Source organism: Nelumbo nucifera, chromosome 7, assembly GCF_055504915.1.
Source record: "Nelumbo nucifera cultivar China Antique chromosome 7, China Antique-T2T, whole genome shotgun sequence".
In the NCBI taxonomy this organism is placed as follows: Eukaryota; Viridiplantae; Streptophyta; class Magnoliopsida; order Proteales; family Nelumbonaceae; genus Nelumbo; species Nelumbo nucifera.
The window spans coordinates 53,908,991-53,981,079 of record NC_142655.1 but is presented as its reverse complement, the minus strand read 5'-3'; the positions used below and the strand labels follow the sequence as shown (position 1 = coordinate 53,981,079).

General features: G+C 39.6%; 2 protein-coding genes across 2 annotated transcripts; one reads left to right on the top strand and one right to left on the bottom strand.

The window, feature by feature from the left end:
* The first annotated feature begins 33,007 nt into the window (after nt 1-33,007).
* On the top strand, nt 33,008-62,248 carry LOC104611007 (uncharacterized). The gene is made up of 10 exons (XM_010277907.3): nt 33,008-33,463; nt 33,686-33,764; nt 33,924-34,018; nt 35,268-35,372; nt 35,466-35,545; nt 60,597-60,687; nt 60,761-60,868; nt 61,178-61,264; nt 61,703-61,771; nt 61,881-62,248. Exons 1-10 carry the CDS (start codon nt 33,227-33,229, stop codon nt 62,040-62,042), a joined length of 1,113 nt encoding a protein of 370 aa, XP_010276209.1. The 5' UTR covers nt 33,008-33,226; the 3' UTR covers nt 62,043-62,248.
* Nucleotides 62,249-64,705: 2,457 nt separating this feature from the next.
* LOC104611006 (chitinase-like protein 1) lies at nt 64,706-67,542 on the bottom strand. Its single transcript, XM_010277906.3, has 2 exons — nt 66,966-67,542; nt 64,706-65,588 (listed from the first exon to the last, which is right to left on the bottom strand). The coding sequence occupies exons 1-2, from the start codon at nt 67,351-67,353 to the stop codon at nt 65,017-65,019; spliced, it is 960 nt and encodes a 319-aa protein (XP_010276208.1). The 5' UTR covers nt 67,354-67,542; the 3' UTR covers nt 64,706-65,016.
* Nucleotides 67,543-72,089: the final 4,547 nt, after the last annotated feature.

The following is a 72,089-nucleotide window of genomic DNA, read 5'->3' as shown; positions in this document are numbered from 1 at the left end:
TTTAGCATGGTTATTTAATGTGGCCATTGATAGTTTGTTGGGTTGAATTGATTGATCGAAACTCATCCTGAACCCGATCCACCCTTAAAGGCACCTCTTAGTCAAGCCAAAGAAGATATCTTATCATAGATCCACTAAGTGCCTTCATAATGGCAACTTGTAAGGAGGATGCTAATTAGGTAGCTAAAAAGATACGTCTTTATCATAAAATCTATTGAGTGTGATATTACACTAGATGATAATTTGTCCAAATGAGGAGGGAATTTGGATTTGCTCTTCACAGTGCTTTTTATCCCTGCATTGAGCTTGATTTTGTCATTAATGGGAAAATATTCCCAACGCAGGACTGTGAGGTTGGTGTGAGAAATAAATCCCATTTAATGAGGAGGGTAGGGATCATTTTTTTTTCAACTAAAAACCTTTTTATTGGCAATAAGTCTGGGCTCTGGATTAGGTTTTTATAAATTGTCTAACTAGTTATAGTAGTCTAGGGATGGCCATTTCTACCCTACCCGGTGGGTGTCCGCCTCTACCCTCTCTGATAGGGGCTGGTTTTTTTGCTTGAAAGATGGGTTTTGGGGTGGGGATGGATTTTGGGATTCTACAATCTGTACGGTTACAGGTAGGGTACAGTATTAGGCTAAGCTCGACCCTCTCCGGCCCACATATTGTTAGAAATTAACCATATAAGCTTTATTTATTAGGTGTTGAGTTTAATAATATTTTGAATTTTATGTGGAGGATAATTGATATTATGTATTTTTACATATTTTAATCTAATAATTGGAAAATTTGTTGTTTGTTTATGTTATTATACTTATTTATTACTTATATAACAAGAAATAATAGAAAATTAGATGTGAGTCCTAAACCCAACCTGCCCTACCATTGAATATGAAGAGAGTATAGGGTCTGGAAGGGTTTTGCATTTTCATGTGCGAGGAGGATTTAGATTCTCAAAATCCAACCCACTACGGTTTTGGAACAAATACATATTAAGAGGTTTAGAGAGGTGAATTAATAGAATGGTCTAAAATTTACAAAACCCTTCCTGAACCCACCCCATTGCCATCCCTATAAAGCACAGACCTGGGATTAATTCTTACAGTCACTAAAGTTGGGGTTCAGGGTTGCTTCCATTGCATATTCACCTAACCAAAAATTATAAGAAAAAGTCCCAAAAAAACAAGAATAGGACCTATCATTGAACGACTTCAATTTCTAATGAATGATTTCCTTTTCAGAACAAAAAAAAAAAAGAACAAGTGTATGATAAACATAGATTATATCAAAATAATTAAGATGATTAATTAAACTGTAGTTAAATACATCTACCTAATTACCTAATACCGTACCCACTCATGTAATGAGATTGGGTGTTTGGGAAGTAGTTTGGTAAGTAATAAACCCTTGAAGTGGTACAGTCAGATGATTTTGATAAAGTTAAGTGCACATTGTATCCATCATCTTTAATTAATATATGATACACCAATACTTGGTTTCACGTCCAAACAACCGTGTGAACAATTTGGTACATTTGCTTTCCTTTTTGCCATTGTTGCACTCATTCTCTCTTGCCCCGTTCTCTCCCCACTCTTTAATCTCCCTGTTTACCCTTTTTCATGTCTCACTCAACTATAGTACAAATGGAAAAATTTTGAGTACTGTTTGGAAAAAACCCATTGGCATATGTTTGGAATATTCTTGTATATGACAATTATTATGGCTCAGGGGTAAAAGACCATTTTTGCAACCAATATTCTTTTAACCAAAAAGATAAATAAGGAACACATTGGGATAATGTGTCATGGATTGGGGAGGAAGCTCCCAAACATCCCAGGCTGTTTTTTTTCCTCAAATAGCTAAAGTTTTTCCAAGTTCAACACCCTTTTTGGTGGGAAAACTTTGGCAATTTGTAGGAGTGACAAATGGGTGGATTGGGTTGGGTTGGGTGTGGGTTGAGTACCAACCCCACCCATATTGACCCACTAGCCTATTGCCATTAGACCTGTTCATGGGTCGGGCCGGACTCAGACCGGGTTTTTACTCTTCATTAATGGAAATATGTTAGGCCCAAGCCCGAGACCGACCCGACCAACGGACCTACAACTTGGGCCCGAGCCCGGCACTGATAAAAAGCCCGAAGCCCGACCTAATACAAAAAATTAGAATTTTCCCTATTCAATAATCAATATAAATCAGAATTTATTTACATTAAAAAAAGAATATAAACTTAATATAAATTTTGAATTCAACAATCAATATAAATCAGAATTTATCTACATTAAAAAAAGAATATAAATTTTTCACTCAATAATCAATATAAATCAGAATTTATTTACATTAAAAATAGAATATAAAAAAGGGAAAGAGGATGTGGAGAAGAAGGGTTCGGCTGGAAAAAGAAGGGAAAGACGCAAAGAGGTGAAAAAAAGAGGGGTATTCGACTAGGTTTTTAGGTTTAATTATAGGTCGGGCCAGGCTGGGCTCGGGCTGGGCTATTTTGGCAAATCCCGAGCCCGGCTCGAATTTATTGCGAGCCGGGCTTTTTGGCCCGAGGTTAAGCCCGCGGGCCCATATACCTGTTCAAGCCCGTCCGGGGGCGGGGTCGGGCCGTCGGGCTACCCGACCCATGAACAGGTCTAATTGCCACCCATATTTATTGGGTGTTAGTGAGTCACAGCTAGTCCACCTTGACCCTAACCCACCCATATGACCCACTAACCCAATGCAAATATCAAGAAAATATAAATATTATATCAAACAAAAATATAAATATTAAGAAATTACAAAAAATGCAAAAAATAATAAAACCACAAAATTTGACATAAGTTTGCAAAGAATAAAGAACAAAATATTGTAGAGAAAACACAAAATGATAAAAATTGCAGAAAACAAGGAAAATGACAAAATTTTAAAATATATATATTTCAAAAAAGTAGAAATTGCATAAAATACATAAATTGATAAAAATTCAAAATAAATATATATATTTCAACTAAGAAATTGTAGAAAAAAACAAAAAAAATGATAAAAAATCAGAAATTGCATAGAACTCATAAAATGGTAAAATTTTTCAAAAAGTATATATTTCAACAAAAAATAAGAAATTACAAAAAAAATACTAATAATATAAAAAATAAAAAAACATATATTTCAGATAATGCCAAAAATATAGAAAATGATATATATATATATAAACAAAAATGTAAAATTTGCAATAAATGCATCGCTGACATTGTAGTTCCAGTAAGTTTGTATCCAGCCATGCCATCATAGATCTGGCTCAATACCACTGTCTCTAAAGTTACTAGTAATTGTGATGAGAAGAATAATAGGAAGAGGGGAGGAGTAGGATGAGTGGAAAACTATATTTAAAATCGAGATGAGTGGTACCAGCGGTGGTGATGAAAAGAGTAAAAAGAAGATGGGAGGAGGAAGAATAGAAGACTAGATCTGAAATCAAGATCGGTGGTACCGGCCTAGGGCGACGATGAGAAGAATAAGAGGTGAAGGGAGGAGGAGGAGGAGGAGTGTTGGAAGAATGGGTCACTGTAACTTTGGAGGAGAAGCTCTGAGGCGTGTCTGAAGACACTGTCTTTAGAACGTTATTTGCCCCCACTCGGTTTCACTGAGTTTGTTGTTGGGTTACAGGCAAATTCATTCCCAAGATACAACAGAGCCTTGGGCGAGAATCTGCAACCAGCAAAGTTGAAGAATCTCTGAAAAAACCTTCTGTGAAACTGTAGCAGACTGGACTAAGAGAGAAAGAGAAAGTGAATTTCAAAATTGTGGGTTTTTGGAGTCTGGTTCATGCTTCTTAAATAGTTTATGAAGAGGTATGAAGAAAAGGTAGGTGCCGATTTAGAGAATGCACCTTGAATAGTCACAATTTCAAACATTGTGATTGTTTAAAATGTAGTTAACAGTTAATGACTGTTAACTTTGAATTGTGACTCTTGATCACACCCGATCGAATCGTGACCGTTGATCTCATCAATGGTGATCAACACCCGAGCAAAGTGCGCTTCTAAAGCGCCTATTAAAATCAGCTAATTCTAAGGAGTGTAAATCAACTCCTATTAAAATACTGAAAACAAAGCTTATAATTTTCCAATCTGGGACAAGTTCAAAACTGGGTTTTGCAAGAGAAAAGCTAATTTTTCAATCAAGTGTGCAGGTACAATTTCTCATGTAATTGACTAATCAAACCCCTTGGATTTAATCTCTTATGAGATTAAAATCCAACAATCCCCCACATTGATTGATACATAGTTCTCTCTCAATCCAAACTACTATGACACAGTTATGCATACAAAAGGTGTTTATCAACTTAAGCTTCTTGTTAGTATAAATATCTCAGAGCCTTATCAAAATTGTTGGTGGTAAGATCTTAAATCAATTACTCTCAAGACAGACCGTAGACACCTATACACACAAAAATGTCCAATCTCTACAAGAGTTTCAAGTTTTGCTTAGCACTGTTATGGTCATGTGCTTCTTTCTTGGTTTCATGAACAATCCCGAGAGCAAAACCCAAACCCTCATTACAAGCAGCACCACTTCTATGTTCACATAGGTGAAGTTCCACTATGTGTTCCTTTATTTGACACATTTCAAAACTTCATTAAGAGTTTAAGTTAACATCTCATCATAACGGACATCACTGTTTATGTCGTGATGGGAAATTTCTCAAAGTCAGTGCTAACAGTCACATTGTTGTAACTTGTTGTTACCCATTAAACCCAATACTGATGGTTTTTCAGTTCAGGTTAAGTTACCATTACAGGTGACTAAGTAAAGGGTTTTAATCCCATCTCTTTGGTTGTCATTCTTACCAATTCTTTGGCCAAGCCCTTGGTGAGAGCATCAGTCAAGTGTTTACTTGACCTCACATAGGTTATAGTGATGACTCCATCTTCAATCAGTTGCCTAACAAATTCATGTCTCAGACTTATATGTCTGGACTTACCATTGTAGGTACCACTGTAGGCTCTTGACAGAGTTGCTTCACTATCACAGTAAATGGAAATTGGAGGCATAGGACTAGGCCAAAGTTTTATATCCAATAATAAATTTCTAATCCATTCAACCTCTTCCAGTAGCCGCTAAGGCTATGAATTTGGATTCTATGGAAGAGTGAGATATATAAGTTTGCATCTTGGATGCCCAAGAGATCGCACCCCCACCAAAGACAAAAATCCATCCAGAGGTGGACTTGTTATCTCCATTACTGGTAATCCAACTTGCATCACAATAAAACAAGCCAAGTTCTATGGTTCTCTTGAAATACCCAAGAACTCTCCCAATTGTTCTACCAGTATTTTCTACTAGCTTTATACTAGAATCATATGCCGTGCTATATTATTTAAACCCTAATAGAAGTTGTTTTACCCACTAGTGCATAAGTGTCAAAATAATCAATCCCTTCCTTTTGACTAAATCCTTTGGCTACCAATCTAGCCTTAAAAGTTTGTACAGTTTCATCAGTGTTGTATTTTCTTCTAAACACCCATTTACATTTTATTGGTTTTGATCCTAGAGGCAGGTCTAATAGTACCCATGTGTTATTTGACATTATTGAATCCATTTCATCATTTACAACTTCCTTCCAAAAGGCAACATCTCTATAGGTCATGGCCTCATTGTAGGTTTTTTTATCATTTTCAATGTTCAAGACAATGGGTATCTTATTTAAAATCTTCTCTCTAACAGCCTCAACCAAAAATACAATTGACTGAGTAGAGATAAAATCTGAACCTAAGTGTTTCTCTGTTCCTTGTCTTTGACTTCTTCTAGGTCCTATTGTAGGTGTTACAGTTGTGTCATTTCTTCTTTCAGTCTCATTATTATCAACAGGTATTGAGATTTGAGTTTCTCTTTGTAGATTCAAAACACAGTTTATTTTTAAAAATTCAACATCTCTATTTTCAATTATTATGTTGGACTCTAAGTCTAGAATCCTATAGGCCTTGCTATGTTCTGCATATCCAACAAACATACTTCTCTTAGCTCTGAGTCCTCACTTGGTTCTTTTAGATATGCTAAATTATGTTTTCTTCCTGTCCATAATTCATATGGGCATTTGTTATTAACTCTACAAACAATTCTGTTATGTAAATGGCAGGCTGTTAGGAGTGCTTCCCCCCACAGGTTTAAGGGTGCATTAGCTTTTAACAACATGCAGTTTATTCTGTAAGTGTTCTATTTTTCCTTTTAGCTAGGCCATTCTGTTGAGGGGTATAGGGAGCAGAACACTGATGTATTATTCCAAATTCTTCACAGAAAGAATTAAACTCATTTTTAAAATATTTAACACCCCTATCACTTCTAAGGATTTTAATTTTCTTTTCTAGTTGATTTTCAACTTCAGTCTTATATAGTCTAAACATGTCAAAGGCTTCATCCTTAGTTCTCATAAGGTAGACATAGGTGTACCTAGAAAAGTCATATATAAATGTTATGAATTATCTCTTACCTCCTCTAGTTAATACACCATTGAGTTCACAGATGTCATAATGGATTAGTTCTAGAAGTTCACAGATGTCATAATGAATTATCTCTTACCTCCTCAAGTGTGCTAATCTATCATGCCATAAAGAGAAAGAATCAACAATATAAGTAGAAACTTTTCCTTCATTAATACTTAATTTGAACATACCATTACAACCATATCTCTTTCCAACAAACATCACATTCCTGGATAGATTTAGTTTGTCGGATTCAATGACAACTTTGAATCCCCTCTTACAAACAAGATTTACTGAGACCAAGTTCTTTCTAATGTCAGGAACATGGAGAACATTCAGGAGAGTCAGTGTCTTTCCGGAGGTGAAGTTCAACTCTACGTTGCCTCTTACAGCAACTTTGGCACATGTTTGGTTTCCCATCTGTACCTCCTGGCCATCAGTAATTTCTTCATATGTCTTGAACAAGGACTTGTCCTTGCAAATATGAACTGTAGCGCATGAATCAAACCACCATCCAGAAGACAATTCTGCCATGTTGACTTCAGTAATCATGGCCACTAGATTGTTTTCTACCATGTTTGCAGACTTGGTTCCGCCTTTCCGATGTTGGCAGACTCGGGCATAATGCCCCTTCTTTCCACAAAAATAGCAAGATCCTTTCTTATTGTTGCTCTTCTTGAAGTTTTCATCCTTCTTCTTTACTTGCAATGCAGGGTTAGTCTTTTTCGATCCGTTTTCCACAAAATTGACTTTAGAGTTCAGCATACTGGCTAGGGTCTTATCCCTACTGTCTCTAATCCGAGACTCTTCTTTAATATGAAGGTGTTGCTGAATTTGCTCCAAGGTAAGTTCTTCAACCTTATGTAGAAGCTTCTTCTTGTAATCATTCCAAGAAGGTGGAAGTTTGGCAATGATTGCTCCCACTTTGAAAGATTCAAGAATGATGATGTCAAGGGATCGAATTTTGTTGACTATCACCTGTAGTTCATGAACTTGCTCCAATATGAGTTTATGGTCGTTCATGGTGAAGTCAAAGTATTATGCAATAAGATATTTATTCGTACATGCTTCTTGCACCTTGTATTTGGATTCTAGGGCCTTCCAGATTTCTTTTGGAGATGTAAGTTCCTTGTAGAAGTTGTAGAGCCAGTCTGATAAGGCATTCAGTATGTGTCGTCGAAATAGAAGTGAGTCATCTTCTCGTTTTGCTCTTTCCTTCTTTAGTTTTTCTGAGTCTTTATTAGTAGGTTCAGGAAGTGATTGCAGATTCGGGTCCAGCAGATAGTATAGTTTCAATGTGGTCAGAAAGAATATCATCTTGTCTTGCCATCGACTGAAATTTGCTCCATCGAACTAGTCTAGTCGAACATGATCTTGGTTCATCATCTTGATCGAAGTCATGTTTGCTTCCGCCTGCATTGCAGAATAACATTCTAAAATTGTTGGAAGAATGGGGTCACTGTAACTTTGGAGGAGAAGCTCTGAGGCACGTCTGAATACACTGTCTTTAGAACATTATTTGCCCCCACTGAGTTTCACTGAGTTTGCTGTTGGGTTACAGGCAAATTCGTTCCCAGGATACAACAGAGCCTTGGGTGAGAATCTGCAACCAGCAAAGTTAAAGAATCTCCGAAAAACCTTCTGTGAGACTGTAGCAGACTGGACTGAGACAGAGAGAGAGAAAGTGAATTTCGAAATTGTGTGTTTTTTGAGTTTGATTCATGCTTCTTAAATAGTTTATGAAGAGGTATGAAGAAAATGTAGGTGTTGGTTTAGAGAAGGCACCTTGAACAGTCACAATTTCAAACATTGTGATTGTTTAAAAAGTAATTAACAGTTAATGACTGTTAACTTTGATGTGTGCCTCTTGATCACACCCGATCGAATTGTGACCATTGATCTCATCAACGGTGATCAACAGTCAGCATCGCACCAAAACCAAAGCCGCCCTTCACGAGCCACACGGGTGAGCGCAAAGTGCGCCTCTAAAGCGCCTCATTGTGCCGCACACACGCATGCACACGTGTGCATGTGCATTAAGCGGAATCGAACCCCCATACTCTCCTCTACTAATTCTAAGGAGTGTAAATCAGTTCCTATTAAAATACTGAAAACAAAGTTAATAATTTTCCAATGTGGGACAATTTCAAAACTGGGTTTTGCAAGATAAAAACTAATTTTTCAATCAAGTGTGCAGGTGCAATTTCTCGTGTAATTGACCAATCAAACCCATTGGATTTAATCTCTTATGAGATTAAAATCCAACAAGGAGGAGGAAGAGCATATGAAAATTGAGATTGGTGGTACCAAGGGCGACAATATTAGTGGTACTGGTGGCGATAAAATCAGTAGTACTAGTCGCTGTAGTAATAGCCATCGAGAGTTTTTCAAATTTCTCTCTTCTTAATCGAGAAGCTTTTCTTTAACATTTGAGCCTCAAATCCTAAATCACAAGAGAATGTTCAACCCAATGGGTACCCTCAACCTAACCCCACCCTATCTCTTTTTCCTTGACCCAAATGGGTCACTTGACCCATATTGACCCTTAACTGAAGTAGGTGGGTCAAATGGGTTGGGTTCAAAATTACCACCCACTGTTTGGGAGCTTCCTATGCATGACAATTTACCCCACTTAGTCCCTTGCATGTCTTATTGGCTAAAATAACATTAGGGGCCAATATTCTTTTACTTCACACCCATGGCAACATGTCATGTGCAAGTAGCCCCGACCCTAAGCATCTTGGGCTGTTGTTTTACAAACAGACAAAGTTTTTTTCCCTTTTGATATTCCTTTCCACTTAAAGCCTTCTCAATTTTCACTGTTTTCATTCTCTCTCTCTCTCATTGTCATGATCATACAACACTTGCCAACAAGGTGAAACATATCCAATGGGTCTACATTCTCTAAATTAAATAAGCAATTTAGGTTGCTGCATTGATAGAAACTCCTCTTACCTTTTCTTTTTCTACCCCTTTCTTAATGTTGTAGAAAAGGAGAAATGATGCTAATGGATGTATTTATTTATCTTATGTATTGTAATGAGACAAATTCGCAGATATCCCATGCATATAAATATAAATAAAACTTCATATACTTTTTATGTAAATGATCTATTTTGTATAGATAATAATTATATGTTTGTATATTTGATCTATTTTCATATAATTTTTATTTAATTTATGATGTTGTTTATCTTCTTATATAAATTTTATTTTGTATTTAGAACATTACACGTTGACCCATTTGATTTTTTAAGCCTGTCCATTTGATTCAAATGGTTGTACTACAAACCTTCAACTTATTTGTTTCATGTTAATATGATGATATATAATATTAAATATGTATTATGACATCATTTATTTATTTTTATATAATATTTATTTTACTTATACTATCATGAATAGACCTATTTGACTTGGATAATTGAATCCTATGCTACAAGAATAGAACTTGACTTAAGACCCAAATGCTCAGTGGGTCATAATTTTACCAATATACTAGATGGTTAGCCCATTCAACCATGGAAACCATTATTTAACCAAGACCAAGAAAGGATTTTAGTCATTGGTTCAATTATCATGATTTTATCATTTAATCAAATGGTTAGCCTATTCAACTTGTGATAATTGTGATTTACCTAGCCTAATATAAATTCGATCAAAATGATAAATTTTTTTTATATTTACGTAAGTTTATTTTGTATGACGAAGCAAACTCAAGTTAATATAATCTAAAAAAATAAATTTAACTTTTCATATATAATTTTATTTCATAAGCACAAGTTAAGTTGTGATTATTTTTTCAAGTTCAATTTTTTTGCCTTTTATTTGTAATACTAGTGGGGACCTGTGTGATGCATGAGATTTGTTGAGTTAAAGATAAACAATAGAAACTTGTAAAAGTATATAATTGTTTTATATAATAATTAATAATCATTTATATTTTATATAATGATTTTAATAATTTTTTTATGATACAAAAATAACAATAATTAATTTTAGATAGGGTTGTTTATCAAACTTAGGGATGACAATTTTCCACATTTTCTTAATTCCCGTGGGGATCTACCCCAAATTGAACGGGGATGGGGATGATTTTCCCCCTACGAGGACGGAGATGGGGAAATTTTCATCCCCATTGGCAGGGGTGGGGTGGGGTGGGGATGGAGAGAGCACTCCCTACTCCACGGGGACCCCAATCCCCACCCCATGGGATCTCCGCTAATATATTTATATATATGCATATGTTTATATATGTATATATGTACACATGCATCTATATGTTAATATTTTTAAAAATATGGTTGAATATGTTTGATTCTTTTCTAATAGGATTGAAAATTTTAATAATTTTATTTTTATTTTTTAAATAAAATAAAAATCAAAAACATAATGGTTGGCATTATAAAAAATAACGGGGAGTGGGGATCCCCATGGAGACGAGGGTGGGGATAACTTTGTCCCTATTAACAGGGATGGGTATACTCGCGGGGATGGGGATGGGGAGAGGCTCCTCGTCCCCACCCTTTCCCATTGTCATTTTTAATCAAACTAATGAAACTAACCAACCCGATTTCTAGTATTTCCAATTGTCTTTGATTCAATAATTTTCCAACCCGACTAGGTTGAATCAATTTAGGAAGATTTTTTTGGGGAAAATAGAATTTCTAATTGGTAGTTTCAAAAATGACATGAATTAAAAAAATAAAAAATTTCAAACTAAGGAGAAAAATTCCTATACTTCCTTATATTAACATATATCTAATTTTTATTAATGGTATCTAAAGATTTGAGTTTGAATATCATAATGTATCCAATTTAGATATGTCCTTATTCAATTTGATAAATATCCAAATCTAATCAATTATATAAAATATAAAATATTTAAATATTTTAGGTAATTCATATATATTGAATTATTTAAATAATTTATATACTTTATATACTTTATATAATTTAAATATTTATACTATGTGTGTGTGTATATAGGATCTAAAAAAGTAAACCCTCCAATATGTTTCTAAGAACTTTAATTTCTCTTTTTGGGGGAAGTGGCAAAAGTGAGTGAGTGAGTGAGAGAGAGAGAATTTGAATTTTAGGCATGGGATGGCTACATAAATCTTGTTTCAACATTGTGTTTTGTATTGATTATTAAGCATGAAATCAAAATTCTAGGCATTGTATTGATTCTTTATAAATGAAAGTATGAAAACACGAAAAATAAGAATTTGAATTTATTTTGAGTTATTTTATATTTTTAAAAATGAAATAAAAGTATAAAAAACCAGAAGTAGACCCTTGAAATACTTCATATTTTTTAAAGTGTATACCAACTACAACTGTGGTATTTAAAATCCCCCACACATAACAGTATATATGAATACTATGTAACATTTGATAGTTCTTATTAATTGTTTGGACTTGTGGCAACATATATAGATGTCATATGTCATTTATATATAATATTTATTATTAATTATTTAGTTATGATTTACAAGGCAATATATGGATGCTATGTGACATTTGACATGTAAGATGTATACTGTTATATGTTGTAACATATTATTGTATTCAAACATGATGTTTTACTTTTACTTTGAAAACGTAATTTGAAAGCATGTTTTACTAACAAATTTTGTAGCATAAATAAAAGCACATAAGCATGTTCTATGCTTTTATACTTTTTGAAAGCACAAAATTAGAACTTTGTTTAAACAATCTTATACTTTGAGTTTATATTTTAAGTAACACTAAAAAATTAGATGTTTTTCTACAAAATGAAGTCATCAATACATTAACTTTTCGAAAGATATGATGTGATATGATGTGATATAACATATTTTACATGTGATATAATCATACATTCTACATGGTGTAAGCATTTATGTGCTACATGGCATAATCATATGTGTAAAAAGCTTGTTATAATTATACTATTGTAAAAGCCATTAACTAAACAATTTTCATAATATAAATACAATGTAATAACTTAAATAATTGTTCTTACTTTCATGTTTAGCTGAAAATTATATAAGCAAAAGTTTATACAAATATAACCTTTATTTTGATAAACAAATAAAAAATGTTTTTTTCTAAATTTAGTAAGTTTGGTTTCATTCTTTTGTTTTTTGGAAAAATGTTTTATTCAAAATAAACATCAATTTACATCTCCCATGTGATGATATTAAAATGAAAATGAAGAATAATTGATTAAGACATTATATACACTTTGTAGTAAATTTTTCCATTATATGTGCTACAACATTTAATGCTCTAGAAAAATGGGATATATGCTTTAGCCCCCACAGTGATTAGGTGCTATGTGCCAAACTTAATAAGTGGGTTAGTAGAGTTGCTAATAAAGTTCACATGAGGTTCATTGGAATATAATGTAGAGACCTTATCTTTCCATAGTTTGAATCCATGCCAAGGATTAAAGTATCAATATTAGGTATCGTATCGATACAATGTGGAAACACATGGATATACTAGGAAAATACATACAAATTTCTTAAATACATTAATAACATTAAATTTAATATCAAAATAGTATATAAATAAATAAAAATGTAAATATTATGGATATATATGAATAAATATATTATGATTAATGTACTAGGATGCATAATTTTATTTTTAGTGCATTAATCAAGAGTTCAAGACACTAAACACATGCACCTATTATATTTTAATTATTGTATCAATTGTTTTTAATTTTTTAACATTAAGAAAAGTCAACTAAATATTAAATTTTCAAGTGCAAATTAAAATATCAATTAAAAGTTTATAAAAATATAATCTTAACTTAAAATATATCAAATTTGTTAAAATTTCTAAGATACATATCATATACAAAGTCATAGTTTTTAATTACTAAAATAATTATTTCATTATTAATATATTTATTTCTATAAATTTTATGAAATAAAAAATCATTTTTTGAAATAAATGTATATTAATGGATTTGATAGATGCAATTTAATATTATTTTCTTCAATACTTTGTATACAATATTTTTATTTTTTTGTAAATAATAAATATATTGTTATTACATGTTAATGTAAATTAATATATTAGTTAATAACTAGTAAAAGTATATGAAATTTTTAAGATTTATATCATGTATAAATTTATAAATTTTAAGTATTAAAATAATTATTCTATTATTAATATTTTATTTGTACAAATTTCTTGATATTAAAATAATCTTTTTTATATAAATGTGGATGTGATACATTATTTATTCTATTAGTTTATAAAATACTATTTTTAAATATTATTTTTTTACTTTTTAGTTAGAGTTGTTAAATATAAATATATTATTTTTATTTAAATTACATGTGAACACAAAAACTTAATAAAATTTATTTGATTTCACTTTATATCACAAAATGAAGCGTGGCTTAGTGGTTTAGAATCGCAGCAGGTTCTAAATGTGTTAGGTGATCTACATCCGAATCACCTCATTGTATTGTATTGATATTTAAATCCTTAACACATGCTACATTAATACAAGGGATGTCTTACAACCTACTCGACATCGTGTGGTTAGGCAAATAGACACATGACTGAACTGATGAAGAAGATGTTTTGTAGTTTGCAATTAGATTTTTTAATACACAACAAAGGTTCTTTTTGATCCACTAATAGAATATTCCTACTTAAATTATTGTAAATTGATTTGAGTAAATTATTTGACAATGCCTAATCAAATGTTTTACTAAGACCCTACTTATTGTGGTTTAGGCCTTGCAAATATTGAATACAAATTGGGTCCAACTCTAATCTTGACGACAAGTATTACACAATTATATGGGTGTATATATTTTTTTAATTTATTCTATTTGTTATTAATTATGTGATTAAGTTAATATTTTAGTGGTTAAAACCAATGACCATATAGTATGGGTAGGGGTGAAACTTGGGCAATTTTAGGCTGAACACATATTTAAACTTGAATGAGCTTGGACCCAATGTTGTGTAAATTCTCTATTTTTTGGGGTAAGCATATAATTCCATTAAGCAAATTAACAAAGGAACTACAAAGATACTATAAAGTAACAACAAATTGCTTGCAAAGGCTAGTGACCTATGACAACAAAAATAAAAAAAAAGAAAATAAAGTGGGCAAATCTCTCAAAGATGGTCTCCCAACCACATCGTCGGGGGAGCAAATGGATGGTCTCCATCTCTCTCTCTCTCTCTCTCACTCTTTGTTGATAACTGGTGGCCATGCTACTTGTGAAAGTGGGCAAATCTCTCATATGCAAAAACCAGTGCTAAGGGCGTGGCCTACCTACCACTCTCTCTCTCTCTCTCTCTCTCTCGCATTCTCTTATTTTTCTCTTTCTTTTTTTCATCTTCTCATAGTTTTCATCCCCCTGTCACCACTGAACCAGTAGTGGTGACTTCAGCTGGCCCAATTCACCATCTTCAAGCTCGCAATACCGAACGGAGCTGGTGGCGAACCTTGTTCTACTCTCCCATCTCTTTCTTCTTCTTCTTCCTCTTCTTCTTCTTCTTCTTCTTCTTCCTCTTCTTCTTCTTCTCTCTCTCTCTTCCTTTCTTCCATCTTCTTCCTCCTCTTTCTCTCTTCTTCCTCTCCTTCCCCTCGTCATCGGTGACGTTTGGTGATTTCTCACCATTTTCTTGGCAGTGTTCCACCACCGCCGCTATTTCAAGAAATATCAAAACCCACTATTAACAAAGGTTCTGCAAATGGCATTGTTCCCTTCACCCTTTTCGTCGCTCCTCCACAAAACTTTGGAATCGAGCATCTTAGAAGACCAAACAAAGAATCGAAGGACAGATCTTCTAGTGGAGCTCGAAGAAGGACAGATCTACAGAATAGTGTCGCAGCTTCATAATCAAAGAGGAAAGATGCTTTGAAGGTGAAGAAAAAATAGATGGTTCATATGTTTGCTAGTCTTTCCCAGTCAACTGGATGGCCTTTTTGTCATTGTTGTGGTTAGGAACTAGTTTGGAAAGAAAAAGCGGTCTTTTCTAGTCAACCGGTGTTCCTCTTGCTGCCTGTTAATCTAGAGTATGTGGGAGTCAAGATGGGGGTCGATGTTGATACAAGCTCACATTAATGGCCTCAGGTTGGGTTTGATCACTGATGATCGAGGAGGCCCTTCTTGGTTTAGTTTTTCACAAGAGTTAGGAAGGTTGAGGTGACTATGATAAAAATACAATCTCTAGTTGTATTTCGATGAGGATTAAATGAGGAAAGTAACAAGCGGGGTGAGTGATAATAGTATAGGCTCTTCTTGGTTTAGTTCATCTACAAGACTAAGATTTGTAGGTGTGGTGGAAGAGCGGATAACTATTTTAGCACCCATTCCTAGTCATCGGAGAACAGGGGACAAAGAGGGAATCAATCAAGTGGATTGTGAAGAGGAAGGGAGTATAGGGGGATGAGGAAGATGATAAGAAATGGATAGAAGACTAAGGGGAAAAATGAAGAGGGTAATATTGGGTTTAAAAAAAGTTATGCATCACATGGTGTCATGTGTGTAAGATTTTGACGAAACATTAATGGACGCTAACGACAGGGGTTGAACTAGTCAATTTTCAGACACAATAGGGTGGTGTAAGACAATAGTTAAACAATAAGGATATAGATAGTCAATTGGCTAAATAGTAGGGGTAGTTTAAGGAATTTTATGACCAATAAAATGAAAGGAACCCTAGCAAAATTTAAAATGTCCTTAATCAAAAAGATATATCAAAGTGCAAGTAGTCTAATTTAATGATTACTTTAGGCTAGTTCGTCTTAATCACCAACAATAGACTTTCTTTCAAAGCAATGGCTTCAACTTAGGAAGGCAAGGTAGCATTACTAAGTACAAAAGAAACTGTCACATAGTTACCAAAATGATTTCTACATATTACATTAAAACTGTCACCCTACTTAGGAGGTAACCAAAGATTGCATCCTAAAGGATTGCAAGCTATTGGTCTAGATTGGGAGCATCCTTGAGATCTTTGGTAGAAAATCATCACCCTCTCCTTGAATACTCGATCAACATTGAACACAAATGACACAAAAGCTATGTTATCACTTAGCACTTTGAAAAAACCAAAAAAAGCTCCTACTCTTGCATATAAACCATAAACAAATGGCAAAATTGGCCAAAAGCTCTATAGCTACATCCTTGACTCCTTGTTGTGTATTTTTCCTACAACATGACATCTAGTAGTTGAGCTAGCTAGTAAAAGAAGAAAAACCATTAATAGCATCCATTCTTAAGGACAACATACTACCAAACTAGGTATCTTTTTTCATGATCACACTGAAAGATTTCTTGTGGTTCTTTAACTAATTATAGCAGAAATTAAAACCTAGCAAGAATCTTGGTGAAACTGAGATCATGCCCATGGAGGTGCACAAAACCTTACTTCAAAAAAATTAACTACATACCTTTTATGCAAATTCAATTTCTTTGAAGCATATCCACAACAAGCTTGGTTCCAACTATAGTCTCGCTAATGTTTGGCCTTCAAGGTTGGTCCACAATAGGTAAAGCTCTCATCGACACTAGAAAAATACAATCTAACTAGTGGAGAGGATAGAGGGTTTGGCGGCTCCAAGAATGTGCTAGCAATCTTCATAGGATTTGGGTTTAGTAGATATTAGTGTTCTCTAAACCTAGGGCTGTCCCTTTGCCTATCTTATATAGCTTATGCTCATTTTTTAATTAGGAGAAGACTTATTTCATAAGTTTCCCTTAATTATAATTAATCTCATAATATTTACAATTAGGTCCCTCCACTCAAACTCCTCTTAATGAGAACACCTTCCTTCATACTTTATTTGATTTTGCCCCTTAATGTGTGTGACCTCTTGGGTTCAATGCTATTAGGCAATGGAAAATGATGAACTCTTTTATTTCTCTCTTAAATGTGAATAATCAACCATTATTTATAGGGGTTTCACAAACCGTGAGTGACACCTAGCGGTATGTCATGGCTACCCTAACAACTTGAATTTTGCACTTTGAACCTTTTCATCCTTAGTTACCATGCAATCAAACCTTGATAGCTTAATCATATGTTCTACTAAATTGATGATGCTTCATATAACAACACTTAGAACTCTTTCCATATACCATACTGCCTTTGCCAAAGACTTTTTGAGTTTTACCAATTTCAACTGCATAAGACATTCTCTCTCCTCATGAAGACTGCTAGGTTCCTTGTTGTGCATTCATATACCTCTATGTATAAGAAACTACACCTGGCATGTACATACTTAAATTCCTTGGTTGAGGCATAAGTGTTTACACAATCAAACTATAATGCCTCATACACAAGATGTCCATGATGCCTTAGGTATGAGGATTATCTGTATGATTGGGAAGATAAAAACAATTATTGACTAATGATTCCATGTAATTACTCTATTATTGTCATGTTCAGTGAATTAAGATGCATCACCCCATAAGACAAGCACAATATGTGCTGGTTTATCTAGACTATAACAGCCCTCTTGGTAGTTTTATAACTAGGAAATATTTTAGGATCTTTGTACCAATAGAAAACATCTGTCAGATTCTTAACATACTTAAGAATATGTTTGCTTGACCAAGATACTATGAACTATTCATGTAAGCATAAAAATTATACTCATGAGTGAGGAATGCCTAAGAACATTATTAAATGTCATATGAATAGTACAAGATTGTCCTTTATAGTGTCATTAAATTGGTTTTAGGGCATACACAACCAACAATACAAGAAAAGAACGTGACAAATATTATCAACACCATAAACATTACAAATAGGATTTAAGGAATATGTTGTCAAGAAAGTATTTGTTTTACCACTATAGCATTATGACAATACTTCCAAAAGAAAGCTTTAATTTTTTATTAATAGGGAGAAACTGTAGGGTTTTTCAATGTACCTTTAACATCAGCCCCAAGTTATTTATGTGGGAGTTAGAACTAGTGTCCTACTTTTTTACTAAATTGATTTATTGGATTTTCTCAACAACCTCATGAGGGAACAAACTAGAGAGTCTTTTTACATCCCATATTCTCTTTCCTTGCATGATAAGGCCACTCATCCATATTAGACCATTCAGTCCCACCCTAGGCCCCATAGGCTTGAAGCTCGAAAAGGAAGGAATCCAAGGAGAAGTCCAAATCCTCAAATCCCCTTATTTAACAACTCTTTGGTTGCTAACAAACCTTTCCATTCCGATGAACTTTCCTTCAGAAGTCTATCATCAATAAAGGCTTTCCCATGAAAGTATCTACCTTTTATTGTTGCTACCCATAGGGTATCCTGAACTGTACATAACCTTAAAACAAGCTTTGCTAGTAAAGCTAAGTTGAAGAGATGGGTATCACTAAAACCAATACCACCATCACATTATTTTTGCATATTTTTTACTAGTTGACCCAATTTATTTCCTTTTTCTCCGTAGAACTACCCCACTAGAACATTCTTTGCTAGCTTACAAATTTTCCTTGGAATGAGGAAATAAGACATTATATATGTTGCAAGTACTTGACTTGCACCACTATCCCGTAATTGAGAATTTCATAAAGCATGAACATGGATGCCAATGGGTTGGGTTTGATACAATTTTGCCTTCATCCTAACCTGACCCTCCAATGCTTTCACTTAAACTTGACATCATCAAGCCCAACTTAATAACATGTAATTTCTGAAACCCATTCCAACTCTATAGGGTTCAACACTTTAACCCAATTATGAGCCATGTCGCCAGAGGCCTCTCGAGCCTCCAGGATATGCTCCCAGACTCCCCCTAAGCTCAAGGGAGCATCACCATCTTGGTTGTCGTCCCTGTGGTAGGTATGGTGTGGGTACCTAGACATGGCTGATGGCGATTGGGACTCACCAGAGTAGAAGGAACGAAGCGGATTGAGAAACTTGAGCAGACTAAGCGAAGTACACGACCTCAGAATCCAAAGCAAGATAGCGTGGACGAAGGTAGGGCTGAGGGGGGGCACCCCATTTATAGCCCTCGCCCTCTCAAACCGATGGCCCGGATCAAAGCAGATCCAACAGTCTGTGGGCGCCCTGACCACATGCCTTCTAAAAACCGAAGGCGATTGGCGGTACGTCTTCTGTGATTAAGGTAGTCGCAGAAGCACGACATTCAGAATTAAAGGCCACCTCAGCACGTTTTCGGAACCCGAAAAGTCAGAGAAGTCAGAATATCTCTTGATTCCCGCAAATACATTTATTGAAGACAGTCAATCAAGTTTTGAATTTCGGTCAAATCAGTTCATCACGCTTCATAAACTCCCCGCGCTAAGGCGACACTCTTAGCCTGAGAGGTGGGGGCAATTGATGAAGGATGATTCGAACCGATCTATGAAATAGCGACACGTGGACGCCGACTCGACGTAAGCGACAGCTCAGCATCGTGTTCCAATACGGTTAAGTGATAGGCCCATAAAGCAGCCCGCTACATGGTAGCGAGGTAAAAGAGGGGCTCGCCACAATGCGAGCTCCGAGCTCCCCGAGCTACCTCAAGGAATAGTCCGAGGCAAACTTTAACTTACAATCTAAGAAAGCTAGCTCGCCCGAGCTCCCGAACAAGGCAAATTATCTGAGGACCAATTCTACTAAGGGTACTTCTGAGGTATTCAAAGCACGTTGCGGAGTAGCTCGCGAATGGGCCGCACAAGCTTTCCTCAGGAAGCTTCTAGTTAATAAGCCGTACCTATCAGACTGGGCCACGTCCCTAACTGACGGCGCAGTCCCTATCCTTTCGCCAGTGTGCGCCCACGTCTCTCAGTAGGCGGAGGCGTGCCTGTCACTTTGGGGATGTGTCACTCGCCCGAGTAAGGAGTACGTCCCAACGGCCACCTGTGCAGCCCTGGCAAGTAACGGGTGCGGCAGGGACCCAGTGGCAGTTATGCCCGATCCCGCAAGAGCACTCCTATAAGAGCCCCCCAGGGCAGAAGTGAAAGGCTCTCTTGAGACCTCTAATCTCGGGAATATAGTGATAAGGCGCGACCTCCACTCTTAGCTTTCGTTTTCTCTCTTTACTCCCCATACATAGTACTAACCTAAGCATTGGAGTATTCCCATCGGGCTAATCCCCGGGAATCCTTCCTTCCATCTTCTCAGGTGCCGGTCGTTGCCAGCGAGGAGCCAGTCAGCCGCCAGCTAGGAGTGCCCGGATCACACCACATCATTTGGCGCCATCTGTGGGAAACGCTTCAAAAGGCCTTCCCCTTTAAATTCTCAGTTACTTCTTCTTCCTTAAACACAACTCAACGCTCATAGCTTCCCCTAGCAACGTCGGACGAAGCATAGAAATTGGTAACTCCGCAGAGCAACCCCAGTCTCCTACTGTTTGTATCGGGCAGTTCACCGTCCCCCACTTAGCGGACGGAATTCCCAACTTGAACGTGCCTCTCACAATGGCACCTATCGTCGCCCCACTCCCCGCTACAGTCGGAACAACGTTCACTGAACCCTCAGTTGTGCCCCCAGCGGCCAGCCCGAACCAGCTGGAGGACCTGATGCAGTGCATGTGGGCCATGCAAGCTCAAATGCAACAGTTCCAGCAACATCAGCTCTATCAACAGCACGTGCTGCACCAGGTCTCCCAGTACCAGTACTAGCAGCTGTTCCCCCAGCTGCCCCAACCTCAGCTTCAACAGCCTCAGCACCTGGCCCCGCAGCAAGCCAGATCTCGCCGCCAGAGCGAGCACTCCGGCCGAGGAGAACCCCCCAAAATCCCCCAAAAAACCAGACCTCCCCCCTTGGCAGACAAGAGAGACCGGCTACCCCAACCTTGCCGCGGGCGGATAGGCCAGGGGGACCCCGGCTAAGCAAGTCAACGTCGCCTCGACAGTCGAAGTTCGGAACCCCGATCCTCGAAAATCGGTTTGAGATCCTGGCAACAGACTCTAAGCAGGCCCCTTCTGTCCGCAGCCATCACCAACAGACCGGGCTGCTCCCAGTGCAAACCATTCTGGACAGCGCGGAGGTGGGCAGCACTAACGCCGAGCCCACCAAGAAGCAGAGACGTCGCAACCGAGCTCGCCGATCTGTCACCCGCGATTTGCCCAAGCTCATGGGCAAAGAAGAGGTAGGCTCGGCCGAAGCTAAGGTTCCCCTCCTCTCGATTTCGTCCCCCCTGTCCTCCGAACTCTTGGCAGTCCCAATGCCCAAGGATTTCAAGCTTCCCCCTCTTGACAAGTATGACGGGTCGTTCGACCCGAATGATCATGTAGACGCCTTTCAGTCACAGATGCACCTGGCGCGAGCCAGTGAGTCATGCATGTGCGTGGCCTTCTCCACTACCTTCAGGGGGGCAGCACGCACGTGGTACCGGAACTTGGCGCCTGGATCGATAAGAAGTTGGGCGCAGTTCGCACAAGCCTTCACGTCCCACTTTGTCACCAGCAAGCGGTGACCGCGGACTGAAGAAAGCATCTTCAACGTAGCCCAAAGAGAAGGAGAGTTCATCCGAAGTTATATTAAGCGGTTCAACGACGCTTGTATGCAGATACCGCGCTTGGACCCTGCCGTACGCCTAACAACGGCCAAGAAAGGCGTGAAGAACAAGGAGTTCAAGTGGCACATGGTCGTCAACCAACCCGCGACCACGGTCACAGTACCGAGAGTTGTAAAAACCTTTGCGATGAGATAGAGGAGCTCATCCGTCGCGGATATTTGAGAAACTTTGTACAAAATAATAATAATAATAATAATAATAATAATAATAATAATAATAATAATAATAATAATAATAATAATAGCAGTAATAGAATAGGTCGGCAAGGAAAGCACGACAAAGACACCCCCGAGTCCAGCAGCAGGCCGACCGAACAATCGCAGAGGCAACCTCCAGAGGAGAGACTAGTTTGGGGGACCATTCACATGATAGTGGGAGGCTCAATCGTTGCGGGTTGCACTTCGGCGGCAGCTCGGATGTCGGTTCGTGAGGTCACCCGGGAGGAGCAGAACCCCCCGAAGCGGCCGAGAACGGAAGAGCCAATTTTCTTCACAGAGGACGATGCGCGAGGAGTCCATTATCCCCACGACGATGCGCTCGTAATAAAGCTGAGAATCAACGACTTTGAGGTTAGGCGTATACTCGTCGAATCGGGCAGCTCAGTCGACATACTCTTCAAAGCTGCATTTGACCAGCTCCAGTTGTAGAGAAGCGACCTGAAGCCCACAGACACTCCTTTGGTAGGCTTCAGCGTAGAAGAAGTCCGCCCCTTGAGAAAATAATAGTACCTGTAGAGATCGGCACATGGCCTTGCGTGGTCAAGTTCAAACACAACTTCCTAGTGGTAGCGACCCCCTCTCCCTTCAATGCCATAGTAGGTCGACCCATCACTCACGTCCTACGGGCGGTGGTCTCCACCTACCACTTGGCTATGAAGTTCCCAACAGACTTTGGTGTGGGGGTAGCGTGGGGCGACCAGCTCAAGTCCCACAAGTGCTACGTTGCCGCCCTAAAGGGGAAAACCAAGGTGGCCGATAATCTTGAACTGGAACGACCCACGGAGCAAGGTGAAGAACGAGCTGTGCCCACGAAAGAAACAGTCATGGTCCTGACCTCAACAGCAGACCCAGCTCGGACGCTCCAGATCGGCGCTTCCGTCCAGGAGCCCCTACGATCCGAACTGGTAAGATTTTTATTTCAAAACTTAGATATTTTTGCATGGTCCGCGGCAGAAATGCCTGGCATAGACCCCGAACTCATAACTCACAAGTTGAACACTGATCCTGTAGTTAGGCCCGTTAGACAGAAGAAACGCAACCTAGCCCCAGAACGATGGAAAGCGGTCGACAAGGAAGTCGAGAAGCTCCTCGTAGCGGACTTCATAAGAGAAGTCCAATACCCGAGCTGGGTAGCCAACCCCGTCTTGGTAAAGAAGGCCAACGGCAAGTGGCGCATGTGCGTCGACTACACCGACCTGAACCGGGCTTGCTTGAAAGACTGCTTCCCACTCCCCCGAATTGACCGTTTGGTGGACGCGACCTCAGGGCATGAGTTGCTATGTTTCTTGGACGCAAATTCAGGCTATAACCAGATCAAGATGGACCTGGCAGACGAAGAAAAGACTGCCTTCATCACGGAGTTCGACCTATACTGCTACAAGGTTATGCCCATTGGGTTGAAAAACGCAGGGGCAACCTTTCAGAGGCTTGTAAATAAATTATTTGCACCGTTAATCGGCAGAAAAGTAGAATGCTATGTGGACGACATGGTTGTCAAAACTCAATTCTCACATGAATTAATACAAGGCTTGCATTCTGTTTTTGAAATTTTGCGTAAGTTTAATATGAGATTGAACCCAAATAAGTGCGTGTTCGGTGTAACCTCGGGTAAGTTCCTAGGATTCGTCGTTAACCGGTGCGGCATTAAAGCTAACCCAGGTAAGGTTAAGGCCATCTTAGACATGAAACCACCTCGGAAACCGAAGGAGGTTTAGAGGTTGAACGGCCGCATAGCCGCCCTAAGCCGTTTCATGTCTAAGTCGGTGGGCCGCTGCCTGCCGTTCTTCAAGGCAATAAAGGGCAAAGGGTTTGAGTGGACCCAAGATTGCCAGTTCGCGTTCGACGAGCTCAAGGAATACCTTACTAGCGTGCCGACCCTAACCCGGCCCGACGAGGGCGATGTTTTAGAACTCTACCTCTCAGCAGGCGACAAGGTGGTTAGTTCGGTACTAATAAAGGAAGTAGATTGGGTCCAACGACCCATCTATTATGTTAGTAAAGTATTGCAGGGAGTAGAAACAAGATACCCGGAGATGGAAAAGCTAGTATACGCATTGATAACTGTAGCTCGGAAGCTTCGCCCATACTTTCAAGCTCATACTATTATCGTCCTTACCGACAAACCTCTGAGGCAAGTATTGTTTAAGCCCAAGGTCTCTGGTCGATTGACGAAGTGGGCCATTGAGCTCAGCGAGTACGACCTCCAGTACAAGCCGTGAACTGCCATTAAGGCCCAAGCCTTAGCAGATTTCATAGCCGAATGCACATTCAACTCCGAGGTTGCCAGGCCGGTTGAGCGCGAGGCTCCCACCTCGGGTGAGCCCGAAGCTCCCGGGTCGGTCGAGTCCGAACCTCGCGAAGTAGTAGCCAGTGTGGCACCTCTCCTAGCTTGGCCAACCGCGAGCTGGGATGAGGAGCCCTGGATCCTTCATGTAGATGGCTCCTCGAACCAATAGGGCAGCGGTGCCGGAATAGTTTTGCACGGCCCAAGCGGCATGAAACTGGAGTACGCGCTACGCTTCGAGTTTGAGGCGTCTAACAATGAAGCAGAGTACGAGGCATTGATAACTGGACTAGCCTTAGCCAGAGAAGTAAAAGCCAAGCACATCGTTATTTGCAGTGACTCGCAGCTCGTGGTCAACCATGTCACGGGCGAGTATGAAGCTCGCGAGCCGACCATGGTCACCTACTTAGCCAAAGTCAGAGAGGCCCTGCTCAACTTCCAGTCACACTTTATCAGACAGATCCCTAGGTCGGAGAACGCCGAGGCCGATGCCCTGTCCAAGTTAGCCAACACTAGCGACATCACCACGAGAACCGTATACATAGAGGACATGTCTCGGCCTAGCATTCTCGAGGGGAGGGGGGGCAGAGGAGGTCGCTCCCGTCGTTCAAGCAGAGCCGAGTTGGATTGACCCACTCATGAACTTCTTGTTGCACGGGACCCTCCCTGCAGAGCGCAATGCAACCAGAAGGGTGCAACGTCAAGCAGCCAAATCTGTCATAGTAGACGAGCGGCTATACAAGAGATCCTACACACTCCCCTATTTGCGTTGCTTGCGACTTACTGAAACTGAAATCGTACTCCGCGACATTCATGAAGGTCTATGCGGCAGACACTTGGGGGCAGGGCCCTCGCCCAGAAAGCGCTTCGACAAGGGTATTACTAGCCAACGATGAAGGCAAATGCCATTGAACTCGTTAGAAAATGTGATAAATGCCAGAGACACGCCAATGTTCACCACCAACCCGCTGCCGACCTCAAATACCTCACCAGTCTGTGGCCTTTTGCATAGTGGGGCATTGATCTACTCGGGCTATTCCCGCCAGCAACGGGTGGAAGAAAGTTCTTAGTGGTAGCAGTGGACTATTTTACTAAGTGGGTAGAAGCCGAACCCCTCGTAGCAATAACAACCCGACACGTCCAAAACTTCTTTTGGAAGAACATCGTATGCCGCTTCGGATTACCTCGGGTAATGATCTCCGACAACGACAAACAGTAAAAGGACATCAAATTTCAAGACTGGTGCCGAGACATGGGGATTCAACAAAACTTTACTTCAGTCGCGCACCCTCAGGCAAATGGTCAGGCAGAAGTCACGAACAGAGCCATCCTCCGCGGACTAAAGGCACGACTGGATCGAGCTAAAGGATTGTGGGCAGATGAACTACCCAGTGTTCTATGGGCCTACCGGACCACGGAGAAAACCGCCACGGGAGAAACACCTTTCAATCTCACCTATGGCACCGAAGCAGTGATCCCCGCGGAGATCGAAGTACCTACGTTGCACCTGGAAGCATACAACGACCAAACAAACAAAGATGAGCTACGCACCAACCTCGACCTACTCGACGAAGTGAGGGACATCGCGTACATTAGGACCATGGCCTACCAGCAGAGTGTAGCTCGATACTACAACGCCAGGGTCAAGAAGCGGAACCTCCGCATTGGCGACTTAGCCCTCCGTAAAGTTATGGTACCTGAACCCGGCACTGGCAAACTCGGGCCCAGCTGGCAAGGCCCTTACCGAGTGAAACGAGTGCTCAGGGAAGGAACGTACGAGCTCGAGATCCTCGAAGGGGAACAAGTACCTCGAGCATGGAATATCGTCAATCTGAGGCAATATTATCTATAAGAAGCAAGAGTGGACTACGGGTCCCTCCCTAAGCCTAAGGGCCAAAACACCGAGCTAACATGACCTCGGTACAAGAAAACCCCAATCGCCACTTTGGCGTGGGAGAATCCAAGAGCGGACTACGGGTCCCTCCCTAAGCCTAAGGGCCAAAACACCGAGTTAAAATGACCTCGGTACAAGAAAACCCCAATCGCCACTTCGGCGTAGGAGAATCCAAGAGCGGACTACGGGTCCCTCCCTAAGCCCAAGGGCCAAAACACCGAGCTAAAAAAGACCTCGGCGTGAAGAAAGTTGCCTCAATGAAGAAGGCAAAGTATGAAAAATCAAAGGCGTAAGCAGCTCGGGTTTAAACCATGCGAAGCATAGCTCGTTTCGATATGTCGGTCGAGCTAAGGAATAACCAACCAGTGCTTAGTTCGGACGTACGTAGTAATCACTTCGCGGTATGCCGCGGAAACCCTAAACATGACAGATGGGGAGAATGCCTACCGAAGAGCCCTACTTTGGGTAGGTAACTTCAAAAAACCACAAATGATGAGATCGTTTTAGCAAAAATAAAAGGAGTTCATCATACCCAAAAGAAGGGAGAAAATTTTCATTCTACAAAAAAAAAAAAAAAACACAACAAACAATAAACAGCAAGCAAACGTAGTGAAAAGAAAATAACAAATGCAGCAACCGAGCTAAGCAGCCCGGGAAAGGTTCAATCATCACAGGGCACAACTACCCAACAGGAAAAAACTGGTGAAAGACCAGGTTTACGGCACCCGGAAGCCACAGAAGCCCAGAGAAACGCCACCTCAAGGATCTGCCTCCTCATCCTCCGGAGAGTCAGGCTCCTCGTCCGCTTGGTCTACTGTCTCAGGGGACAGACCCTTCATGGTAATGCCGTCGAGGTTAAGTCCGGAGAACTTCTTCCGAACTAGCCACCGGCAAAGCTTGAACCCTGAGTGGTACGAACCCGAGCCATACTCCGCCTGGAGGTCATGAAACTCCTGGGAGTCTTTAAAATCCCAAACCGCTTTCTCTCACTTAGCCTTCACCATCTGGTCAAAGTTTCGGGTCCGATTCAGAAGAGTAGACTCTAGTTCCCACACCTGTTGCCTGAGGAGCTCCCTCTCTCCCGCCATCCTCGACGATTTCTCCCTGTAGCGTGCGCTCTCTTCAGTAAGCCGAGCGATTTGAGCCTCCTGGTCATGAACGAGTAGCTCCTGAGACTCGCTCCCCTTGCGGGTATGATGGAGCTCGCCCCGGATCCGGTAGAGCTCGACCTGGAGCTTCTGGTTGGCTACACGCCGGTCGAGGGCGTCGATGCGATGGATGCGCGTCTGGAGAGCCATGGCATGGATGGCAGAGTTTACCTATCAGCGAAAACAAAAGATCAGAAGACCGCGGAAAAGGGAAGAACAAGAGAGAAAAAAGGGGGCCACTTACCACCATGCAGTGAGCAGAGACGAACGCAGAAAGATCCCCGGACTCCATATTTCCCCACTGAGCAACTTCATCGTTGGTGATTGCCTTCCGACTCCTTCGACGAGCTACTAGATAATCATTTACCCCCTCTCAGTTCCCCACTGGAAATCGAGGGTAGGGTCAGGGCTGAAGGGGGTTAAAGGGCACCTTCCCCGGTTGAGGGAGCTCGCTTCCCCCAGGGTTGATCCCACTAGTCCCCTCAGGAGGGGGCGTCGGGACCTCGGGTGGAGAAGGCAGGACTGGCTCGGTAGACCTGAACTCGGTGCTTCCTGAAGGAGGAGTCTGGTCGGGGCGTGTCCTCTTCACCTGGCGTCTCTGGCTGCCCGAGAGTAGGTGGCGCGAATCGGCACTAGACATGATGGCTGCCAAAAGACCACAAGATATTAGTCCAACAGGAAGCAAAATGCATGTGTACACAAGTCACAAGACACTACGCGACCTAAAAGACCGACTTACCCGGGCTCAAGCTTACCTGCACGAGCTTCTCCTCTGCCAAGTAGTCCGAGCAGAGGAAGCCTATCGATGCCTAGGACAGCATCGTTTTCTGAATCTTAGGGTTCAGCTCAGCCCCCAGGTCCTGGATAGTACACCTCCAAGAGGTGGGAAAGGGCCACCCCTCAGGGTTACGGGCCACAAAGTAGTCCCGCTTCCAGGCGGAAATCTTATTCGGCAGCTCGTATAAGAGCCTGTAGCCGCGACGGGGGGAGAGGTAATAAAAGCGCTTCTCCGGAGGAACCCTAGAAGCAGCATTCTTTATACAAAGGATAGAGGCAAAAACATCAAGGTCCAAGGGGAGGCAGTACTCGTGGCATAGGGATATAGTCCCAACCATGTTTCGAACAGCGTTAGGGTGAAGCTGGTCAATGGTGACGTTGAAGTGGTTCAGCACCTCCACTATCAAGGGGTGCAGGGGAAGACGCGGGACAGCCTTGAGTTGTTCCTGGAAAATCACTATGTCATTGGGACTATGCTCCCAAGGAAAGTTGCCAGTGGGGAGGCTGTAAATCAGGTCCCCGGGAAGGCGAAAATGACGGATTAGAGACCTGAGTCTCTCCGCTGTCATTAAAGAAGGGCCAAAGGTATCGGGCTCCCTCCCTCTAGAAGTGGATGCCATGTCACCAGAGGCCTCCCGAGCCTCCAGGATATGCTCCCAGACTCCCCCTGAGCTCAAGGGAGCATCACCATCTTAGCTGTCGTCCCTGTGGTAGGTATGGTGTGGTTACCCAGACATGGCTGATGGTGATTGGGACTCACCAGAGTAGAAGGAATGAAGCGGATTGAGAAACTTGAGCAGACTAAGCGAAGTACGCGACCTCAGAATCCAAAGCAAGATAGCGTGGACGAAGGTAGGGCCGTGGGGGGGCACCCCATTTATAGCCCTTGCCCTCTCAAACCGATGGCCCAGATCAAAGCAGATCCAACGGTCCGTGGGAGCCCTGACCGCACGCCTTCTAAAAACCGAAGGCGATTGGCGGCACGTCTTCCACGATTAAGGTAGTCGCAGCAGCACGACATTCGGAATTAAAGGCCACCTCAGCACGTTTTCAGAACCTGAAAAGTCAAAGAAGTCAGAATATTTCTTGATTCTCGCAAATACATTTGTTGAAGACAGTCAATCAAGTTTTGAATTTTGGTCAAATCAGTCCATCACGCTTCATAAACTCCCTACGCTAAGGCGGCACTCTTAGCCCGAGTAGTGGGGGGCAATTGATGAAGGATGATTCGACCCGATCTATGAAATAGCGACACGTGGACGCCGACTCGGCGTAAGCGACAGCTCAGCATCGTGTTCCGATACGGTTAAGTGATAGGCCCATAAAGCAGCCCGCTACGTGGTAGCGAGGTAAAAGAGGGGCTCGCCACAATGCGAGCTCCGAGTTCCCCGAGCTACCTCAAGGGATATTCCGAGGCAAACTTTAACTTACAATCTAAGAAAGCTAGCTCGCCCGAGCTCCCGAACATGGCAAATTATCTGAGGACCAATTCTACTAAGGGTACTTCTGAGGTATTCAAAGCTCGTTGCGGAGTAGCTCGCGAATGGGCTGCACAAGCTTTCCTCAAGAAGCTTCTAGTTAATAAGTCGTACCTATCAGACTGGGCCACGTCCCTAACTGACGGCGCAGTCCCTGTCCTTTCGCCAGTGTGCGCCCATGTCTCTCAGTAGGCGGAGGCGTGCCTGTCACTTTGGGGATGTGTCACTCGCCCGAGTAAGGAGTACGTCCCAACGGCCACCTGCGCAGCCCTGGCAAGTAGCGGGTGTGGCAGGGACCCAGTGGCAGTTATGCCCGATCCCGCAAGAGCACTCCTATAAGAGCCCCCCAAGGCAGAAGAGAAAGGCTCTCTTGAGACCTCTAATCTCGGGAATATAGTGATAAGGTGCGACCTCCACTCTTAGCTTTCGTTTTCTCTCTTTCCTCCCCATACACAGTATTAACTTAAGCATTGGAGTATTCCCATCGGGCTAATCCCCGGGAATCCTTCCTTCCATCTTCTCAGGTGCCGGTCGTTGCCAGCGAGGAGCCAGTCAGCCGCCAGGTAGGAGTGCCCGGATCGTGCCACATCAAAACTTATTTAGAGTAAGCATTAAATCCATAACCCAACCCTGCGGTTGAATAACATTGATCTTAAAATGATGCTATGGTTGGGTCAAGTTGGTTTTACCAATTTTCTTGATCTATTGACATCCCTAGTGATGGATATGAGGGATAGACCTAGGGGTGATTAATTATGGGCCCAGTTGGGCTTAGGAAGGTTCAAAAATTTTGATGCAATATGCCCCATACTGAGCATATTGGGTTATATTGGGAGATTAGTGATACAAAATAGTTTTTAATAATATCAAAACACTTGATATACACATTTTCGTGCATATCAAGTATATTGATACTTTGAACCTTGTGGCTTAGTATCTATATTAAGGCCTATAACTCAGGCCTAGGCCTAGGTTTACATGCTCTTTGGGCCATTGCTAAGCTTCTAGGCATATAACTTTAAATATATTATGTTAAATAGATAATATTTTATATTATAAAACATTTGATATACTTTATATAATAGAAATATTATAGGGAAAACTTCACTTAGGTGGGGGTATTTGAAGTTTTGAATCGTTGTAAGTGTATGGTGGAGTTAAAATTTTTAAGATGGATTTTCAGTGAGGTTTTCCCAATATTATATATATGATAAAATATAAAATAACACATATATACATATACATCTTGTGGGCTAGTGGAGAAAATCTAGGCTAGAAATGATTCTCCGTAATTTACTTGTGGAATTGCCGGCTTTCATGGTATATGACTAGTGGGCCTCTTGTTCACCCAAAATATTGACACAATATGCCCGATATTTGATGTATCATATTGGTGTATGAAGGCATTGGCAACGGGTAAGGGTGGACACAATATTGTTCAGGACCTATGGTGTCAGTTATGATTGTCACTAAAAGTAATAAAGGTGACCATAACTATCGCTAAAGGTGGAAAAGTAAAATGTTATAATAAGATAATTTTGTTATAAATGATTTTAATTGAAGGATATATCTATAATATCTAGCAATGATCTGTTAAACTCATTTGTCTAAGAATAAACGATTTCTTAATTGTCTAAGAAAAACTAAAAATTGAGAAAAATAATTTATTTTATATATTCTAAATGATTTTCATGGTAAAAGAGAGCTATAAGGTGGATCTATTGATGATATATCAAACTCATTAATCCAACAACAATTTTATGGGTCTTGTAATGATTTTTAAAAGATTGGAAGCTCAAACATTATTTGATGTTTAAATATTCTAAATTCTCGGTAATGTTGATGCAATGTATCTATCCATATAAATTATTAAAATGTGCATTTCTTATGTATTTATACCTTATTCATGGTTATATAATCATTGGATTTATTGTTATTGATGTATTTGTGGAATTTGTTTCCACAATATCCATGCACACTCAAAAGTATATTCAAAAGTATATTGTTATTGATGTTTTTGAATCTTGATGAATACCCACAACTAATCTCTGCTAACCTCTATTTACCTACTAGTTTTGACATTTTAATGGGTATTTGGGTCTGAACTCCAAAACCCTTTGCTCGAATCGACCCACCCCGACCAATGGTACTAGGACTCTAGGAGAGTAGGGATGTCAACAGGTTGGGTTTGGCACGTGTTTTCCTCAACCCTAACTTGACCCTATAGTGCCTCAACATGAACCCGACCTGACCTACCTTATAAATACATAATTTTCAAACCCGATTCGACCCTATAGGGTTTAACTCGATATCGACCCTGCATGACTCATAGCATTTCAATTGTATTTTTTTTAACACGTTTTGAAGACCTAAAATTCATTAATTTAAATTAGAAAATTGTTTTATAGAATCTAAGATATCACTTTTTCCATTTAAAAAAAGAAAAAAATTAAAACCAACATATAAATAAATCTTAAATTTTAAAACTATAGAGTTAGAAGTCAAAAACTTATAAAAATACTTTGTATATATACAAAATATCATGACCCAGCGGGGTGGGTTAGTCAAAACCTAAACCCAATTCGGATTGAGGAATCAAAACCTTAACTCGACCCTAAAACCAAACAACGACCTCACCTAACCGTGTACAAGCAATCCATTCTCCACCAAACAACAATATTTAATTTGGCGGACATGGTTTTAGGTCAATGATCTCTCTCTTATAGTCTTTTCCATTTTTGTTCCTCCTTTCGTTCAAACTTTTTTTAATGCGGGTCTGAATCTTCTAATTTTTTATTTTCTGACCCGTTTTTATTTCCCATCGTCCGGGTTTGGATCGTACGGAGGATCTACTCGCTTAGGACAGGATCTAGCTGAAGTCGTCCAATTGGAATCTGATGCATTCTAGAGTCATCTGATTGTATGATCGGAGTCTTTTTATCTCCATCCTTGATCTGGGCCCTTGAAGGGGGACCATGATTGTGGTCGCTGCAGCTTCCAAACAGAAACCCACGTTCTTCTGGGCCCCATGAGAACGGCGAGCCGATTGTCCACGTCCATTAAATAGGAATCTAACGAACTGCATTTTGTTGTATCATATTCTCCATTCTATTCCAATCTGACGAATAGTAATTCTCTAACAAATTTCGCGCACCCGGGATTCGATCTCAAGTAGGGCCCATCGAATTTTGAGAATAAAATTAAAAATAAATCCAGCAAAAATTTCCATCTGAATGTTTAGCGAAAAATAATTAAAAAAGCTACAGTAGAGATAGAAGAGAAAGAGAGAGTTCGGCTTCGTTGGTTGTTGCTTTCAGAGATGAGAGAACGCAACCTATTCATTCCCCTTCAACTGCTTATATTTCTGGATTAAAAGAACTAAATTTTTATTCTTTTTTTCTTCTGGGTTTTGTATCAACCGATCATTTGGGTTTTCTGGATCGAAGATGGGGGGTTCAGGGGGAGAGAACTCAAGGAGGAAACTAATGGAAGAAGTATCGGGAGTGGCCGAGCTGGTTAGGGAGTTGCAGGATTCAGCTTCATCTCTAATCTCCAAGACGTTCAACGAAGAACAAGCTCTCCGCCAGCGAACTCTCACGCTGGATTCCAATATTAAGAAACTCCGTTCCTCGATCGATTCTGCCGTCAAGAAATCCTTACTCGATCCTAAGGAAGCTGAGAAGGTAAGATTTCCTCTTTTTTCAGTTTCCCTTTCGTGCTTCATGCAGTATAGGTTGCTTGCGCTATACTGTTCTTAGGGTTTCCGCTGTTATTGTAGCTTATGTTTGTCTTGCACTGTTCATGCATTCGATTTGGGGTGCTTTATAAGCTTTTTGAATCCATAATTCTGTTTTCGTGTCTAGTTGTTAGATTGGCTAATTTGGTTCTTCTGTGGTTGTGTTAAGCTGGGAGAAGAATTAGACAGAGCGAGATGCATTCTAACTGATGGGGACGCGTCTTTCTTTCTTCCTAGCAAAGCTAAAGGTGCTTTTACTTTTCTGTTAGTTCAATTTCTTCTCCTGGGTCTTTACCAGAAAAAGAAAAAAATTATTCTTCTTGGGCCAGTGGCATTGATTTCCTGTTTAACTTTTAATTAGCGATGTGGTTTTGGTTAGTGGTGTGAAATTCGTTAGTGACATACAGGTACTTTCCTGAAGATGTTTCTTGGTCCTGTCAATGTACGTGCTAATGGGAAAGACGTCCAATTGAAAGTAAAAGAGGAGTATAATAGTTACAGGGTATGCTTCTTGTATCCCTATTCACTTTTCCACATTTTCATGTTTTTTTTTTCTAATTTCTATTGTGGAAGTGTTTTTTATCTACACATAAATATTCCCTTTGATTGGTTGGGGAGGGGGCAAAAGAGATAAAATAGAAGTGGGTAAACTTCCATCAATTCTGTTTTTCTGGGGTTCGCTGATTTAGTTTCAGAGCACATAAATGTGATATTTGTGCTTGCAAACTATGGGTTATGAATGCTGGCCTTCCAATTGTTTCTTCATATGCCTGGAGAGACTATGGTGTCTTTGCTCATTCTTTGACTAGAAGTATTATACATGGGAAGGCATTTTTATTGGGATTTTCTTTCATAAATTATTGTATTCTTCATATCTTATATTTCCTAATATATCTTGAGTTCCTATGTGAACTGAACGGTGCCATATGTGAATTCAGAGAAACTTATGAATTAATTGGGGTATCAATATGAGCTTTGCTCTTGGATTATTCAAAAATTGAGTAATGTTTTGAAAATTGTAGTCATAGGGAAAGTTGGGTGGAGTCAAATTGTAAGTTGTATTGGAAATTGTGAAATAATCTTTTTTTACAAACTTGTAAAAAATAAAAAAAGGTTCATCATTAATGTGTTAATCAATCAGGTGGAATTTATCAAAATTCACGGGTGGGCTTTGATTGGTCAAAACTCTTCCGGTACCATGTCTTTTTGGCATCATAGATTTTCCCAATTAAAAATAGATAGATAAATTAAAAATCTAGATAAATATAAAAAAGTGTTTTACCCTATTTTTAATCCATATATACAATATATGCACCTAAAACAATAGAGTTTACCACTTGTACACTATCAATTTAGACTTGAAGGTCAAATAATCAATATACAATGACTCTTTAACCTACATATGATGGAAAATCAACTCAATCTCTGGTCTTGAATAACTAAATAAATTTTTTTTTTTCTAGTAAGGGCTTTATCCACTGACAAAACTAAATGGAAACAAAGAAATGACAAAGTAGAAAACTAATTCTTAATTGTAACGGTTTGAATTGCATGAATCGTATAAATCGCAAGATTCAGGAATCAAATCGTAAGATTGAAACAAAATCATATTATTTTTGCAGAAAAGGATTTATACATAAGATTCTAATTGAAGCCCTTGGGATTCATGATTCAAATGATGAATCGTATTGTAAGTCATAAGACTATGACAACACTGTTGGGCTTGACACAGTATTATCTTCTGTGAGCAGGATAGAACTGCCTTTATGTTCCTTCTCTTCCCATCAATACTACTATTTTTAAGGTCTTGGTTCTGGAATGGATGCTTGCCAACTTTGCCAGTTCAGCTGTACCAGGTACAAAATGTCTTCAAGGTGTTCTGCATTTCAAATGGAATTCTATCTAAGTCAGGCATTTTATGAAGTTAATATTGAAAATATCTTCTTCAGGCCTGGCTATTGTTTCTCTACACAAGTTTGGCTTTGCGAGAGAACATATTAAGGGTGAACGGAAGTGATATTCGTCCATGGTAATTGTAATCACTCTTTAATGCCTGCTGAATTTCCTGTTTGTTACTTTTCATCAACAAGATTGTTTCTTGTGTTTCCTTCTCTTTTTTGTCAACAAAATTATCTGTTGTACTTCCTTTCCTGAGCTTCTTGGACGTGTTTCTGGAGTATTGTCTTCTGTTACTAGTTTATTGTTTTTATCTTTTTTAAAATTATCAGCTCAATAGAAAAACAACAGCAAGAATATTGGATAACCAAGAAAGAATATAGACCAAATGAGGCTGTTCAGATGGACTGGCAAGACCAGGAATTGGTCAATAGGTAAAGGATGAAGTTGAGAAACATTCTGTTCAAATGCATTGAAGCACAATGGCATTATCAGAAAAAAAAGAAATGGTTTGATGCAAGTTGAAGCAAAGTTTTAAAATTCTGAGGCGTGATGTGAGGCATTCCACTACCTGGAGGCATGAGGCGTAAGTCTCCTGAGTGCAAGGGGGCATAAGCCTCCTCAAGAGAAGGATTATTTATTTTCTTTTCTTTCTTTCAATTTTGAGGCATACCAGATATGTATGTGTCATGCAGAAGGTGTTTGAGTTTCAGGCATATGCCTCAGAGGCATCTACACCTCCAGCATACCTCAAACACCTATTAAAACATTGGTTGAAAGCTTTAAAATGATACATGGAAGGACAGAAATGTGAGTTGGAATGAGTAATGGCAAAGAACAAAAGGGCATAGTTATAAAAATTGGATTGACCCAACAGGTTGACTTGGAAAACTTGTAACGTGGCTACCTTCACAGTTCAGTCTGACCAGATATTGCTTGAAACCTGGAATGAGCAAGATGACCTGTATAGAATTTATGTGACCTATAAACCATGGTTTTGGATGAAGTGCTTAAGTTTTGCATATATTTTTAGACTTTTATTTTGTTGGAAATGGAAATATTAAACTTAATATTGTTATTCAAGATTCAGACAAGATTTTAAATATCGATAGTCTGATATGCCATGTATCAAGGCACTTTACATTTATTTATTTTTTCAAACCTTTTCAGGGGGATTGGTATAAGGCCTGTCTACCCCCCGAAACAGGCATGGTTTTAAAACCAGACCGGATGGTCGGACCGGAAAACCGGGAACCAATCACCTGACCGGTTCCATTTTACCCCAGAACCATCTTTTGGCCAAAAACTGTTGATTTGGTCAGCAAACCACTGACACTGGCGGTTGAACCGTTTGAACCGTCCAATGGTTTTTGGTCATTTTTAATTTTTTTGTCACAACGGGCCGTCCGTTCGGTTTGAACGATTGGACCGTTCGACCCGGGAACTGGACTCCTGAATGGTTTTTTGTCCAGTTCGGTTTTAAAAACCTTGGAAACAGGTTAAAACCCAAGACACCCATTATTTTCTGTATTGGTGACCCACTGATATGATACAAATCAGCCGAACGTTGCGTAATTTTAATCCTTGGATTCAGGTAAAAAATTGTTCAATCTAAGTATCATATTTTTATAATTTATTCATTCAATTATTTTTGGGAGAATGACGGGTTCATCCCAGGGTCAGAATTTTTAGGCCCAAAATACAGTTGGGGTACGTGCCAGCTCAGAATTGATGCCAATTCACGGGCGGGCATTGGTGTATAGAGTGGGGGTTTTCGACATTTTGAATGTTTATAGATCTGCAGTGGAATTCAGAAATCTGCATTGGGCCTGTCTGTACTTTTCCGATGATTTTTTTCTGTCTTTGTTGACTGAAGCTTTGCAGAGACTGAGGCTACATTTGGTTGGCAAGAGTATATAAGAAAGTGAAAGAAAAGAGAAGCAAAGAAAATGAAAGAAAATCTTTATTTTCTGTAATATGCTTAGTTATCAAGCAAAAGTAACTGTTACAAAAAAAATCAACATTTAAAAGGAACTTTTTAGAAACAACAATATATTTTTTTATTAGTAAGAATTGATGATATTTTGTTGTGGACCTACAAACTTTCCCAGACTAACCATAACACTTGTTTTGCAGATTTATTAAGAAAGTTTCTAAATTCTCTCTCTCTCTCTCTCTCACACACACACACACACACTTTCTGGGCAATCAACATAGCCTTAGGAGAGGAGGGAAATAAAAGGAACAAAGTTAGAAGGGTGGGATGTTAGAGTCTTTGGTGTGAGGTTCATTGAGTAAGATTGCAATTATACTAATATTTGATTTTCACAACAAGAAAGGGGAATGAGGGAATAAATGGATGAAATGGGTCCATGGAAGCTGGAATCAGGCCACAAAGCCCACAGCTTCTTAGTTAGGGGTGGACAGAATGCAGGAGAGTCAGCACCAAACCATAGATTTGTAGGAATATTTCAGCTTCATTCATTTATTAATTGCTCAAAAGAATGTTTACATGGTTTGATATGGAAAATTGAGAATTCTTTTTTGAGACCTACCATATATTTATTTTCCTAAGTAATGAGGCTAAAGAAATGCTTGCTAGAGAATGAATCTTCTAAATCCTTCAAATATTCAGAAAATCTTGAGGGTCCAGTTAAATACTTGAGAAGATTTGGCTATAAGAATCTTGATAAGATTTGGTTGAGAGTGTACCTTTTGAATATCACATGGGGTCCTGACAGCAATTAACTTCTTGGGCTTGTTGTAAAGGATTCAATGTTTTGGGCCTCTGGAGAAACTCACATTTATTGGGCTTTGGTTTTCTGAATACATCATTTTTATGAAATTCTGATTATTGACCCATCAAGTAGCGAGAAACGATTTAAGGACCCATAGTTTACAAATGGATATGGACTCATGTTGTGGGCTTTCGGAGCAACTCACACATTTACTGGGCATGTACTTGCCAAGTACATCAGATTTGTGAAATCTTGTCACATATTTGATTACTGGCCCATCAGCTAGTCAGTGTTTTTGCAAATTGGTTCTTTGTTTCAGAGGAGATGGAGGTCTGTGGTTGTTTTCAGGTTTGGGAGTCTAGGGAGTGGTGACATGGTTTCAAGAAGAGTTTGGTTTAAGATTTTGGTTAAGTTTTTGTTAATGTGTTTAGTTGAAATTGTGGTTTAGGTGGTCATCTTCTTTCTCTCAGGTGATAAGATATCACCCTTCTTATGTACTCTCCTTTTTCTTTTTAATGAATTTCTATTTTCCTTTCAAAAAAAAGTGCAAAGGGCTTTTTGCACCTGAGGCATAAGGCACAAGGTAAGGTTCACACCTTTTTGAAGAAAGATGCAAAAATTTCAAAAATTTCAAAAAAAATACCAACAAAGAAAAATCAAAATGCAAAAAAATCAAAATTAATTAAAAAGTATTAAAAATAGTATTAATAGAAAATGCACACCTTAATTTTAAACTAATTTTTTAAAAAGCCTATTGGTTCAAAATAAAACACATAACTATAACATATAAATCATATTCAAGCACTCAATGATTCAAGCATGTGAAACTTTCAATCTCTTTTTTTTCTTTCCCAATCGCATTACTTCAAATAGCTAATGTTATGTTAAACATCTCACGTTCCTAATTCTATGAGCCACCTTTGTACCAAGCTTCTTGAGACAAGCCAAACAAGCCTATGATAGGGTCTTACATTCTTAATCCATACATAAAATATTGGTTTTATAATTTTAATTATAGTTCCTTATCTTTTAAAAATGTTTTGCATTAAGAAGAATGGATGGACAACATTAACAAAGGGGTGGGTGGGTGGGGTGTTTTCGGAGCTTCAGTGAGTGAGTGAGCATGGACTTGTTTGGGCTTGCCTCAAACAATTCAAGGAGCTATAGTTAAAATTATAAAACCAATTTTTTATTTACAGATTAAGAATTTAAGACCCTAGCATGGACTTGTTTGGGCTTGCCTCAAGGGGCTTGGTCAGGCTCAGGGGGTCCAAAAGGCGCATGCCTGAACTGAAGTGTAAGGCGCACCAAGTATGTGCCTTTTCAAAAGGGCTGCAAATGGGCCAGGCATGGTGAAGGCCTTAAAATACATCTCAGGGATGCCTTTTAAATTACTACAGTTAGTGAGTAGTGAAACTCCCATAGTTTAACAATGGATATGGCACCAAATAGAATGGAATGGTGGAACAATATTCATGTATCCATCCCCAACAACTGGTGTATGAAATTGTTCTATAATATATAGATAAGCATGTCCATTGACCAATCGGCCGGACCTGAATTGACATGTGGTCATTGCTGAAGCAGTGAGCCAGGGACTAGTCACCTTTCCTGGTGAATGTCCAGAAAGGTCAAAAACCAACATCAGCAAAAGATTATAATTTTCTTATTTTATTGAATTTGATTGAACTGGAGGAAGTTTATCTCAAACTGAAAAAGAACTTCACAAATAATGCTGAAATCAGATGGTTAAAGGCCATTTGGTTGTATAAGTTTGGACATAAGAATGTATTAGTCAGGACCTTATAAAGTAGGTCCTGAGCAATTTTTGAATTATGAGGGCCTTGGACCCATGTACAGGTCCCCTGTCCTGAGATCCAAGATTCTCCCATGCTTGGAGTCCTTGGATGACAATATTGATTATACATGATTAAAGCAAATATACTAGATAGTAGTAAACTTTTTTAGCATGTATGATGCATGAACTATATGGTGTTGGAGGGGTATGGGGTCTAGACTAGCTAATGGTGGGACAAATAACAGGGGTGATGTGTCCTTTTTTTTTTTTTAAGAAAAGGTGGCTGCATGGCTCAAATAAAAGAAAGGGATAAGCCTGCTTGGTGAAAGGGGTGATGATTGATCAGCCTAACTGCTAGTAAACTATGCTAAGCAGGGTGAATATCTTAGGGAATAATTGGATTCTGTTTTGGATCTCAAAAACAAAACAGAATTACTCAAAACAGGAGAATAGAATGTACCAACATGGTAACCAGAAATTCCAAACCTTAAAACATAAATTTGAAAAAAAGGCAAAGTTATTGCTAAAACAGAATTAATCAAGACAACAAAAATGCCTCCTATCTAGAAGATCCAGAGAAACTCTGAGATAATTGGAATCTTCAAATCCAAATAATTCTGAGGTGGCCTTTGGCAAGACAAGATTAAAGAGGAACCAACTATTTAGAGGGGTGGCTTCCCAAGGTGGAAGTCTGTAATGTGAATTCGAAACTTTGAACAGTTTTAAACAAGGGGGGTGGTAAGACTAGCCAAATTGTATTGACATTTTCAAGCTGTACATCATTTTTTATCCATATCTCCATAGCTTTGTATAGGGCAAACAGCTCCAAGGCTGACTTACAACTTGAGTTCAACAAGAATTCGGATTAGCTGAACGCGATGGCTGTTCACGGGGCTGTGGAACCAATGGTGAAGTTACACGGCAGTAATAAATTCATGGGCCCCATTGTGAAAGGTGTGGGTCTCATGTATTTTATTACTGGTGTGTAACCTTATAATTGGTTCCACAGCCCGCTGAACAGCCATTGCATTCAGCTAAAACTTGCTCGTTCAACAATGCATTACATTTCCATCATAATTCCTAGGCCTCGTGCTATAAACCAGGGTGCAAAGGGTTGAAAATATTTTTGTATATTCCCAATGTACAGATCCTTGGTGTACATGGGTGCTGGTGTATCAACAATACTTTACTTTCTTTGAAAAATAGAAATCTTGTCACAGAGTCATCAGCTATCTGTAAATGAGCATTAACTTGCCCAATTGATGTCTGAATTGCACAATCTTGATCAGTTGATCTTGTTGGATAGGTAGTTGAATATGCTATGGCACCAAAATTAGGGCTTGTTTTGTTGGGAAGTACATCTGAAGATCACTCTTGTGAAACTTTGTCAAAAAGGTGGCCTAGTTGGTAATCTAAATGAATGAACATAAATATGTAATTTTCTCTAATCTAACTAAATAAGTGTAATGATTTTACTGATAAAAAAGGAGGCCTAGTTGGTATATCTGACCTCACAAGCACTTTCTTTGTAATGCAAGTGGGGAATCTATACTACTTATCTCCTGAAGTTTGCTTCCAGCATTTGGGTTCACTCTTCGGTGGTCCCATCCTGGAGATATAGAGGCCCTATTGAAGCATTCTTTTTTCAACCCAAGAAAGAAAAGGGGAAAAGTTTGTATGGAGATGCACTATGGCAGCTGTTCTTTGATCACTCTGGGAACAAAGGCATAATAGAATATTCTATGGAAAAAGGAATTCTAAGGGGGCTGTCATTTGAAAAGAATTATTGATTCGAATGGTGAATTGGGTCAAGACTTGGGAAATTGTTTTTGAGAGTGATATAATTATAGGATGGCAGTATGTGGCAAACTCTTCTACTTCCAATTTTAAAGTGATGAGAGATTGGGTCCCACCTGCCTTGAATCAAGTGAAACTCAATTTGATCGCTGCAGTATTGGAAGTGCAGGAGACATATAGGTAAGCGTGGTTCTGCAGGATTGAATCTATGCAAGAGACTGAAATCAAAGGATTGAAACTATGCAAAAGATTGAACCTGTGCAATGCAGTAATAGAAGATGACTATAGAACAGTGGTTGGATGGCTGAAGAATGGAATCCAAGGAACCTGGCAGCATTGGCAAACTTTAAGACACGCAAAACAGATCGCCAAGGAAATTGAGGTGTCATGGGTATGGATTCATAGGGCAGCTAATAGAATAGCTGATTTACTTGCTAGACAAGGGGATTACAGGGAAAAGTTATTTTGGTGGGTTACCATGTACATTCGATCTAGGGCTGTTACTTTTTGTAATGGGCTGTCAAGCATGAGAAGGCGGGTCCAAGTCCGAGAGTTGCCACTTTGTGAAAAAAAATTCCAAAGGTTAGGACCATATCCAGTCCACCCCGTCCAAGACCCTACATAGCTGGGACCAACATTGGGTGATGGCCTCTTACTATGTAGATTAATCTGTAAAGAACAAATATGGGGTTAGGTATTTCTGGTACCTTGGTTCAATAGTTCATAACAAGGGAGAGATTGAGGAGGATGTCACCCAAAGAATTAGAGCAGGATGAGCAAAATGGAGGGGTCATCTGGACTTTTATGTGATGGGCGAATACCACTTATAGATTAAAAGGAAAATTCTATAGAACAGTTGTAAGGTCAGCTATGTTGTATGGAGTGGAGCGTTGGGCAGTCAAAAAACATGTCCAGAAAATGAATGTGGCAGAAATGCGAATGCTAAGATGGATAAGTGGAAAAGCTAGAAAGGATAGGATTAGGAATGAAGTTAGCCATAGGAACCTAGGAGTAGCTCCAATAGGTGATAAAATGAGAGAGAGAGTAGACAAAGATGGTTTGGGTATGTACATAGAAGACCACTAACTGCACCACTTAGAAGAAGTGAAGGGGGTAGAGGAGATCGGGGTAGACCAAAAAGGACATGGGTAGAAGTAGTAAGAAATGATTTAAGGACTAATAATTTAACAGTGGATATGGCTTTAAATAGAATGGATTGGCAAAATGGGATTCATGTAGCTGATCTCATTATAGTTGGGATAAGGCTTGGATGATGATGATGAATCATTGTAAATATTCTTTTCCCTCAACCAATAAAATTTTGGATAAACTACAACACCTACCCTGTAGTTAGGGGTCATGACACTTGGCCCCCTGAATTTCTGGATTCCAGCACTTTGTCCTGATTAGTTAATGGGCTGACTGCAACACCCATTATATGGCTGACACCCATTCTGAGAATAAGGCCATAAGGCCAAGTCCAAGAGTGAGTTGATCTCTCAAATCAACTATCACTGTATTTTGTGGGCTTCCAGCTCAGACCAGTTCAGAGGAATCAATGTAAACGATCTTAACAGGAATGCTGTTAATTTCCTGTTCTCCTCCCCATCCTCCCCACCCATCTCCAGGGGTCCATTTCTCAGAAGGGAAGGAGCTTGGACTCTAAGCATTGATGGAAGTGCCTCAGGTAACTCTGGTGTTGCTGGCATTGGAGGAGTTTTAAGAGATGAAAATGGGAACATCTGCTGGGTGTACAGTGAACTGATTGGTATAGCTGATTCTACCAAGGCTGAAGTGATGGCTGCACTTACAGGGATCTGCTTAATCAACAGACTGGGTATTCAGAACCTCTCCATTGAAGGCGACTCAGCAGATACCATAAAATGGTTAGGAAAGCAGGAAGCTAGACCGTGGAGACTCAATCTAGCAGAGGCAAGGGACTTATTGGCTTCTATGAATGTAAATCTGTTATGGATTCCAAGGGATTTAAATGCTATTGCAGATGGCTTAGCAAAACTGGGTGCTATTTTAGAGACCTTGTAGCTTGTACTGTGATAGAGTTCCTCCTGTGTAATCTTTAGGGGTCTGACCCCTGTTTTGTATTTGTACACCTCTCTCTTATTTTAAGGAATTCAGTTAACTTTTCCCAAAAAAAGAAAAAATCTTCTACTGACTGGGTTATTGTCTTTCCAAATGGTTGCCAAAGAAGATGCTGAAGTACCTATGGGTAAATCCAAACATGAAGATCAACCAACTTGTTTAAGGCATTGAAGATGAACTGCTCATTCAGCAGCACTTCTACACAGAGCGTGCGTTGCTACTAACCTTTGTTGAGAGAAACTTGAGCAATACATGTAAGAGTTAAGAAATATCAGGCTTTATGGGCTGAGCTTTAAAAATATCACAATTAGCAATTGTTTTGAAAACAGAAAAGGAAAGGCGTTTTGGTGTCCTAGATTCAGGACTAGGAGTCCTCTTTTGGATAGAGAAATGGGGTTACTACTTAGTAAGCTTTGTGTAGAAGGTATCTCTTGTGAAGATTCAGATTCTAGATGGTGGAAGGAATAAAGAAATGGTCATTTCACTAAAAGTATCAATCTGTAATGCTCTCATCCATAATCAGGTAGGTTGTGCTGCTCTTTATGGTATTTGGGGCAATCCAATACCACCTAGGGTGGAGGATTTGCTTACCTTACAGTTAAAAAAAAAGAGATGGTGGAAGGAATAAAGAAATGGTCATTTCACTAAAATTATCAATTTGTAATGCTTTCATCCATATTCAGGTAGATTATGGTGCTCTTTGTGGTATTTGGAGCAATCGAATACCACCTAGGGTGGAGGATTTTGCTTGGCTAGTGGATTTGGATGGCGTTCTTACAATAGATCATTTGAAGAGAATGGATTTTCATTTGCCTAGTGTATGCTATGTGTATAACGGTTATGAAGAAGATGCTAAGCATCTCTTTCTTTCTTGCAGCATAGCCAAGTTTTTTTTGGGTTTTTCTTCTTGCTATTTAGAAGACAACTATGTTTAACTGAGATCATAGTTGTCAAGGTGGCACCTTGGTGGGTGGGTACCTAGACGACAAGGCACCCATGGAAGGTTGCCTCACTTAAGCGTCATACATGGTGCTATAAAGCATTTTGTATTCTTTATATTTTGAGATTTATAAAATGTTGGGATTCTGGACTTTTCCTTGATTAAAGTGCCTTTATTTTTAAATTTGGCTCCTCTTATTTGGGGAAAGAAAACTTAATTTGAACTACTACATTTCAATGCATTATACTCTCTCATTAACTCCTATAATTTTTTTTTGATCAATCATTAACTCCTATATTTAAGGTGTTAACTTTCATTCTCTCTCATTAACTCTTATATTTAAAGCATTTTTGTTTCTTAGAATTGAATTTCACAAACTTAACTCTAGTCTCTATACCCCATAATTTTAATGGTATGAAATCCAATGTTTTTAAAACCAGGTTGAAAATGAAACCGTTTTTTTTTTTTGTTTGGGTGGTGGGCCTGTGGTTTAACTGTTTGTTTAGATGATGGGTCAACCAATGATGTCATAATTAAATAATAAAAATATAAATATATAAAAAATTACAAGAAATTTGTAGAAAAAGTTTGGGTACATCTCTAAAATTATATATTCATCATACTAAACCAAAAATAACTGTGACAAAAATAAGAGCAATGCAAAAAAATTAGAAAAAAGAGAAGTAATATCTGACACATGATCCATTGATTGGGTCAAATGGTTTAATGGTTCAACTGGTTGGGTCACTAGGTTGTTGATCAAGTCAACAATTCTTTGTAGGCAAGTATTTTGGTGGTGAAATGGACCCAAAATCCTCATTGGTTGATGAGCCAACTAGTTTGACTATGTTGAGTCCCCAACCCAAATGGCACCTCAGGCCCATTCCACTAACCAGCCCGGGGACCAGCCCACACTGCCGATAGAAGCCGACGGGGAGCACAACACGATGAATAAAGCCAAACGCCTACCCATTCGTTTTCTCTACACAAGGAGGACACGTCAGCCATGATCATTTCCATGCACATGTCGTGACTTCCTTGTAAACTTTATAAATATCTGAGAATAAACGAAGAGGGCAGACCTGGTTTATTGCATTCTCTTCTTCTTCTCTCATTAGGAGGTTAGGTCTCCCTTGAAGAGACCTTTTCAGTGGGTAGTATCCCATCAAGTTGGTATCAGAGCTGCCGTCTGGAGAGAGATGATGAACACGAGATCCTCAACAATGGAGGGTCGAATCGACAATATCAAAGAAGAGCTTCACAAGGTGTTTAGGGAGCTGAAAGATTTGAAGGATTCCATTTTGGTAGTAGCCAGCCAGTTCCAGAGGTCGTCCCAATCCAACCTACGCGAAGGGGATAACGAAGGTTCCAGCCACTCCGGCCACTCGCACGCAAGTTCTGGATTCAGAAGGATGGCCAAGTTAGTGTTTCCCACGTTCTCAGGTGAGGATCCTATTTCTTGGATATTTAGAGAAGAAAGATTCTTTGAGATAAACGAAATTACGGGACATCAGCATGTATCAATGGCTTCAATCCATTTGGAAGGGGAGGCCATCTAGTGGCTCCAATGGTATTGACGTTCTAACCCTCAGATTGGGTGGACATAATTTACAGAAGCCATCTATCACCATTTTGGACCATCAGGGCTTGAGAACTTTGATGAATCTCTGTCGAGACAAACAAATGGGGACAGCGAGGGAGTATCAGAACGAGTTTGAGAGGTTGGCTTCTTGGGTTTACGGGTGGCATGAATCGGCGTTGGTGGGAGCCTTCTTAGGGGGTTTGAAGGATGAGATCCGATATGAAGTAAAGGCTCTGCAACCAGTCACCGTAAATGTGGCGGCCCACTTAGCCCGCCTGCATGAAGAAAGACTGAACAAGCTTAGGCAGGTACTAAACTGGCCTTGGCCAGACCAATCCTCAAGACTCCCTCGACCAAAATTGATCCGGGTTTAACCAGGCCGGTTGGGCCGAATGGTTTACCCCTTAGGCGTCTCTCATGGGCAGAGATGCAGTCACGTCGCGAATGTAGGCTCCGCTATAATTGTGATGAAAAATTCGAACCCGGGCACTGATGCAAGAAACCCCAACTTTTCTTATTAGAGCCGGAGGACCATGAAGAGGAGGATCCCGCAGTTGAAGACGGGAACCCGGAAGTTGATGAAGAATCTTCGGAGCAGGGGCCGGAGATCTCCCTCCATGCCCTGATTGGCATTTCCTCACCTCGTACCATGAGGCTTAGAGCAGTGATCGGAGGTAGTTCGGTGGCTATATTGGTGGATAGCGGGAGCTCTCTAAATTTTGTGGCAGAGCAGCTAGCTGATCAGCTCCATTTAGCAGTGGAACCCATACCAGCTTTCTCTGTCCATGTAGCCAATGGACACAAACTCAGTTGTGATGGGGTTTGAAAAGCAGTGAAGATCAAGGTGCAAGGGCACACACTCCAAGCCGACCTTCACCCGTTGAAGTTAAGGGGGCCTGATGTGATTTTGGGCCTCCAGTGGCTTCGACAGTTGGGCCTAGTGACTTGTGATTGGGCCCGTCTGACCATGACCTTCACAGTAGACGGGTAGAGTTGCACTCTCCAAGGCCTCGACCTGGGGCCCCCATTGCAAGAAGAATTCAGCCTAACAATCAAGCCAAGCCACCATTCCTCCCCACCTGTCATTCTCTATTTGGGAGGCAACCCAGTGGGGCCCACACTCAACCTTCCAATAGGTTTAGTAGGCCCAGGAGGGGATTCCACAGAGTTATCTATACTGCTGCAGGCTTACCAAGATATTTTCCAAGAGCCCATGGACCTTCCCCCGAAACGGGACCAAGACCATAAGATTTCCCCCTTGCCAGGGGCAGGTCCGACCAATGTGAAACCATATCATTATCCCCATTTTCAGAAGTCTGAAATTGAGAACATTGTAGCTGATTTGAAGAAAAAGGGCATGATACAACCCAGCTCCAACCCTTTTTCCTCACCCGTCCTGTTGGTAAAAAAGAAAGACGACACGTGGAGATTTTGTGTGGACTACCGGGCCTTGAACTGTATCACGGTGAAGGACAAATTTCCCATACCAGTTATCGACGAGTTGTTGGATGAATTAGGTGCTGCTACAGTGTTTTCCAAATTAGACCTGAGGGCCGGGTACCACCAGATCTGGGTCCACCTGGAGGATGTGTGAAAGACGACATTCCGGACTCACGATGGGTACTATGAATTCCTGGTTATGCCCTTCGGGCTAACCAACGCTCCGTCCACTTTTCAGGCTCTAATGAATGATATATTTCGGCCCTACCTCAGACGGTTCATCCTGGTATTTTTCAATGACATTTGGGTGTATAGTGACAGTTGGGAATCTCATCTACAGCATCTGAAAGTTTCTTTGGAGGTCTTGAGGCAGCATCGGCTTTACGCCAAGAGAGACAAATGCCTATTCGGCTAGAGGGAGGTGCACTACCTAGGCCATATTGTCTCTCACCAGGTTAGAGCTGACCCTGATAAGATTGCAACCGTGGTTAGCTGGCCCATTCCAGATTCTATACGGGCTCTTAGGGGGTTCCTGGGCCTAACCGGTTACTACAGACGGTTTATAAAGAACTATGACCTGATAGCCAGCCCACTGACCCAGCTACTCAAAAAGAATGCATTTCGTTGGGATGCCCAGGCCCAAGCCACATTCCAGGCTCTCAAACAGGCCCTGTCCACACCACCCACTCTCGCCTTTACCGGATTTTTCTCAAGAGTTCGTAGTAGAGTGTGATGCATCTAAGTCGGGGGTGGGAGCAATCCTTATGAAACAGGGAAGACCCATTGCCTACTTCAGTAAAGCATTGTCTACCCAGGCCCAACTGAAATCTACCTATGATAAAGAGTCGATGGCGGTTGTCCTCTTGGTATTGAAGTGGCGATCTTATCTGTTGGGCCACTCCTTTGTCATCCGTACTGATTACCAAAGCCTCAAGCACCTATTAGAACAGCCAGTGCACAGCCCAGATCAACAGAAGTGGCTGTATAAATTGTTGGGGTTTGACCACAGGGTGGAGTACAAACCCGGCGCAATGAACAAGGCAGCGGACACTCTGTCCCACAGCCATGAAGTGTCCATGTTGGGCGTCTTCTGTCCCAATTTTCCTATCTTGGCCAAGCTCAAAGAAGAAGCCCACCTGGATGAAACAATTCAGAAGCTTGTTCAGAGACTCAAAGCATATCCCGCTACAGTCCCAGGGTTCCACCTAGTGGGGCCAGATCTGTTCTTTAAAGGGCGCCTAGTGATTACAGCCAAATCAAAGTTTCTTTCGGAGTTACTTCAGTTATTTCACTGCTCTACCTTGGGTGGCCATTCAGGAATACTCCGGACCTACTGCAGGGTAAGCCAAAACTTATTTTGGTCAGGGATGAAGAAGGCCATCCAGCAGTTTGTAGCAGAATGCCCTACTTGCCAATGCTACAAATCTGATCATCAAACTCCGTCAGGGTTGCTGCAGCCCCTTCCAATTCCGACACAGGTATGGGAAGATATCACCATGGATTTTATCACGAGACTTCCAACGTCCATGGGTAAATCAGTGATCATGGTAGTAGTGGACAGATTAACCAAATACAACCATTTTGTTGGGCTGATGCACCCATATACAGCGGCCCAGGTAGCAAACACCTTTGTGAAGGAGGTGACCCGACTTCATGGCACCCCTGGTCCATTGTGACAGATAGGGATCCGGCTTTCATGAGCCACTTCTGGACTGAATATTTCAAAGCCTAGGGGACTCAAATGAACCACACCACCAGTTACCACCCACAAGCCGACAATCAATCTGAAGTTGTTAACAGGAGTTTGGAAACTTATTTAAGGTGCTTCATGGGGGAAAGGCCTAAACAGTGGATGCTTTGGCTACCATGGGCCTAGTTGTAGTACAATACCACTTATCATTCATTGCTGGGGATGAGCCCATTTAAGGCACTATATGGGAGGGGACCATCCCTGATACTTCCCTATGAAACTGGTTCTACAGCAGCGGTGGAAGTTGAAGAAAAACTACAACAGAGAGATGAAGTCCTGAAGTCTCTAAAGGAGCATTTGACCCGGTCCCAACAGCAGATGAAGGCCCAGTATGACAAGAAGCACATGCTAGTGATTTACCAGGAAGGGGAGTTTGTGTTCTTGAAACTTCAGCCCTACCGCCAAGTGTCAGTAGCACGTAGGAAGTGACCTAAATTTGCACCTCGTTTTTTGGGCCTTTTCGAATAGTGGGCCGAGTAGGGGAGGTGGCATACAGATTGGACCTTCCTCCATCCCCTCGCATCCACCCCATTTTCCATGTCTCCCTACTAAAGAAGAGCATAGGACTCAGGTGGATGCTAGCCCCACATTGCCTGAGTTCGATGAGGAGGGATGTCTGCAGCCTGAGCCAATGGTGGTTCGAGATCTAAGGTGGTAAAAAGGGGTAAAACAGTTCACAAGAAAGCTTTGGTGGTTTGGAAGCACTTGCTCGAGGAGGATGCATCCTGGGAGGACTGCGACAATCTCAAGAAGATGTTTCCGGGCTTCAACCTTGAGGACAAGGTTGTTTTGAAGGAGGGGCGAGTTGTTGAGGCCCCAACCCAAATGGCACCTCAGGTCCATTCCACTAACCAGCCCGTGGACCAGCCCACACTGCCGATAGAAGCCCACGAGGAGCACAACACGATGAAGAAATCCAAGCGCCCACCCATTCGTTTTCTGTACACAAGGACACATCAGCCATGATCATTTCCATGCACATGCCGTGACTTCCTTGTAAACTTTATAAATATCTGAGAATAAACGAAGAGGGCAGACCTGGTTTATTGCATTCTCTTCTTCTTCTCTCATTAGGATTTAGGAGGTTAGGTCTCCCTCGAAGAGACCTTTGCGGTGGGCAGTATCCCATCAGACTGTGGCTGATTTGATCATGGATAAAAACAAATTGGAACTGCATTTCCCTTTGAGTGATGGGTCAACAATTCTACCATTTGAGTCAAGCAAGTCAACCTTTGGTGCCTTAGATTAAAATTAAATAATGAAATAAAAACATAGAAAAATTGGGCATGTCTCTAATGTTATATATTCATCATAAATGTTCAAAATGTACGGCATAAGCCTTCCGAACACAAGGAGGCATAAGCCTCCTTAAGAGGAGGGGAGTCAAGAGGAAGAAGGAAGAGGAAGGGGGGATTTATTAAGTTAAATCTTGATGGGAGTAGTGAAGGTAACCTATACTCCTCAGGTGTATGGGGTGTTTTCAGAGATGAGAAAGGGAAGGTGATAGCAATGTATTCTTGCCCCATTGGGGTTGGGGACTCTCTCTTAGAGCTGAAACCTTTGCTGTTCTGGAGGGTATTAGAAAGAGTAAGGAACTGAAAATATAGAAATTAATTATTGAAGGGGACTCTAAGTTGGTGGTAAGCTGGTTAAAGAAGGGAGGAGGTCTTTGGAAGTTTACTAATGAATGAAAGGAAATCAAATGGCTAACTAGGGGCATGGACACTATTTTGTGAAGGAGCGGACATCAATAGGATTAGAAACCTAAAGCTCACCATACAACTCTTCGAGCAAATGTCAAACCTTAGAGTAAATTTTGAGAAGAGTTGTATAATTGGAGTCAATATGGGCAAGGGGGAGGCTTGTAAATGTGCAGACATTCTGGGGTGTGTAGTTTCCAATTGGCCCTTAAACTACCTTGGTTTACCATTGGGAGATCATCCTCAGCAAGGTGAATTTTGGGCCCCTGTTGTGGAGAGGTTTGAAAAAGGACTTGCCAAATGGAAGAAGAATTATTTATCTCTCGGTGGGAGGATCACTTTGATAAGGTCTACTCTTGGCAACGTTCCTGTCTATTTCCTTTCAGTTTTTATGATTTCGGCTAAGGTGGCTAGTAGGCTGGAAAAACTAATGAGAGACTTTCTTTGGGAGCTAGGAGCGGAGAAGAAGGACCATAGGGTCAGATGGGATGTGGTATGTATGCAAGAAGGATGGGGGTTTGGGAATTGGGAATATAAGGGTAGGAATTTAACACTGTTGGGGAAATGGCTGTGGAGATTCTCATTGGAGAAAGAAAGACTGTGGGCTAAGATAGTGGAAAGTATACATGGGGTGGCAGGCAATGGATGGGACTCTGGGATCTTAGCAAGGACTACAAGAGCTTCTCCTTGGAAAGCTATTCAAGCCATCTTGCCCTTGTTCTATCCTTGGGTCAGGTATGAATTACACTCAGGTAGCCTCATTAAATTCTGGGAACATGTATGGGTTGGGAACTCCTCTTTGAAAGATCAATTTCCAAGCCTCTTTGCTATCTCTACCCTTAAAAATGAACCAATTTCCTCATTTCTTGTTCCTTCTAATTCTCCTTCTGGGTTCGGTTGGAATTTGAACTTGAGATGAGATGTCAGGGACAAAGAGTTAGCATGCATTACAGCCTTATTATCCATTCTGGAAGGGATCTTCATTGAGCCATCGAAGTCAGATGGTAGAATATGGACACTCACTCCCTCGGGCTCCTATTCCTGTGCCTCTTTCTTCAAGGCCCTTCTATCCCCTTCTCCTATTGGAATGTCTTTTCTTGTTAAAGAAGTATTGGTGTCGACCTATTCCTCCAAAGGTTGGGTGCTTCTGTTGGGAAGCCTTTCTGGAAAGAGTTAATACAGGGGATCTACTTCAAAGAAAAAGACCCAATAATTGCTTGTCTCCTCACTGGTGTGTTCTTTGTAAATCTGATGGTGAGTCTGGATATCACTTATTAATTTCTGTTAAAGTCATTTGGGAATGGTTTACTTCTTTGTTTGGTTGCAGGTGGACTCCCCCTTCGGATGTGCAAAGCTTATTTACTTCCATGCCTAACAGGTTAACCAAGAGGGCCAAGATCATGTGGAGATGTGGTAGGGTTGCAGTGTGTTGGACTGTTTGGTAGGAGAGAAATTTAAGGGTATTTTCTGATGAGGAGAGAAGCCCAGAAGTAATTTTGGAAACTATTCACATTAGGGTGATTCACTGGTTAAAAACTTTGTAGCTGTTTGTAGTATTCTCAGTTGATGAGATGGCCAGAAAGTGGAAGGAGATTACCGAGTTAGGCTCAATCAGGAAGACCTCAAATTCCTGCTGGACACCTCCACCTCATGGATTTACCAAATTGAATTTTGATGGCAGCAACATGGGTAATCCAAGGCCCTCCGAAGTTGGGGGAGTAAAGATGTAAATCAATCCTTTAATATCAAGATTAAACTTAGTGATTAGCAGAATAAAACATGTCTGACTAACTGTACAAGAGAAGAAGATGGCGAAGAGAAGAGGTAAGAGAAGGAGTCGAATCATTCTCCACTCTCCTCTAACCCTATTTTATTAAGATCTAAAAATTTGATGATGACAAGAATGCCCTTAAGTGGGCGGCCAGCTTGGCAGTTACATAAAGAAAAATAAAACAAGAATAAATAATAGGCCCATTAAGTGTGGCCCATCAACATAAAATAAAAGATATTACAAGAGAGGCTGTTAGGGCCCATTCGGCCCAGTCTCTTTACACTTCCCCTCAAGCTGAGCATAGATGTCAATCATGCCCAGCTTGCTTATATAGTGTGTCAATTTCCCCCTTGGAACTCCCTTGGTCAAGATATCAGCCCAGTTACTCTTCCGATGTGATGAATGGTAAACAAACTTCTCCTGAAGAGACTCTTTCCCTTATGAAATGCCTATCAACCTCAATGTGCTTAGTTCTGTCATGTTGAACAGGATTATGTGCAATGTTGATAGCAGCTTGGTTGTCACAATAGAGCATCATTGGTTTCTCGTAGTCCACCCCCAATTCCTCTAGAAGGGATCATAGCCATAGTAATTCTGACACACCATGAGCCATTGCCTTGTATTCTGCTTCAGCTGAGGATCTAGCAACTACTGATTGTTTCTTACTCCTCCAAGACACAATATTCCCAGCAACCAGAGCACAATAACCAGAGGTGGACTTTCTGTCATCAATACGTTCTGCCCAATCTGCATTAGTAAAGGCTTCCATCTTCATGTGACCATGCTTAGCAAATAGAATACCTTTCCCTGGAGTACCTTTCAAGTAGGACAGAACCCTTTCTGTAATAGCTAGATGAGTATCTCTGGGAGAATGCATAAACTGACTAATAACACTTACTGCATAGGAAATATCTGGCTGAGTCATGCAAAGGTATAACAACTTCCCAAGCAGTCTCTGAAACATTCCCTTATCAGGCAAAGGTTCACCGTCTGTGGTAGAAAGCTTATGATTAGGATCAATGGGAGTGGAGATAGGTTTAGCTCCAAGTTTACCAGTTTCAGCAAGAAGATCAAGGACATATTTGTGCTGAGATATGAAGATACCATCCTTAGATCGAGCAACTTCAATACCCAAGAAATACCGAAGATCTCCCAAGTCTTTGATTTCAAATTCAGAGTTGGGAAATCCTTTTAGTTTACTGGCCTCTTCAATGTCATTACCCGTGACCACAATGTCATCAACATAAACAATCAAGAAGGTCACCAGAGAGTCATTTCTCTTCAAGAATAGTGTATGATCAGATTGTGTTTGAATGTAGCCGAAGGGGACAAGAGCAGCCCGAAATCTCTCAAACCAAGCCCGAGGAGATTGTTTGAGACCATAAATAGATTTGTGTAGTTTACACACCTTGCCTTTCATTTCTTTCCCATACACTCCTGGAGGTAGAGACATATAGACCTCTTCATGCAGGTCTCCATTCAAGAAGGCATTTTTAACGTCAAATTGGTGTAGGGGCCAATCAAAAGTAGCTGCTAGAGAAAGTAAAACCTTGATTGAAGTCATCTTAGCTACAGGAGCAAATGTCTCAAGATAGTCAATGCCATACATTTGGGTGTAACCCTTAACAACCAATCGAGCCTTGAACCTCTCAACGTAGCCATCAGAGTGATACTTAATGGTAAACACCCATTTACAACCCACTGGTTCCTTTCCTTCCAGCAAGTCCACAATATCCCAGGTATGGTTCTTATGCAATGCATCAAGTTCAGTCATCATAGCATCCCTCCACTCAACTTGAGATAATGCTTTCGGTACAGACCTGGGTATCACATGGGAAGAAACATATACAAGAAAGTAGTAGGAAGGGGAGAGAAGGTTGTACGATAAGTATTTGGAGATACAGTGGGCTGTACACTTCTGCTTGCCCTTGCGAAGAGCAATAGGAAGGTCAAGGTCTGGGACAGTCAGAGATGGGTCAGTAGAGGGCTGACCTGTTTCCTCAAGAATGATGGGAGTGGCAAGATGCTTTTCTGAAGGAGTGGAAACAACCTGCACATGTCTGAATCTCTGCCTTTGGTACCACCTTTGGAGAGCAGGAGTAGAAGGAGGAGGAGGAGGAGCAGGGATATCAAAGGTAGGTCCAGTGGAAGAGGTGGACACCCCATGATCGGACTCACAAGGGATGGGAAGAGGAACAACTGGAGACATAGCAAAGGGCTCACCAGATTTCTCCCCCTCAGGAGGAATACTAAAGAAGGGAGTCAACTCGGCAAAGGTGACATCCCGAGATACAAAGCGGGTGCCATGAACTGGATCAAAACAGCAATAACCCTTATGTGTGGAAGCATATCCCAGAAACACACACTTATGAGCCTTAGGTTCAAACTTGTGCCTTTGGTGACTATGAATATGCACATAGCAAGTACATCCAAACACACGGAGAAGAAGAGAAAAGAGATCCTCATCCGGGAAGAGAAGGCTAAAAGGAGTTTTAAAGCCAAGGACCCGGGAGGGCATACGGTTGATCAGAAAGGTAGCAGTAAGAACATCTCCCCAAAACTTTACAGGAACATGGGATGCAAACAAGAGGGATCTGGCAACCTCAACCACATGCCTTTTCTTTCTTTCCGTTACCCCGTTTTGTTGTGGAGTATAGGAACAAGAACTTTGATGAATAATCCCAAAAGTTTCAAGATAGGTGGAGCGGGTTCTCTCAAAATACTCCTTAGCATTGTCAGAGCTTAATATTTTGATACGAGTATTAAACTGGGTGAGGATGAGTTCATGAAAATTTTTCACAATAGCCGGTACTTCATCCCTGGATTTCATGAGATAAATCCAAGTGTAATGCGAGTAATCATAAAAAAAAAGGATAAAGTACTTGTAACCCCCCATGGTTGGCATGTGATATGGCCCCCACACATCAGAGTGAACAATATGGAAAGGAGAAAGTGATCTTTTATTGCTAATTGAATAGGAATGTCTACAATGCTTTGCCAACTCACATGATTCACAATGAAGACTCGATAAAGACACTCCTTTAAACATATCTGGGAACAGATGACTCAAAGCAGAAAAAGACAAGTGACCAAACCGAAAATGACATAATAAAATTTTGTTAACAAATTCTGACACAACTGACTCTAAGGCAGCTCCATGAGGTGGTCCCAAAGCTTGATCCGGTGTGTCTAGCAAGTATATTCCGTTCGCCTCATGGCCACTCTCAATCATCCTCTGAGACTGTAGGTCCTGAAAAACACAATGAGTGGGAAAGAAGGTTATGCTGCAATTCATGGACTTTGTTAAGCTACTAACAGATAAGAGGTTTGTGTTAAGCTTAGGGACATGAAGAACAAAAGATAAGAACAGGGTGTCAGAGGTCTTTATATCACCTTTACCAGAGATGGGGGAAAGGGACCCATCGGTAAGGGATATTTTCTTTCCCAGAGAGAAGGTGATATGAGCAAAAAAGGTTAGATAGACTGGTCATATGGTCTGATGCACCAGAATCGATAATCCAAGGGATTTTATGATTACCTGAAATTGAAGCATGATTTGCAGAAGCACGAGTACCTGAGTGAGCAAAAGCCGATGAAGATGATGTACTGTTGGAAGGGTGAACTGAAGAAACTATAGCTTTCAGGTGATTTAGGAGCCTCCCATACTTCTCAAAAGCCAGCTTCATTGTAGCCAACTGCTCAATGGTTGATTTCTCCTCACTCTCCTTACTTCCCCCTTTAGGTATTGTAGCAGCATTAGCAGTCTTGGGTTTTCCCACCTGACTGCCCTTCTTAGGGTTATTATTGTTCTTAAACCCATCAGGGAGAAGTCCAGGATGAAGCTTCTAGCAGGTGTCCTTTGTATGCCGTGGTTTCTTGCAATATTCACACACCTGCTCTCTTTTCTCAATAGGGCCCTTTGGTTTCATTCCCGCATGTGCAAAATGTTCTGTAGGTGGACTCTGCAACTGAACTTGCCGCCTACTCTCCTCACTACTTATCATAGCATATGTTTGTGAAAGAGAAACCTCATCCCTGGCCAAAATATTCTATCTGATAATATCAAACTCAGGGTTGAGTCCAGTGAGAAACTCAAACACCCTATTTCTCTCCACCAGTTTTCTATACATTTCAGCATCCTTTTTACTCTCCCATACCACTGTCTCCATAACATCAATTTCCTGCCATAGGGATTTTAGTATAGAGTAGTAGATTGCTACACTCTTCTCCCCTTGTCTCGGGTTTTTCACATCACTTTTCAATTTGTACGCTCTGGCTACATTTAGTTTCTGTGAATAGGTCTCAGTTACACTGTCCCATATCTCCTTAGCCGAAGACATCCAGAGATAGTTTTGGCTTATATGGGGTTGCATAGAGTTGACTAACCATCGTATAACAGTATAGTTCTCTTGCATCCATTTTTCAAATTCAGGGTCTGTCTCTTCGGGTTTCACCTTACTGCTTGTGAGATACCCGAGTTTTCTTCTACTACAAACATAGATTTTTATAGACTGTGCCCAAGCAAGATAGTTCATCCCATCTAGCTTAATTGTGGTAACATCAGTCAAAACGGAATCTACCGACACCTGCTTGAACTCACTTCCGTATGTCTCCATTAATCAAACGGAAATCAAAGAACATAAATTTTGATTATGTAAACTTACTTGAAGTCAAACCAGAACTCGGGTGCTTGAAAAACTAGGGTTTTGCTCCATCCAGCAGATGAGAGGAAGAGAGAAGATGCTGTCGCACTTACCAGACTAACCCAAACTCTTCCAAACCTGAACCGCCCTCCTTTAGCAGTCACAAGACACCTTCCTAGCATAGAGCGCCACACCCGAGCTTCACCTTTCCTAGTAACCTCGAAAATCTCTAATCGGCTAGGGTTTCGGGCAGCAGTAGAACAACATCACTTGGCAAAATCTAGCCAGAACTAAACTCTCCAAACCCTTCTACCAACTAGGCAAGTGATTCTCTATACTATAGAGAACCTCTCTCTCCATACACTCTCTTGATTTTAGAGTGTACAGGAACGAAGAAAAAGAAGGAAGAGGAACTAAACCCGCTCTAATACCAAGATGTAAATCAGTCATTTAATATCAAGATTAAGCTTAGTGATTAGCATAATAAAACAGGTCTGAATAACTGTACAAGAGAAGAAGATGGCGAAGAGAAGAGGTAAGAGAAGAAGGTGTCGAATCATTCTCCATTCTCCTCTAACCCTATTTTATTAAGATCTAAAAATTTGATGATGACAAGAATGCCCTTAAGTGGGCGGCCAGCTTGGCAGTTACATAAAGAAAAATAAAACAAGAATAAATAACAGGCCCATTAAGTGTGGCCCATCAACATAAAATAAAAGATATTACAAGAGAGGCTGTTAGGGCCCATTCGGCCCAGTCTCTTTACAAGTAACAAGGGATGAAAATGGGAACCTGCTAGCTATGTATTCTGGTCCAATTGGGGTGGGTGATTCTTTGAGGGCTGAGATCCTAGATGCTCTTGAAGGGATTCAAAAGGCTAAGGAAATGAACTGTAAAAAACTGATCATAGAAGGTGATTCTGAAATTGTAGTAAATTGGCTAAAAGAGGACAGTTCTACACTGGAAATACAGCAACGAAAAGAGGAACTTCAAGTGGCTCACCAAGGATATTGAAATTCGTTGTACATGGATAGTGAGAAGTGCTAATGCAGTGGCAGATGGTCTAGCTAGGCAAGGGGTGAACAGAAACTCAATGTTTTGGGCTGTTTCGTAATTGTTTCATGAATTCGGGTTTATAGGGTATTTGGGGGTTAAGAGTTTTTAGCTCCTTACCTTGTAATTTAGCTTTTCCTTCTTATTAATAAAATTCACTGTTACTGATAAAAAAAAAAAAAAACTAGGGGGGTGGACATCCAATTTTAGTGGGTGAAAAGAACAGAAAATGCTTTTGTAGATGCTTTGGCAAAGCAGGGGGTGGGAAGGGATCAATTGTATTGGGCTGTATTGTGAAATGTTGTTTCACTCTCTTGTAGAGAGTTAAGCCTTTTTAACCCTCTGGATTGCTGTACCCGTTTCTTATAATTCTAATGAAATTCTTTTATTGATAAAAAAAAAAGATGGAAATGAGTCAATAGTTCAACTGGTTAAATCATTGAGTGAGTGACCAAGGCAATAAGTTCTCTCTCTCTCTCTCTGCAAAAAAAGTGGTTTTTGAGGTGAGACGGACCTTGAAATCTTGCCAGGTGATAGGTCAACTGGTCAGACTGTTTGGGTGACAAGTAGGAAGATTTCAAGCTGGGTCCCTAGGTTAAAAGGAAACAAATCCATCACTACACCATTTTTTGAATACTTATTTGTTAAATGTTTATTGATAAGGACAATGAATCATTATTATTGTTGTTGTTGTTGCTATTATCTGAAATTTTCATGTGATAATGCATGTGCACATTTAATAGTAACAATAAAATAGACATTATTGCACTAAAATATTCATTTTGTGGGTTATATGCTAGTTTCTTTTTATTATTTTCTTATTTGTTGGGGTTCAACCAACACACGTCAGTTCATGCTGTTTCGGACCTTTTAAGACTTCAAAACCTAAACTAAAAAGCAAGGAAGAACTTAAAATTTTGGTCAATTTGCACTCTTTCTTTTCTTCTTTTACTAGGGCAAAAACATATATTTTCTGAATTTTCTTTCTTCTTTTTTCATTTCATGAATATGTTGGTTTTCTAGTACTGAACCAATGCATTAAACACTGCTAGCTTTTACTGACATGTCTATCCAAAAAGTCAGACCTTTATCTTGGGTGAAAGTAATGGAAGACGTTGATAATCACATAACTCTTGGACATGTGCAAGATTAAATGAACTAGTAAACATGTATGTGCTATTGATGATTTAATGGGAGTGTTATTATAAAAAAAAAAAAAACAAAGTAAACATGTACGTGCAAATGCACGTGACAGTATCTTTAAGACAAAACTATTTACAATTTATGGGCAGTTTTTGAACAGTTATAAGTGGGCAGTTTTTGGAGTGAGAGTAAAGGACATATATGCCCTTTTTATGCCTGTTGTATGTTGCTTAGATAAGGGGTAAAAATGTCTAATGAAAAGTCCAGAAAATGGGGCTATTCGCTCTTTTATTAATAGTATAGATATAGATATGTGAATCTTTGTTCCTACTCATATAAGTAGGTTTGGCACTCTGTTGTGAAATTAATATTACGTTATTTTCCTAAATATGATGTACACATCTGATTTTCCCCAAGTTTTTTAGGTATCACTACTACATGCATTTAATCAATTTTGGAGACTCGTGACTATAATTTACTTTTGAATTTGGAGCCATAGACTTCCATCTTTTATTGGCGTAGGAACAGTGTTCTGAATATGGGAAGGCTCCCTTTTGTTCCTTGAAAGCATTGATTGCTTAAATAAAGTAAGGGAAATAAATAATTCTTTCTTTCAGTGCATACTTGGAATTGCCCCAAGTACATACTTGGAATTACTGTTATCTGTTCCCCTGACAACCCGGGTTGTGAACATAGATACTTTGGACTTATTCTGATATTCTGATGCAGGTGGATATACCATCACTACTGTGCTATGGCAATGGCGCTCATCAGTCTCACATGGGAGATAAAAGGGCAACCTGATTGTGCCGAAAAGCAGGTTATTCTGTCCCATTATTTGCTGGTTTATTTTTCATGTTTTGTTGCAATCCTAACCCTTGAATTATATGCAGAGAGGGATAAATCTGTTCCTTCAATGGGCTATAATGCAAGGAGTCGCCATGCTCTTGCAAAATAGATATCAACGCCAGAGACTATATACTCGTATTGCATTGGGAAAGGTGCAATTTAACAACTAGTTGCTATAGTAACAAATTTTATAGATGCTGATATCATTATTTATTCAACCCACCATTCTTTCATGGTGGATCAAATATTTGTGAAGTACTAAATTATGGGCTTTTGGTAGCTATGGATCTCATTCGATAAAGATTTGGTCCTTGATATTTTTATCTTTGATTTCTTTGGAACTCTTTTTTTCCTCCTTTTATTTACGCTAGTACCTGCTAGGATGGTTTTGGTGACATACTTGGCATAATATTGTCTATCTAAGGCTCATATTATAGATATATGTGACATTTTATTTGCAGGCTAGAAGAATGGATGTGGTATGGGGAGAAACTGCTGGTGTTGAAGGTCAATTATGGCTGTTATGCCCCATACTGTTCATTTTGCAGGTAGTTTGAGCTGCATGTTACTTCAACAAATTCCCATATTGATAGTCATTTAGATGATCTGTTTTTTTTTTTTTTTAAACTTTAAATTTAACTTTTTGTGTTTTCATCATTTGTGTGAAATGTCTCGAGGGTGAAGGAACACCGATTAGGGTTGCAAGTTGGGTTGGACATTTGTTAAATTTTAAATGGGCCTGAACCCTAACCCGAGCATGATGTAGTTGAAATTCTTAAAAATTGGGCAGCCTGACTTGCCAGCCCTGACACTTATAATGTAGTATTAGTTTTATGAGGCATTCCCAACTTCAATCTAGAGATCTAGCAGGTGAAAATTGTTTTGGAAATAGTAAATATGGTGGTATAAAAATACCATGTAAAGGTACTATTTTAACATAGTTGAATTATAGTTTCATTTGTTGGGTTTTGAATACTTGATGTCAGGGCTTTGAAGCATACGTTGGATCATTGCTCTTGCGGACTGCACTGGTTGGCGTTGTTTCCGAGTGGCAGGCAAGAATTACTCGTGATTTCGTTTTGGTTTTATGCCATGTCCACCAACAAGCTTCGATCTATTGTTTCTCAGTAAAGTTTTAATTGATACAAACTTTGCATATGGCAGGTTGTTGTTTGCGGAATCCTTCTAATTCTGATGGCAGTTGGAAACTTTGCAAATACGGTGCAAACACTTATGGCAAAGTCAAGGGTTAAAGCGAAAATGAAGAAAAGTAAAAGCAAGCAAGAACTAAATCATGGGTCCTCTCCAAGGAATTTGAAATTGTAAAGATACCAAGTAGAATCCTATAAATGGTCATGAGTTATTTATGGAGCTTCATATTTGGTTTTTGTTGGAATGTATTCTGGGTTTTCTACGTGCTTTCCTGCAGCTACTGTTGTCTCTTCATCTCTCTTCTCTAGATACATGACCGTAAGATAAGAGTTTAAATGTGATCCAGTTTTGAGTTCAATCTATGAATATGGCTTTGTGGCTGTCCTGGTATAAGACTTCGGTGAAGAAGTCTGGTCGATTCAGTGAAGAAGTCTGAATGATCAAGGAATCTTCCATATGTTGAATTGGTCTAATTGGTTTGCATGCCCCTTACTGTTTCTTTTTCCTTCACACAGGCTAAACCGGAGCCAAAAAAAAGAAAAAGAAAAAGGGCTTACGCAAGTCAGAATAAAACGAATATCAAAACTTCCAATACTGAATAATTATTTGTGAGAAAGGAGGTTAAAGCTTATTTGGTTTGATAGAAAATTAGATAGGCAGAAGGTTGAAATAAAATTCTTTGAGGCTTGGTTTGTTTGCAGCGGGAGTTTCATTTGCACTGGTGTGGATGCATGGAAATTGGAAGTGCAAATGGGTTGTGTAAATTTTGGTTTACTTTTGCTTTAGGTTTGACATTGTTTTATATCTTTGTGAGAAGTAAAATGAGGTGATCCCCATTTCGTGTGCGGTATGACAAAGAAGAAAGATAATAGCAGGGTTATTTGTTTAGGCTGTGTTTGGTTGCAATGAAAATAAGTTTGCACTGCCACTGATGCAAAACCATGATAGTGCAAATGATTTGAGTGTAAATTCTGATATATTTTTGTTTTAAATTTTGGTTTATTTTGTTTGATTGCAGTAAAAATGAACAAAGTCAAGATCTGAAGCAGAATAAAGTAAAACCCAAAACAAAATTAAACAAGAGTGTGCATTTTTTACATTCTAATATCAACTCTTAAAAATACTATAGGGAAGACGTTCCTTTTTTTTAATGTTAAACATTTTCCCCCTTATTTTCCATTTGCTTCACACCTTTATTGTTTGAATCTACTTCCCAAAAATTGAGAACTATACTTCCACATTTTTTTGATAAATAACTTCAAATTTTATTAAAACTCAAGGTAATAAAACATTACAAGCATCCCTAGAGAGCACAAGATGCTACCTCTCTATATTAAAACAAAAGAAATATCTAATGGTTTAAAACAAAATATAATTCCACATTTTTTCCATCCCATCTTATGACATCCTATAAACGAAACATGGGAAGAGAAGAGAATATTCTTTTCCATCCTATCCTACAAATCAAACAAAGCTTGATATAAAAGATGGTTGGTAGTTTCAGCCTCAATTGAGCACCACAGGCAATTTCCCTTCTCCAAAACCATAGCCCTTGAGCCCTACTAGTAAGAATGTAAATTAAACCAGTGTTTTTGAACTGCCGTTGATTTGGATGGTAGGCCATTTGGTCCAGGAATTGTCTAGGCAACTGGTTCCATTTTACCCTAAACCGGGTCCGTGGCCAAAAGCCGTTGAATTTGTCAGTGAGCCACTGATCTGGGTGGTCAAATCATTGATCCGTTCAATAATTTTTGGCCTTTTTTTTATTTGAACTGTTTTTTTTTATTTATTTTTTAGTTGGAACGAGTCCGTTCAAACTGTCGACCCATTCGACCTGTTCATCAACAGTTTTGGCTGTTTCTTATTCTATTTTTTTTTTTAAATTTTTTTAGTTGGAACATGCCTCCATTTGAACCGAATAGCCTAAATGTTGACCCAAAAATCGGGTGGCCAGAATGGTTCCGATTCTTTAAAACCTTGAATTAAACCATTAGATATTTCTTTGAAGCAGCCGTCCATGTCAAGAAAGCAATCTTTTTGTTTGAGGTAGTTTCAGCCTTCAACTGAAAAGAAACTTCAACTGTCCCTTGACCACACCTTCCTACCTTCTTGATCAAGATACTGATGGCTTCAAGCTCTAAATTTTCTGCAATGACTTGGACATAAAGTTCAATTTCCCAATTGTTGAGATTTCTTCCAAGATGAGGATTCCATATAATTGCATTATTTTGGTTGTGTTTGGTATAATTACTATTTCTAGTTGAAACATTTTGTATTGATCAATACAATTAATTGGTAAGAAATATGTATTGTCACTTCAACCAGAAAAATGCTGGATTTGATCACTGATGTTTGTAAAAACAAGATTTATAGTTTTTTTTAAGCTTAGAATTAAATTTGTATTGATTAACCCAAAATGTTTTAAGGTAGAAAAAAAAAAGCCAAATTATACACTTGAGTCCAAGTCTGTTAAAACTAAGGTTACAGTGAGGGTAAAATTACAAATATGCCCATGTTCAAGTTGAAACGCCATTTGGTCCATTTCTTTTTTTGATGAGTCTGTTTTTTAACAGGATTTTACTATTATTTTGTTGCCCTCAAAGCATCTTATGTTTTTTCTACATTGCACCCTACTCTTGCGGTCTTTTCAGTTGTAGGTAAGGAGGTAATGTCATAAATAGGGTGCAGAATGGATCTTCGAAAAAGTACTACTAACACAAGGTTCAACTTACTAAAGCACACAGTGCAACCGACAGAAGCATAGGATTTGGATCCAAAGGTCTGATAATTGGATAAATGGTGTTGCTACTGTTATATATAGTGCATAAACAGAGATATATACTTCAATTCCTTCTTGATAGGTGATATAACTTGTTTTACATACTTTTCCTTCTTTCTTTCAAACCATGAACATTCAACAGTCTTCACAGTTGAGCAGCAATAAAACATGATAAACTACAAACAAGTTTCTGTCTAGCAACCAATCCCAAAATAGCCACATTTATAAACCCTTGGCCTTTATTGATGGAGACCCTCAGTGAGAGGCTCACCTGATCAGTCTGGAGTTTGGACAAACAGATGGGGTTGTGTATATAATACAAAATACAAATAGTAGCTAGTAATCCATTGATGATCATGAGCTGGTGACTTATGAAGCTGAAGCAGGAGAAGAAGATGGGTTGAAAGCTTCTTGTTCTGCACAGCTGAGTACTTCATGGGGTCCTGCCTGCTCTCGGCCAACACCCATCAGGTCAAGGTAATACAAGTAGTGTGAGATGATGTTGTTCATGGAGTCCTCATCCCCCTGCCCACAAACCAGATCTCCATAGAGCACGTTTATGGTAGACCCAAAACCAGGGACCCTCTTGGCCAAGGTGTCATTCTTGGTGGGCTTCCAGTTGCCGACGAAGACGTCGTGGGCGGAGGGTTGCTTCTTCTTCATTGGGGTCATCCACCTCCATATGGCAGCTTGGAAGGCAAGGGTGGCATTGTTCTCAATGTACTCAGGATGGCTCAGCAAGTCCACCTTCAAGGCTTCACCAATGGTGCCATAGTTGTAGTTCCAGTAGATGGGCAAGGCCCCCCGGCCGTAGTACTCAACACCAGGGGTGCATGGGTACACATAATCTGTGGAATCACAGTAAGACTGGCTTGGGCTCATTTCATGGTTGTAGCACAGACCCCAGGCCAATGGCCCGCCTGTAGCCACTCCATAACCACCTAACAATAATACAACATTCAATACAGTCAGAATTGCATCCATTTCCCATTCCCATTTCCCATTTCCCATTTCCAACCAAACAGATAATTAAATAGATCTACAAGACCCAATAGTCATTATTCAGTCCATCCCCAACCTTTAAATATCAATATGTATTGTAGTGTATCATGTGCTGCTTTGTATTTAGGCTGTGTTTGAATTGTAGGAAAGAGTAGGGAAAGGTAGGAAACCTTCACAAACTTTATATAAGTTTCCCTACCTTTTCCTTCAAACCAAACATAGCCTTTTCCCCTGTTGGAAAGTGTGGGATTTGTGGAAATGAACTTTCATAATTTTTTGGTCCATCATCTCATATAAATTTTACCCTTCTCCCAAGTGGGTAAATCACTCACCCATAAAAGGAGGAAAATTGGCCAAATTATGTGGGACCAAAATGATTCATTGATTAATGTAAAGTTTGGGAGTACTTATTTGAAAAATAAGTGCTTATTCTAAAAAGCACTTATTTCAAACAGGGGTAATATAGATATTTTTAAAATGATATGGTGGACCAAAATAGGCCAGAAAGAAAGTGATCACTTAAAAATAAGCCAAAAATTTGGGTTTTTAATTTTGAATAAGTGCTTATTCTTAGGAAAAAACAATTATTCGGACTTATTTCCTAAACACAAATAAGCACTTATTGGTGTAGTCTTGGTCCAAAATAAATTAAACCAAAAAATATTAAATATCATTAATAAATTAAACCAAGAATATTCAGAATATTATGTGTTATTAATAAAACAAATAAAAATTAATGTCATAAATAACTTTTTCAGTCTTTAATAAACATATAACATGCATATAAATTTTCTATGTAAAAATAACCAATAAAAAATGTAAAAGCTTAAATATTAATTATCAGATGGGTTATGATGGGATCATATTGAATTGGAAAGAGGTGGATCCATATTTGATCCTGGAATTCAGAGAATTTTAATCAGATTGAATTTGAACACAAATTTATTAAGATATATGTATACCATTTGCAATCCTACACCAAATCCATGCATTAACAGATTTTATAAAAAAAAAAGGAAAAAAGAAAAACCTCTAATATTTATTGGTCTAAGCTTTTTATTTCCGTCTAAAATAGCTTCAACATTAGCTAACCGGTCCTAATTGGATCTGGTTCTTGTGGACCCAACATAAGCAAACCGGCTACACTACACCTTACCTTACCAAGTGCATCGTACAGCACAAATCTGGACCATTGCATGGGGGACCCACTTAGACAAACAGATCAATGATCCAGATCTATGGTGTATGATGCACCTTCTTCGTTCCAAAACTTCAACGAATGGAATGGAAGGAAGCCAAAGGGATGAGATGCTTACATGACGTTTTGCTGCCAACATGGCCAAGGAAAGCAGCCACCTCCTTCATCTGCATGAGCTTGCCGCCGGTGGTGCCGAAGCCGTGGGGTTGGTAGAGGGCGGAGGCGGTGATAAAGGAATGGTAGTCCCAGAAGCCGACGGCGTGCGCGACGGGAGAGTTTCTCTTTGCGAAGAGATCCTCGAACTGGTAGGTCTGGAAGAAATCCGATATGGTTTGGTTGCAGCAGTAGACGGAGTTCTTGCACTCCCACCCCTTAGTGCACACCTTATTCTTCCCCTTGGCCGGAGACGGCGACGGCGACTCTCCGTTGACACTCCCGCACAATACCATCAGCACCACCACCGCTGCCATAGTTGCTGTTACGGTGGCTTGCTGTTGGCTCCCCATTGACGAGAATCTTAACAGTAGCGAGCCCCAAGAAGAAGAAAAAGAAGAGAAGATTGAAAGAATGCTGAAGCTTTACGAGTTAGAGTTGAGGTGGAGCTGAACCATAAATAAAGACAACGGAGAGAGAGGGAGAGAGAGAGAGGTGAGAGAAAGCGAAGTGATAACTCACGAATAAACGACGGGAACTTGGAAATGACAGTGGACCTGATGAGTTGGTGTAGTAGCTTTGTTTTGACTTTTCTTGCTGCCAAAGAAAAGGGAAAACAATTGTAAAGGGTAATTTACATATGGCGACAGGGGAGTGAATTTCGATTGGGTCCCCACATACCCAACAGTACATGTGCATTGCGGAGATGTTCTTAATTCACGATTGGGATATGCTATGGGGCCTGGCCCATACATGGTTAGCCTATGGTGTGAAGAATGTGTAGTGTGTTCTCTGTGTCCTCGGATCTCCTCCTACCCACAGGACACACTATAGATGTACATTGGGAATATTATATTTTCGGTGTTTACATGTTAGCATTCATAGCCCATAGCGAATGTTCCAGTATACAACTCAAGGTTTTTAAAACCGAACTGGACAAACAATTGGCCAGAGTCCGGTTCTTCGGTCCAATGGTCCGATCGTTTGAATTGAATGGATGGCTTGTTCTGATAAAAAATAAAAATAATAAAAAATGATTAAAACCAAATCAATGATTTTTGGAAAAATAATGGTTTTTGGGTAAAATGGAACCAGTCAGACCGGTTTTTAGTTTTCTGGTCCAACCATCTAGCCTAGTCCAGTTTTGAAAACCATGGTATAATTATAGTGGGTAGGAGATTCGGATTTATTCTATACATGTGGGGAACCATTTGCTAAAAGCCTGGTTTTTGAATCCTAGCTTATTGGCTTGCACAGTCAGATTATTCAGCTCAAAAACCATGCAGGCAACCAGTTCCAATTTACCTTTGAGTTGTTCCTTTGCCAAAAACTATTGATTTGATCAGTGATCTGCTAATCCAGGTAATCAAACTGTTGACCTGTTTGACCTAGATAATAGTTTTTGGCTATTTTTTATTTTAATTAATTTTTCTTTTTTTTTTTTTAAATTACAACAAACAATTCACATGATTTTGAAAAATGGATCGGAGATGGAACCATTTTGGCCACCAATTCCTGGGTTAAATGGTCTGATCATTTGGTCTTAACCCTAGATTGAACAGTTTTGGAGTCCAAAACCGAACCTAGACTCATGATCGGTTTGGTTCCTGGGTCAGTTGGTCTGACTGTCCAATCTGGTCCAATTTTCAAAACGATGCCATCCATTCAAACCGGATGGTGGAACTACTTACCCGAAAATCGATGTCCAAAATAGATTTTGCTACCCATTCTAGCCATAAAAATCTCCAGCCTGGAACATCTTCTCAAGAGCCATCCAGGCAAACGGTTCTGTTTCACCCTCAACTTGGTCCTTGGCCAAAAACTGTTGGTTCAGTCAATGACCCGCTGACTTAGGCATTTTTAGGCTATTTTTTATTTTAATTATTGTTTTATTTTTTAGTTAGAATGGGCTGCTTCCAATTGGACGGTTGAACCATTGACTAAAAAACCCCATTGACTCATAAACCAGTGGCCTAAAACGGTTCATTTATAGGTCGATTTTAAAACCTTATTATAAAGTACAGATATAAAAACAAAGTTTAAGGCATTCTCAAGATTGTTTATTTTCTTCTTCTTCTTCTTTTTAGACCTGACCATAAACCATCCCCCCTCCAAACTTGGTAGCTACGGGGCTTGATATCAAATCTCTGTTTGAACAGGCCAGAAACCGTACCAATCAGTTGATAGGGATTTTAGCCAATTTATTATCACAAAATGGTCTCATAAAATAATATATAGAGGTAGTTTAAGCTTTTAATAATATATATTAAGGTTTTTAAAATTGAACCAGTTAGGGGTTCGGTTCCCAGGTTGAATGGTCCGACCATTCGAACTAAATGGACAACCTGTTTTGACAAAAAATAAAAAACCATCAAAACTGTTGAACAATTTGAACTGCTCAGGTCAGGTCAGCAAATTGCTGACCAAATCAATAAATTTTGAGAAATAACAGTTCTGGGGTATATTTCAATATTACAATATCAATAAATCAAATTTAACACGGAATCTAGCAAAAAAAAAAAAAAAGTTTAACATACATGGTCAACCCTAAACCGAACCTGACTCAAAACCAATTAAGACTGATAATGACCTTAACACGTTAGGGCCAGGTTAATACCGACCCTCTATACTGATTTTTTCTTCCTTCATGGCAGGGTATCCTAATTTCAATCTTCAATGGAATGGACTGTCAAAAAAGAAAAAAAAATCCTATAAAACAGGCCCATAATAATAAAAATATGGGTAAATTATTTACAAGTCCACTTGGGGTTTTTGGTCAAATACTAAGACCTCCCCTAAAATTTATTCATTAATTATGAGCCCAGGCAATTTGGGGTTTACTTATTCATTACACCCTCCACTTACGATTTGGGATCAACTGCTAATAAAACACTTTCTAATACCCTCCCAACATTATCTGACACCACATGGATCCCAATCTCATACTGAGATGTGTGGTGTTAGATCATGTTGAGAGAGTGTTGGAATGTCTTTTGTTGGAAACGGGATCTGATCCTCACACATAGGTGCCTTACAGACACATCCATCGTGCATTGGGAACATCTCCCATGAATAATAACTTATAAGTATGGGAGATGTTAGGATGTGTGTGTAAGGTCGGTGTGAGGAGCAGATCCGGTCTCCTTTTATTTGTAGGTTATCTTGACTCTCCTTTTACATCAGCTTTAGTGTTTACATATGACATTTAAGACTTTTTAAAAGTTCATTTTTTCCTTTGATGCTCAGTTTACAAATACAAATGTATAGAGTATAAAATTTTATATTTTGTATTGTTTTCTATACATTTGCATTGTACATATTTGTATTTGTATTCCTTCCAAACTAAGCCTTTAGTACAAATACAAATATGTAGAGTGCAAAACCTTGTATTTACTGAGCCTATAAGGCTCCATTTGTTTGTGATACAAATGCCGAACCGGGGTATTTATGTACCCCGGTTCTCGTTTGTTTGATATATAAAAATGTAATGATTGTCATATCAAAAATGTATTTTCTGACACTTTGGTATTCTGAGAATAGAGCATTATTATACCTATTTTTTGGATACAATTTTGTGTTCTTTAGATAATTAACTTTTTGATAGTTGGAGCATTTAATGATGGGTCCACACTTTTCATGAATTTCAAACAAACAAGATGAGTGCCAAAACGGTTTAAAATGTGAACCATGTTTGCATTTATGAACAAAAAAAAAGATAAATATGCAATACACATATTTGTGTTTGCATTGCAACCAAACACAGTCAGACTCAGTTTGAAAAAAGTACAAATATAAATATATAGAGTGCAAAACCTTATATTTTATATTATTTTGTATGTATTTATATCGTACATATTTGTATTTGTACTCCTTCCAAATACAAATATGTACAGTACATCAAGGTAATTGTCTACTGTTTTTTTTCTTTTGCGGCACTGCAACATATATCTTTATCTATACGGCAGAAATAATTCTATTAAATATATAGGGATTTAATTATAAGTTTATAACCTATTTTATTTTATTTTTATCTTTAAAATGTTTGTATTTATGAATTTTCTTAGTGTTTTAGTAATTGATTTCTATTAATTATTCTCTTCAAAAATATATGAAAGTTTTAGGAGTTTATCTCAAATCTTTTCCACACCTGGCCATCTTTTGGGTTACAATTACATTCTACTTAAAACGAAGTTGAAATTTTGTAAAATCAAAATCGTGGCTCCATCTTTTTCTTTAGGCTAGTTTGTTTGCAATGCAATTTTATTTGCATCAGTGCGAAAGTATGGGAGCACAAATGAATTGATACAAAATTTGATTTATTTTTATTTGTTTGCACTGCAAATGAAGTAAAACTCAAAGCTAGGGGTGTCCATAAAAACCAAAAACTGAATTGAACCAAGAAATTGAACTGGAAAATGCACTTAATTGAACCGATCGTTTTGGTTCTGGTTTGGTATTTTTGAAAAACCAAAGGATCGGTTTGATTTTCGATTAACTTAGAAAAAAACCGACGGTTAACCAAATCGATATAAATATTTATATGTATATTATATATATTTAATATATGTCACATATTTTCTATATATTATATATAAATATATATGTATAATCTATTTATAAATATTATATACTTTTATAAATATAGAAATATATTATATATCATTTATTATTTATATATAATATTATACATATATTTAGATAATATATATTGTAAATCTAAAAAATTGAAAAACCGATCGAAGAACCAAACTGGTCAAAAACCAAAACCAATCCACCGGTTAACCGGTGGCACCGATTCGGAGAAATAAAAAACCGGTAGGACCGATTCGGTTTGAAAAAAATCATTTATAGTTTAGTTCCATGGACACCCCTACTCAAAGCATAATATGCCTAAAGCAAAAGCAAACCAACATTTACACTCTTTGAATTTGTATTTCCATTCATATTACATGGAATCTTGGCACAGTTTGAAAAGAGTGCAAATATAATAAGGGTCTGTTTGGGAGGGTCAAACCTTTAGTCAAGCTGCTTTCACTGAATTGTTTTGGAGAATCCATTAAAAGAGGCTTCAATGAAAAGCCCTTTTTGG

Coding starts and splice junctions, on each gene's coding strand:
- LOC104611007 (XM_010277907.3), top strand. CDS start 33,227: ATGGGGGGTTCAGGGGGAGAGAACTCAAGGAGGAAACTAATGGAAGAA. Junction 34,019..35,267: donor AGGAGTATAATAGTTACAGG/GTATGCTTCTTG, acceptor TTCTGTGAGCAG/GATAGAACTGCCTTTATGTT. Junction 60,869..61,177: donor CTCGTATTGCATTGGGAAAG/GTGCAATTTAAC, acceptor TTTTATTTGCAG/GCTAGAAGAATGGATGTGGT.
- LOC104611006 (XM_010277906.3), bottom strand. CDS start 67,353: ATGGGGAGCCAACAGCAAGCCACCGTAACAGCAACTATGGCAGCGGTG. Junction 65,589..66,965: donor TGTTGGCAGCAAAACGTCAT/GTAAGCATCTCA, acceptor TATTATTGTTAG/GTGGTTATGGAGTGGCTACA.